This window comes from Canis lupus, chromosome 18 (assembly GCF_048164855.1).
Source record: "Canis lupus baileyi chromosome 18, mCanLup2.hap1, whole genome shotgun sequence".
Lineage (NCBI taxonomy): Eukaryota > Metazoa > Chordata > Mammalia > Carnivora > Canidae > Canis > Canis lupus.
In genome coordinates, this window is record NC_132855.1 from 60,256,582 (window position 1) to 60,327,599 (window position 71,018).

Genomic DNA, 71,018 nt, shown 5'->3' on the forward strand with positions numbered 1-71,018 from the left:
GGCTGAAGAAAGAGAAATTAAGGAGTCGATCCCATTTACAGTTGCACCCAAAAGCATAAGATACCTAGGAATAAACCGAACCAAAGAGGTAAAGGATCTATACCCTAAAAACTATAGAACACTTCTGAAAGAAATTGAGGAAGACACAAAGAGATGGAAAAATATTCCATGCTCATGGATTGGCAGAATGAATATTGTGAAAATGTCAATGTTACCCAGGGCAATTGACACGTTTAATGCAATCCCTATCAAAATACCATGGACTTTCTTCAGAGAGGTAGAACAAATTATTTTAAGATTTGTGTGGAATCAGAAAAGACCCCGAATAGCCAGGGGAATTTTAAAAAAGAGAAGCATAGCTGGGGACATCACAATGCCAGATTTCAGGCATTGATCACAATGCTGTGGTCATCAAGACAGTGTGGTACTGGCACAAAAACAGACACATAGATCAATGGAACACAATAGAGAATCCAGAAGTGGACCCTGAACTTTATGGTCAACTAATATTTGATAAAGGAGGAAAGACTATCCACTGGAAGAAAGACAGTCTCTTCAATAGACGCTGCTGGGAAAATTGGACATCCACATGCAGAAGAATGAATCTAGACCACTTTCTTGCACCATACACAAAGATAAACTCAAAATGAATGAAAGATCTCAATGTGAGACAAGATTCCATCAAAATCCTTGAGTAGAACACAGGCAACACCCTTTTTGAACTCGGCCACAGTAACTTCTTGCAAGATACATCCATGAAGGCAAAAGAAACAAAAGCAAAAATGAACTATTGGGACTTCATCAAGATAAGAAGCTTTTGCACAGCAAAGGATACAGTCAACAAAACTCAAAGACAACCTACAGAATGGGAGAAGATATTTGCAAAGGACGTATCAGATAAAGGGCTAGTTTCCAAGATCTATGAAGAACTTATTCAACTCAACAAAAAAGAAACAAACAATCCAATCATGAAATGGGCAAAAGACATGAACAGAAATCTCACAGAGGAAAACATAGACATGGCCAACATGCACATAAGAAAATGCTCTGCATCACTGGCCATCAGGGAAATACAAATCAAAACCACGATGAGATACCACCTCACACCAGTGAGAATGGGGAAAATTAACAAGGCAGGAAACCACAAATGTTGGAGAGGAGAAAAGGGAACCCTCTTACACTGTTGGTGGGAATGTGAACTGGTGCAGCCACTCTGGAAAACTGTGTGGAGGTTCCTCAAAGAGTTAAAAATAGACCTGCCTTATGACCCAGCAATTGCACTGCTGGGTATTTACCCCAAAGATTCAGATGCAATGAAACGCTGGGACACCTGCACCCCGATGTTTCTAGCAACAATGTCCGCAATAGCCAAACTGTGGAAGGAGCCTCGGTGTCCATCAAACGATGAATGGATAAAGAAGATGGGGTTTATGTATACAATGGAATATTACTCAACCGTTACAGATGACAAATACCCACCATTTGCTTCAACATTGATGGAACTGGAGGATATTATGCTGAGTGAAATAAGTCAATCTTAGAAGGACAAACATTATATGGTCTCATTCATTTGGGGCATATAAATAATAGTGAACGGGAATAGAAGGGAAGGGAGAAGAAATGGGTAGGAAATACCAGAAAGGGAGACAGAACATAAAGACTCCTAACTCTGGGAAACGAACTAGGGGTGATGGAAGGGGAGGAGGGCGGGGGGTGGGGGTGAATGGGTGACGGGCACTGAGGGGGGTTCTTGATGGGATGAGCACTGGGTGTTATTCTGTATGTTGGCAAATTGAACACCAATAAAAATAATTTTATTATTAAAAAAATAAAAATAAAAATAAAATAATAAAATTAAAACCCACATGTGCGTGGGGCTCTGTCCATCTGGATCCTGTGAACAGATTCAGATAACCCCCAACCAGGGTGTGGAACTATACCATTACCCATCACCACACCACCTCTTAAGAATCACACCTTTCCGAAAGGTGAAATCACATCTTCCATTTTTCTGCTAAGCAGCTTCAAAAGCTATCACAACCAACTTTTTCAGAACTTTGAAAATTATTCAAAACTTTGACACAACTCAAGCAGCATCTTTTTCCTTTTTTCAAAATTTTATTTAAATTCTAGTTAGTTGCTGTACATTGTAATATTAGTTTCTGGAGTGGGATCTAGTAGTGGTTCATCACCCAGTGCTTATCACATGTGCCCTCCTTAATCCTCACCCCCATCTAGCCCATCGCCCACTCACATCCCTCTTTCAACCCTTAGTCTGTTCTCAATGGTTAAGAGTCTCTATGGTTTGTCTCCCTCTTTTTTTCCCCCTCCTTTAAGTTCCCTTGTTTTGTTTTTTTAAATTCTACACAATGAGTGAAATGAGATGTCCCAAAACCTGCAGATGTCAAACTGGAGATCAGGAGAGTTGATGGCATAGTTTCACTCTGAGTCCAAAGGCCTGGGAACAAGAAGAGTCAATGGTGGACATTCCAGTCTAAGGGCAAGAGGAAACCAATGTCCTTGTCAATATTCAGGCAAGGAATGCTTCCTTCTTATGTAGAGAGACAGATAAAAAGAGAATTATTATAAGGAATTTGTTTATACAATAAGGGAGGCTGTGAAATCACCCGGTATTCTTCTTTCTCTGACTGAATTATTTCACTCGGCATAATACCCTCTAGTTCCACCCACCTCATTGCAAATGACACAATTTCATTCTGATCACGATGTCATATTTGGGTCGCATGAATTGAAAGCACTCCCTCAACTTCTATCTTTGGAAGACTTTGTGAATGAGTATTACTTCTTTAAATGTTTGGTAGAATTCACCCCCAAAAGCATTTAGTCTGGGGTTTTTATTTCTGGAACATCTTAAATTTACTCAATCTCTTGTAATAGGTCTATTCAGACATTCTATTTCTACTGGGGTCATTTTAGATAGTCTGTGCCTTTCTAGGAATCAATCCATTTCATCTCAATTTCTCATTAGTTGTCACAGATGTCAATAATATTCCCACAGAAAACTTTTTTTTGTAAATAATTACTGATTTTATTATGTGAGTCTTCCTTTTTTCTCATTGTCAGTCTAGCTAGTTTGTCAGTTTTGTTGATCTTGTCTAAGGCCTTCAATTTTGTTGATTTTTCTCTATTTTATTTTGTATTTCATTGATTGGCTCCCATATTCATTATCTCTCCCCCCCCCTTTTTTTTCACTGTTGGTTTTGTTTCTGCTTCTTCATGTTACTTAAGGTGGAGGGTTAGACATGGTTTGAGAACTCTCTCACTTTTCATGTGGGCATTTAAAGTTATACTTCCTTTTAAGAGCTGCTTGAGCTATATCTCTTATGCTTTGACATGTTGTGGATGTTGTGCTTTCATTTTAATTTAGCTCACAGTATTTTCTAACTTATCTTGTGATATTTTCTTTGACCCCCTGGTTACTGAGGAGTGTGTTGTTTAATCTCCTCATATTTTCAAATTTCCCAGATTTTATTCTATTATTCATTTCAGGTTTCATTCATTTCGACTAGAGGACATAGTTTTTATGACTTCTTTATTTAAATTTATCAAGGTTTAATTTTTGACCTAGCATATGGTCCATTCTGGAGAATGTTCCATAAGTTGGAAGATGTGTATGCTGCCGCTGTCAGGGGAAGTGTTGTAGAAACCTGTCAAGTCTGGTTAGCTTACAGTATGTTTCAGGCTCATTCATCGTTGCTGGTCTTCAGCTTTGTCATTTTATCCAGTATTGAAAGTGGGCTGTTAAAGTATCCAGCTTAGGGGACGGGGGGGCTCCATGGTTGAGTGTCTGCCTTCAGCTCAGGTCATGATCCCAAGGCCTGGGATCGAGTTCCACATCAGGTTCCCCGCAGGGAGCCTGCTTCTCCCTCTGCCTGTCTCTGCCTCTCTCTGTGTCTCTCACGAATAAATAAAATCTTTTTAAAAAATAAGTAAAGTATCCAGCTTGTTATTGTTTGTCTGCTTTTCCCTTCAATTCTGTCAGTTCCTGAAACAGGAATTTCGGGACTCTGTTTTCAAGTGGCTATATAACTATTGCATCTTCATGACACATAACACAATTCATGATGAACTGATGCTTTTATTATTTTCAAATGTCACTTTTTAAAAGATCTTATTTATTTGAGAGAGAGAGAGTGTGTGTGTGTGTGTGTGAGAGAGAGAGAGAGAGAGCCCAAGGGGGGAGCAGGAGTAGCAGACTCCCCACTGAGCAAGGACACACCCCCCCCCCCGACTCAGGGCTCCATCCCAGGACCCTGGGATCATGACCCAAGCCAAAGGCACATGCCCATATGACTGAGCCACCCAGCCACCCGTCAAATGTCATTTTTTTTTTACCTCTAGTAATATCTTTTGTTTTGAAGCCCTAATGATGCCCTGAGCAGAGAATCCAGCCACACCATTCTAGACTCCTGACCTACAAAGTGTGAGATGACAAATAGCTGTTTTTATGCAAGCTGACAGGTTTGTAATCATTTGTTATGCACCAATAGGAAACAAATACAGATCTTAGTACCAAGCGTGAGCTGCTGTTTTAATATCTACCTAAGTGTGTGGTGGCTTTGGAATCAGGCAGAGGGTGGTGGCTGGAAGCACTCTGGGGACATGGTAGAAAAAGCCTAGACTGGATTGATGGAAATGTGGTGGGAATGTGGACACTGGGGACACTAAAGACGAGTGTGCTGTTGGGAACTGGGGGGAAGGAGGCTCCTCACTGTACAGTGGGAGAAGGCTTAGCAAAACTTGTGTCACAGGGAGCCTGGGTTTCTTCTTGCTTTTACAGGGAAAATGAAAGAGGAAACATGACTGGGAGAAGAGCTGTTTAACAACAAATCCCCACGGCATGATGATTTTGGAAATTCCCCTCCATGCTCCTGTTGTATGTGCAGTTTCTCCTTTACACTGTACAATAGCATTCAGTCACATCAATGTGCTGGTTTGTGCACATCTTCCTGTGTGATTTCCTTACCTGTACATGGCTGCTGTGCTGTTACCATCAGAAATATGACATTCCTTTGTACTGACCCCAAATACAAGTGTGTGTGTATTGCCTTATGCAACTGTTTTTTAAACGAGTAAAGGGGTCGTAGGAGAAGATACATGCATTATGTGGCTTCTTTTTTCCTCAAAGATTTATTTATTTGAGAGAGAGAGAAAGAGCGCGCACAGTAGTAGCAGGGGCAGAAGAAGAGGGAAAGAGCATCTCAAGCAGACTCTGTGCTGAGCATGGAGCCCAACATGGGGTTTGTTCTTATGACCCTGATATCAAGACCTAAGCCAAACCAAGAGTCAGACACTTAACCGACTGCACCCCCCAGGTGCCCCCATTATGTAGTCTCTCAGAATGAGCTACAGAAGACCTATTGCAGAGTGCTTAATTTCTTCACATGCACCCTAATGGCCATCTGTTGTCACATGCTTTCAACACAAAGAATTTTCCTGAGTAAGTCTTGTGAAGCAGGTCTGCTAGCACCAAATTCTTTCAGCTCTTGTTTATCTGGGAATGTTTTTATTATGCCTTCATTTTTTAAAGATTACTTTGCTGGATATAAAATTCCTGGTTGATAGGTTTTTTTTCTCACCAGAACTTTGAGCATGTTATTCACTGCCTTCTGGCTACCATCATCTACTTGTGAATACTGTTCAAAATATCTGTGATGACAAAATGCCTCGATCATTTTTGCCTGACACAGCCTTTACACTTTTTTTAAGATTTTGATTTTTTTTAAGTAATTTCTACACTAAAAGTGGAGCTTGAACTCACAACCCCATGATCAAGTGTTGCATGCTCCACGAACCAAGCCAGCCAGGTGCCCTCTGAGGAAATCTTAACTTCCATTTCACTTTTGAAGGATAATTTCACTAAATACATAATTTTAGGTCAGTGGATATTTTCCTTTCTCAACATTTAAATACCCCATTGCCATCTCTTCTTGCATGTGTAGTGTCTGAGGAAAGGTTGAGGGTAGTTCTTGACATTGCTCCTCTATGGGAAGGATTTTCCCTCTGATGCCTTTCAAGATTTCTTCTGTCTTTAATTTTCTTCTGCATTGAATATGATATGCCTAGGTGTATATTTTTTTTATTCATCCTGTTTGATACTCTATGAGATTCCTGGATCTGTGGTTTGGTGTCTATCATTAGTTTTGGGAAATTCTCAGTTATTATAGCTTCAAATATGTTTTATATTCCTTTCTCTCTTTCCTCTTCTGATATTCCCATCATGTGTATGTCATATCTCTTATGATTGTCCCATAGTTTTGCGGCATTCTGTTCTTTTTTTTTTTTTTTTCACGTTGCCTGTTGGTTTGGACACATCTTCAGCATCCGCGACTGTTCCCATGGCTGTGTCATCTGCTGATAAGCCCAGCAAACGCAGTCTTCATTTCTGTGACAGATTTTTTTATTTATAACATTGCCTTTAAGCCCCCTCCTTAGCACTTCAATCTCTCTGCTCACACTGCCCATCTGTTCCTTATGCTGTCTGCTTTATCCACCAGAGACCTTAGCATATGAGCCATAATTTATGTTCCTGGTCTGGTAATTCCAGCATCTTTGCCAGCTTCAGGCCTGGTTCTGTTGCTATTCTGTCTCTTCACACTGGGTTTGGTCCTTCAGCATGCTTTGTAACTATTGTCAAACTGATTAGGGGAAAGGGCCTTTAGTGTGAGGTTTTGTTTGCCTGGCTGTGCTCACTGTTTGCTGCAGCTATGGGCCTGAGGACAGACTTCCTGTGGCATCTCTAATTATTTTATTGTGGTAAAATGCACATAACATAAAATTTACCATCCTAAATATTTTAAAGTGTACGGTTCACTGGCATTAATTACATTCTTATCATAGTGCAACCATCACCACCACGGACCTTGTGATCTTGCAAAATTAAGACTTTATACCCATTAAGTAATACCTCCCCATCCTCTCATCCCCAGCCCCTAGCAACCACCACTGTACTTTCTGTGTCTATTCGACTAGTCTAGGGGCCTCATGTAAGTGGAATACTACAGTATCTGTCACTTTGTGACTAGCTTATTTCACATAACACAGTGTTCTCAAGGTTCATCCAGGTTGTACCATGTGTCAGAAGCTCCTTCCTTTTTAAGGCAAAATAATACTCCATCCTATGGATAGATCATCTTTTAATAGTCCATTCAGCCATTGATGGACACATGGGTGGCTTCCATATTTTAAGGACTATGAATAGTGCTTCTATGAACATGGATGTACAAATATCTCTTCAATATCCTGCTTTCAGTTCTTTGGCTTATGTACCAGCAGTGGAACTGATGGCTCATGGTCATTCTATGTGTAATGTTTCTGAGAATGGCTGTACTATTTTCCACAGTAGCTGCACCATTTTATATTCCTACTGACAGTGCATGAGGGTTCCAATTTCTCCGTATCTGCATCAACACTTGTCACTTTCTGTTTTCTTTTAAAAATTCTCATTGTGAGTTGTGTTTCCTCACTTTTTCACATGCCCAGTGCTCTTTGAGTGGATGCCAGATACTGTGAGTTTTACCTTGTGGGTGTAGGATATTTTTGTATTCCTACACATCATTCCCAGCTCTATCTGGGATGCACTAAAGTTATTTGAATATAGACAGGTCTTTCAGGTCTTGCTTTTGGTATCTGACCACATGCCTTATGTAGTGCTCAGTCTGGGGCTAATTCTTCCACACTTCTGTAGTCAGAACTCAACGAGCACTCTATCCTGTGCTCCGTGAATTATGAGCTCTTCATGGCTGGCTGGAACCACTATTCCCAGCCCTGTGTGAACGAACACTGAGTAGTGTTCCCTCTCATTCTTCTGGGAGGCTTTACCTGGCTTTGGGCAGTTTTTGTATGCATTTGTGCTGATCAATGCTCACCTGAGCACCCACAGGGGGTCCTCTTCAATCCTCCACAGTTCACTTCTGTGTGGTTTTCATACCTCTGGTTCTCTATGTGGAGACTTTGGGCCACCTTGGAGTCCTAAGTCAGGCAGATGTTTTTCCAGATTTCATCTAGGATCCTTCTTCCTGTGCTGTGGCCTGTAAACTGAGACAATCCTGGGGATACTTCCATTTATTTCCTGTCTCTCAAGGATTATAATCATGTACTGCCTGAAGTTCAGCTCCTGAAAACCAGTTTCCTATAATTGTTCTTTTTGTATTTCTTCATGGTTTCAGATGGAAGGTAAATCTGTCCCTGATACTCCATCCTGGCCAGAATCAGAGTTTCTTATGATTTTATTTGAACCAAAATCAAAACAAAAAAATGCACTATTTCCTTAAAAATATATATACACCAATAGCACTGAAGTACATTCATGCTTCCTTTCTGAATTTCCCCTTTCCCTTCCCATTCTGGGTGGTTTCTTCCAACTCATATTCTGGTCCATGGACTCTCTCTTCACCTAGGTCTAAGCTGTTATTAAGGCTGTTCAATGAGTTCTGAATCTTGATCCTGTGCTCAATTCCACCATCAGTTATCCAATATCAGCCAGCTCCTGTGTCTGCATCAGCACCACTGTATTTTAATTACTACAGTGTCATAAGATTTGATATTTGAATGGAAATTGTCTTATTTTTATTTGATTTCACCCTTCCACATGAATTATAACTTTAAGACCAGTCTTTAGTGCACTTTAAAAACTATTCCAGACTTGTGTATGTATGTGCATGGCTTAAAACATATTTATCTTTGACAGTTCTGGGGTCAGGGGTCTGAAGTGAGTCTCATGGGGCTACAATCAACAATTGTTTCTGCAGGACTAATTCTTCTTGGAAGAGAACCCATTCCTTGCTGCTTCCAATTTCCAGAGGCTACCACATGCCTTGGCCAATGACCATATCACTCAATCTCTACTTCCATGGTTACATTGCCTTCTCTTAACATGAATCCTCCTACCTATCTTGTGTAAGGACCCTTGTGTTTTCACACTGGGCCAATGTGGATACTACATGAAGATATCCCCATCCCAGCACTTAACCTAATCACACCTGCAAAGTCCCTTTTACCATGGGAGGCACATTTTTTACAGTACATGGGGATTAGGATGTGGACAACTTTGGGAACCCATTACTGTCTGCCATGCCATGCCATGCCACTCAAGTAATTGCAAGGTCATAGTTTGATTAAATTCACATTAGGCCCATGGGTGGATTTAGAGACAGGTACATTTTTAACATTAAGCCTTTGTATCCATGAACTCTGGATATCTCTCCATTCATTTGTTTTTAACAGCTCATTAGGGGGTCCCTGGGTGGGGACCTAAAACTTACATGAATACAATTTAAAAAACAAGTTCATGGGGACGCCTGGGTGGCTCAGCAGTTGAGCATCTGCCTTTGGCTCAGGGTGTGATCCTGGAGTCCCAGGATCAAATTCCACGTTGGGCTCCCTACATGGAGCCTGCTTCTCCCTCTGCCTACGTCTCTGTCCCTCTCTCTCTGTGTCTCTCATGAATAAATAATAAAATCTTTAAAAAAAAACAAGTTCTTTTCAAAAGAGTAGAAGGGGATTTAATAACAACCATTAAAAATACATGATTAAAAAGCTTACTAAGGCTAAAAGACAAAACTCCCCTAACTTGAAGAAGAGATGCTAAAAAAGGCTGACAACAAAGACATGGAAAACATTACCATAAATGAAGAACACCTAGTGGTATTCACTGTATAATCAGTACTAAAAGAGATGCTATCACCATTCTGTATGACCCTGGGGAGAACCTGGGTCACTCCCTGTACAATCCAGATTAGGAGAGGTTGCTTCATCATTCCTGTTAACCCTGTTCTATTGATACATGTTTCTAGCTCTCTGGGTGAGCACTGTTCCCTTTCTACCTCAACCCTGACCATTTCCATGAATCCTGTGCAGAAGTGAGATGGTAAGCTCTTTGAGCGTCTCCATCAAGAGCAGGTACATTACAAAGCCCTGATCCATACTGAATGTTGCCAATAGTATGCTTTACATCCTTTCCCAATCCATAATTCACTTTTCTGACTTGTTGTTTACACTTGATAGTTTCCTCAGGTCTTCCTAACTGCTAGCCCTAAACCCTTCTTCCAACAGGCTTAAGTAAGATTCTACAGGATACTGAAATGCATATGTGTCCTGGTGCTCACTGTAGCACATTTTATAGTCCTCCCCTGGAAGAGTTCAAGACGACATGCCATGTGCCAAGAGGACAGAACAAAGGGGTCTTGTGAAGCAGTGCCACTACAAGTAGGGATGTTGTAGCAGAAATGAGAGGTGAAAGCTAATGGTTCTGAAATGCTTTCATTTTTCAGAGACTGCTTTGTCCAACAGGATATTGGATTTGAGTCTAAGTATGTAACATTTCACACTGGCCTGGATGATGAGGACACACCTGCAAAGATTCACCTGGAACAAGGAAGGGCAGGCAGAAAAGGCATCCTCCCCACCAGCCAGGGGTGCCCATCACTACTGAGAGCATCTCAAGATCATAAGTTTGTTAGAGCAGGATGGTGTAAAGGAAGAGGAAACATGGCCATGGGCACCCCTGGCCTGTTAGACCTTGGGCAGACATGATTCCATGTATCCTCACTTATCCAGCTCTTCTTTATCTCTTGGGGCTTCTGGGTCTGCAGAGCAGTGTTGGTGACTCCTTAGCAGAGGAGCATTACCTCTGGACTGGGAGCATTCTGTGAGCAGAAGGAGGGCTAGGACATGTCTCAGGGCAGAGGGTCTGCTCGCCACACATGCAGGGGCTGGCCGGACCCACAACCCAAGTTGTGGCTGCAGGAGGCAGGCAAGCCCAGCCCTTTCCAATTCCCAGCTCAGAACAAACTCCGTCTTTCTTTCCAGGGTGCTATACTTACAGAAAACTGCTACAAATTGGAATGATGATCTGTCTTAAACTGCCCCAGGATAAATGAAAACATGCTACGTCAGTATATTTCATTGGTGTTGCTAGCCACACGGAATGGGTCAACACGCCTCTGGAGAGCTGTCTCTCACCTACCTTTTGCACCCAACCAACAGGAATGTGGGCTTTGGCTCTGTGGGCACATCCCACACCAAGCAACCATGTTCTTCACTTCACCATGAAGTGAAAGGATCATCCCCTTCCTCAAGACCTTCCTCCCATGGAGGGGTTCCCCATGCTCTTGCCTTCTCAAATTGGATGCCATTCTTCTCCAAATGCTCTTTACCTTCTGCCAATTGCATGGAAGTCCAAGGGGCAGGTTCCAGCCTGGGGCCTGGGGTGGAGCTGAGGGAAAGTTCAGGGTATCAGACCTCCTGAAGGAAAGACACTGATATGAAGGGCCTTGAGGGCAGTGGTCCTGTAGGACAACACATAGGATGCAGGATTCCCAGGGATCAGATGCAAAAGAACAGTCTTCACTGAATGGTAATTACCTCTGAGATACTGATAGATTCCTTGGAAGCTTGGGAGATAAGAGGCCCCACATTAAGTGTTTCTGCACATGGATTTGTGTCACCAGGACTCTGGTTCCTTTGCACAAGTGGATAGAGTCTGTACTGGCAGCCCCACGTGAGAACAGAAACATGCAGCTTGAAACGAGAATGGGGAACTGAGCACAAGCCTTTCAGATGAGGCCACAAATGTCACAGAACAGCAGCACGGACGTCCCTCCTCGTTTAACAAGAGGAACCAGGGAAGCCATGAAAGAAGAAACACCAAGCAAAATCCCATCAGTATGGGATTTCGGTAACAGAGACTTGTGTTACACACGCATTGCATCACACTGGTATTTCTCATAGAAACCCTTAGAAATAAGAGTTTATGGATGCATAATATTCACAATGAATAGATATATATACCCTTCACCAACAAATTACATTTCTTCCCAGATGCATTTCCCATGATGCAACTAAGCCACTGCACAACCCAGTATCAAAATTACTGCACAGGAGAACATAGCCTGAGGAACTGACAAAGGATGGTTTAAAACCATCCCTTCTTGATAATTTAAATATATAGGTCAACTCTAAAGAATCAGTGTGATTTAGCAAAACTGGCCAAGCACAAGCCAACTCAGGAAAGAAAGTGAAGCCATTATTAGCAACCCTAACAAAATATGAAGAAAATGAAGAGCAACTACACCAAAAGGAAATCAACTGCCTGTTCATAGTGGAGGTGAGGGAGAGTACTCTGGAACGCAGGTGATGTCTCAGGGTGTCTCCAGCATGTCCAAACCCTTGATTAAATCAGTGGAAAACAAACACCACAATTCAGGTGACACTAATGGCACAGGTCCTGTAGGAAGGAAGATTTGAGTCATCTCACCAGATCAAGAGCCATGGGTGCTTGCTGAGGGCAAAGAGATATGGAATGTGATATCAGCAAGGACCATGTGACCATTTGCAGAAACTTTAGTTGTTATTAGTATTTTTTCCTCATTTTGTTAAGAATGTATGTATGTCTTGGGCATCAGGGAGAAGCATGAACATCACCCATGGACTTTGCATCCTCTCCTGGGAAAAGGGTTAGTGCATTTTCATATGCTCAGGATGGTTCTATCATCTTAGATGGAAATATGACTTCATTATTGTGTTTATTTATATATTATGTATTAAAGGGATGTGTATGGATGCAGAATTGACAAGTAATGGACTGTCATGGTCAATTTTATGTGTCAACTGAGCTAAGTTATGGTGTCCAACTGTTTGCTCAGATGTTCTCTAGATGTTGCTATAAAGGTATTTTGTAAATGCAATCGATATTTACAATCCATTTACTTTAAGTAAAGGAGAGATTACCCTGGATATGAGTGGACATAACCTGGTCACTTGAAGGCCTTCGGAGCAAAATCTTGAGGTATCCTGGAGGAGTTCTGCCTTAAGACTGCCACATACAAATCCTGCCTGCATTTCCAGCCTGCCCACATACACTGCAGACTGCAAACTGCAAACCTTAACTTCAACACCTGCTTGGATATCCATGCCTTCAATCTGCCTTTCAGATTTCAAACTTACCAGACCCCAGTCCTGGTATCAAAATCTGTACTAGTTTCCTGGGACTGCCATTACAAAGTAGCACATGTTTCACTTACAACAACAGAAATGTATTCTCTCACAGTTCTGGAGCCCAGAAGTCCAAAATCAAGGTGTCAACAGGGCTCACTGTATCTGAGGGTTCTGAGGTAGTCTATCTCCATGTCCTGGTTTCTCGTGGATTCTGGCAATCTTTGACATTCCTTCACTTGTAGATGCATCACTCCCTCCAATCTCTGCCTCCAGAGATTTTTGTCTCTGCACCTTAACACGACCATCTTCTCCCTGTATACCTCTCTCTCATCTTCTCATAAGACACCAGTGATTTTGTTTTTTTTTTTAAATGAATTGTTTTTTGTTTTAAGGTTTTATTTTTATTTATTCATGAGAGACACACAGAGAGAGGCAGAGACACAGGCAGAGGGAGAAGCAGGCTATGCAGGCAGCCCGATGTGGGACTCGATCTCAGGCCTCCGGGATCACGCCCTGGGCTGAAGGCAAACGCTCTACCACTGAGCCATCCAGGCATCCCGACACCAGTGATTTTGGATCAAGGATACTCCAGTTCGTGGAGGGTATTATGCCGAGTGAAGTAAGTCAATCGGAGAAGGACAAATATATGTTTTCATTCATTTGGGGAATATAAATAATAGTGAAAGGGAATACAAGGGAAGAGGGAAGAAATGTGTGGGAAATATCAGAAAGGGAGAGATAACATAAAGACTCCTAACTCTAGGAAACGAACTAGGGGTGGTGGAAGGGGAGGAGGGTGGGGGTGAATGGGTGATGGGCACTGAGGGGGGCACTTGATGGGATGAGCACTGGGTGTTATTCTGTATGTTGGCAAATTGAACACCAATAAAAAATAAATTTATTATAAGAAAAAAAAAAGGATACTCCAGTTCGACCTCATTTTAACTTTACATCTGCAATGACCTTATTTCCAATTCTTAGGTATTGGAAGAAAGGTTTTAAACATCTGTTGGGGGGGCGGTGGACACAATTCAAACCATCACAGATGGTAATACTCCCCAAGTTGATCTACAAATTCATTGCAGGCCTAATCAAAATTTCAGCTTGGTTTTCTTAGAAATTTACAAGCTGACCTTAAAATTCATATGAAAAAGGACTCAGAATAGACAAAACAGTCTTGAAAAAGAAAAACAAAGTTGGAGGACTTAATTTTGTAATGACAAACTTATTACAAAACTACTATAGTTGAAGCAGTGTGGAACTTGCATAAGAATCAAAATACACATCAATAGAACAGAATCAAGTGTCCAGAAATAAACTCTTACATTTATGGCCGATCGTTTTTTGACAGGGTTCCAAGAGAATCAATGGAAAAAAAATAGTCTTTTCAATAAATGGTGCTGAGGCAACTGTATATCCACATGCAAAATAATGAATCTGGACCTTACCTCACACCATACTCCAATTTAACTCAAAATGGATTACAGGCCTACATATGAGCTAAAATTATAAAACATTTAGAAGAAAACATAGGAGTAACTTTTAATGACCTTGGGTTAAGTAGTGACTCCTTAGATATGACACTGAAAGTACAAATGCCAGAATAAATTGGGCTTCTTTAAAGTTAAAAATCTTGTGTGTCATAGAACACATTCAAAAAGGTGAAAAGACAGCCAACCTACTGTGAGAAAGTATTTGCAGATCATAGATCTGATGATACCAGTACCAAGAATATACAAAGAGCTCTTAGAACACAATAACTAAAAAATAATCAATGTGAAGCTATCACAAATGGATGAAAATTCAGTAAAGTAGCATACAAATAGACAATGGCCTTCATAAATCAAACAGTAGCTAGTTAGAAGCTGCCAACATCAGGAACAGAAGAGGGTCATTACTACAGGCATTGAAATGATAATGAGAGAATATTTTCTAACAACTTTACAGCCATAAGTTAATAACTCAAGTGAAATGGACAATTTGTTTGAAAGGTACAAAGTACCAAAACTCCCTCAAAAAGAAACCAATAGCCTAAACAGTCCCATAAGTACTAGAGAGTTAGTTAAATTCATAGTTTAAAAGTCTCAGAACAGAAATTTTGAGGCCCAGTCAGTTTTACTGGCCATCACATGGATGGATCTCAAATGCATTCTGCTAAGTAAGGGAACCTATAATTACAAGACTGGATATGACATTCTGGGAAAGGCAAACGATGTGGGTGGAAATCTAGAATAGTTGTTTCAAGGCATTATGGGAAGAAGGACTCTACTGGGGCTCAAAGGAACTGGGAAGACAGTGGAACTCTTCTATAGCTTGATTGTGGTGGCAACATGACTGCAAGCATTTGTCAAAACTTTCATGACTGGATCAATTTTACTGTGTATAAATTATATCTTAGTAAAAAAAAAAAAAGGTTTTGATCAGGTGGATGGCAGATCTATAAGTAATACCTGACCTAACAGAAAGTGGAAAACATCCTGATCTACAATAAAGAATCCTCAACAAGAAGCAGTGTGTCTAGATGTGACTGTGGAAGGAAATGGTAAACCCAGGAATGTCGGGCAGTAACTGAGAAGCAGCCACATCCCTAAGTCTTCACCCCACTCCATACCTCTGGGCTAATGGGCCTCATGGACTATTGCAGAAATCTGGAGTTCTGTTTTCTTTGAGAGTAACACAGGCAATCCACAATTTAGGGCCCTGAATGCTAAAATTAGGTTAGGAGATGGTATATATACTTAATGCGGAATGTTAAGATACAACAACCTCTACTTGAGCTGTCAGAACCTGCGTAAGATCCCTGACATTCAGGAAGGAATTTGGGGTCATCTGGAGAATCTGACAAGCTTAGAGGAATGTCCTGAAGGTAGTGACATCAGTTGCTCCCATGACTCACCCAGCACTGCCCACACCCCAGAGTTTCCAATCACTTTTCACTCCAGCAGTCTTAATTTCAGTTGGAAGACAAAGGAATAGCAGACATCAAAGGAAAGCCTCAAACACAGAAATTAAACACCAAATCCATCAAGTGAAAATAGCAGTTTGGAAGAAACTAACTCAGCTGGGAGAAGTTCCTTCAGGTTCAGACAAGAATGATGAACACATTCCATTCTGCTCCTCCCACTACTCACCACAACACGAGTCACACATCACAGGACTGTGCAGAGTAGACACATAGACTAGACAGGCACCACAGGACTTGAACAACCGCCCCTTGGGAGCTCCCTGGGCTGTTCCTTCCTCCCATGTGTCCAAGCTGGGTGTAGAAGCCTGCAACCAGAAACACCAACACTCGCAATAGCCCGCACTAAAGCCACAGGAAAGAGTGGCCCAACGCGATGGAAACCTTCTAACCATCTTGTCTATTCTCGAGGCAAACATGAGACTCGCTGCACCCTCTGTCTCCCAGCAGGTGCTGCAGACGCTGAGTGCACCCATAGAAGGCCAGCTTTCAGCCTCACCCCACAGGACAGCGGTCCCTGGGGAGCCTGCAGCCCAAGGTATCTCAACTCAGCCTTATTGACGTTTGGATCTGGAAGGGCGGCCTGAGAATTACAGGATGTTTAGCTGCATCCCTGAACCCCCCACTAGATGCCAGCATCCCACGCCCACCACGGTGATCAACAGTGTATCCAGACATGACCAAGTGTCCCCCAGGAACGTCACTCCTGGTGGAGAAGCTATGGTTCCACGCCCTCCGGCAGGAAGGCAGGAAGGACCCCGGGAAGCTCCTCTGCCCACCCGGAGCAGGAGCAGCTCCTTCCCATCCCAAGCCTCCGCTCAGGGCACCCGATGGCGTCCTGTTATCTGGGAAACAAGTGGACAGGCCAGAACAGCCCTGCTGTGGGAACCACAGCCCACCCAAGTGAGCCAGGATGTGCATTCTAAGGGGCCCCTGAGACGGGGGGTCGGAAGCGAGGGGTCCAGGACGGGGAACACCGGGGAGGGCGGAGCCCCCGGGGGGCCGGTTGCGGAGGGAGGCGCCGGGAGACCACGAAGCCAGCTCTGTGATGGGGCACAGGAGGCTGTGAGCTGCCTGGGGACTCCGGGGCGCCGGGGGCGGGGGCGGGGGCGGGGCAGGGGCCACCACCAGGTGTACGAGGTGAAGCTGCCCAGGCAGGTGGTTGGGGTTTCCTCACGTGCTCCTTGGTGTCGTCGCCCTCGGAGCGCCTGGGGCCATCGCGTGCCCTGCGGCGTCGCACCTTGGCGCCGTCACGCGCGTCGCTGGTGTCGCAAGTTGGTGGCGTCACACATCGGCGCCGCCCCAGGTCCCACGGGCTCGCTCCCCAGGACCCTCCCCCTCATGGCTGCCCTGCTGCGTGACCCACGCATCCCGCTCGGAGCATCCCCGCCGGCGGCCCCCCGCCTGCTTCTGCTCCTGCTCCTCCTGCCCCCTGCCCAGGCTGCCCCCGGGGCCCACGGACGCCCCCTGAGCAAGGTCGTTGCCTTGAACGTGAACGTGAACGTGAACGTGAACGTGAACGTGGGTAGGACCCCTCCCGGCCCGGGGCCAAAGTCCTGGCGGCGAGCCCGGGGCTTCCTTCTCCCCGCGGTAGAGACCTGCGCCGGCCCTCCCCTGCCCTCCCCTGCCCTCTCCCCTCCCCTCCCCAACCCTCTCCAGTCCTCACCCTCCCCTCCTCAGCCCCTCTCCCCTCCCCTCCCCTCCCCTCCCCTCCCTTCTGCCTTCCCCTTTCCTGCCTCTCCCCGCTCCCCTCCTCTCCTCTCCTCTCCTCCCCTTTCCGCCCCTCTCCCACACTCCTCTGCCCTCCCTTCCTCCCCCCTTTGCTGGACCTCCCCTTCCCAACGCCTCCCAACTACTCTATGTCTGTGCCCTGCCCACCTTGCCACTGCTGCTCCTCACAGGCTCTGTTGCTTTCTCCTCAGCCTGTGGTCGCCGTTACATACAGGGGAAGATTGTGGGGGGCGTGGATGTCCTGGAGAGGAAGTGGCCATGGCAGGTGAGCGTGCACTACAGAGGCTTCCACATCTGTGGAGGGTCCATCATCAGTGAGTACTGGATCCTGTCGGCAGCCCACTGCTTCGATAGGTGAGTGGGCAGGGCCAGATGCCATGTCCTTGGAGGCCCAGGGCCGCTGGATGGACCACGCAGGCTGCATCAGCTGTGACTTGTCAGAGATGGGGAAGAGAATGGGGCCCAGACATAGCTCCTTCCACTGCAGCCACTCCTTGGATAGGGCCAAGGGCTCCTCAGGGCCATGGATTCCTTGAGATATATCGTAGGACAAGAAGTAAGGAAGGACCTGCCTTAGGGGCAGCTCACCTGACAGGTTCACCATCCTGGGCTGCTGGTGACCAGCAGGTCAGGATGAGTCTCTGAATCCTCCATTGGCCCATGTCAGGACTTCTTTGGGAGCAATTCCACCAGACAACCAGGTTCTGTGTGCTGCAAGGAACTTGCTTCTCCATATCCTGGCTGAGAGCCTGGAGACTGAGGCCGCCATGCTCCAGTCCTCCCTAGGCCTGTGAATGGACAGTGCCCTTGCTTCCCACGTGCAAGATGCTCAAGTCACTGTGTCTTTGTTCTGTGTCCCCACAGGGATAAGAACATTGTGGCTTTTGACATGTATGTCGGCCTGGTGGACCTCAGGTTTGCCAGCAATCACACCCAGTGGTTTGAGGTGAACAAGGTGATCGTGCACCCTACATACCAACTGTACCACCCTGTTGGAGGTGACATCGCCCTGGTGCAGCTGAAATCTCGCATTGTGTTTTCTGACTCTGTGCTCCCTGTTTGCATCGCACCCCCAGATGTGAACCTTCATAATGTTACTTGCTGGGCTACAGGATGGGGACTCATCTCCCCACAAGGTAAGAGAGTTAAGGGGTCAGTTCCTTTATTGGAGCTTGCATAGGATGATGGCTCTATGTCACTACAGGGAAGGAAGAATTATGTCAGTTATGGGGGTGCAGGGATCTGGAGACTGGAATCCCCACCCATCAATCACCATCAGTTTCTTTGTCAGCATGCAGTGTTGTTTTGTCCCTGGCTATCTTCATTGTACACAGAGAAGCAGTTACATTTGTTCTGAGTGTAGAATTAATATTTAGAGTACTAAGAACACAAATTTCAAAACAGAGTTTTCTTTAAGATTCTGAATTCAAATGGGAAACCTTGTTAAACTGATTTTAAAAATCGATTTGTTATTCTAGTTTTCTCCATAATGACCTCATATTTTCTTTCTAGGTTTATACCTAGTACCTTAGAATTTTTAGTTATTGAAAACATTCTTTTTAATTGTATTTGATGATCAGTCATAGTTGTTGATTTTTGCATATTGATCTTTGCAGCCACCTTATAGACTTCACTTTTAATAGCTTGTCGATTGATTTTTTATTTAAAAATCATATTTCCTTCAAATAAAGACTGTTTCATCTCTTCCTTTCCTATATATATATATATATATATATATATATATATATATATGGTGTTATTGCAGTAGTTGAACCTCCAATTAGAAATGATGCTAGGTTTCCTTTTCCTGCTTTCTATTGTAATGAAAATGCTTCTAATAATTTACTATAAGTTTGTGGCCTGGCCTGGAGACTTTAGCTTGATAGCTTATACCAGGTTAAGAAAGGTTATACCTTTCTTATATGATATCTTATACCAGGTTAATGTCTGATTTACTTAATTAAAAAATGTAATTGATGGAATGAGCACTGGGTGTTATACTATATGGTGGCATATTGAATTTAAGTTAAAAAAATGTAAATAAAAAAAGAAAAATGTTATTGAGGTTAGGATGCTATAAATTCAAAATAGAACTTATAAACTTCAGGATGTTTGAAATAATGTCCACAGTAACAAAGAAAATAGCTATAGAATATACACAAAATGAAATGAAGAAGGAATTTAAACATTTCACTACAGGGATCCCTGGGTGGCTCAGCAGTCTGGCACCTGCCTTTGGCCCAGGGGGCGATCCTGGAGTCCCGGGATCAAGTCCCGCGTCGGGCTCCCAGCATGGAGCCTGCTTCTCCCTCCTCCTGTGTCTCTGTCTCTCTCTCTCTCTATGTCTATCATGAATGAATAAATAAATAAATAAATAAATAAATAAATAAATAAATAAATCTTTAAAAAATAATAAAAATAAACATTTCACTACAAAAAAAAATCATTTAAACACCAAAGAAGATGGAAATGCAGGAAATGAGGGACAAAAAGCTATAGCACATAAAGAAAAGAAGCAGCACCAGAAGAAACAGAAGTAAGTCTCTTCTTATCAACGATTGCTATAAATGTAAATGGATTAAACTCTCCAATCAAAAGACAGAAATTAAAAGAAAGGATAAAAATACATGATCCAACTTTGTGATAAGACTCACTTGAGATGTAAAGGCACCAATAAGTTGAAAATGGAAGGACAGAAAAAGATGTCCATGTAAATAGTGACCAAAAGAGAACAAAGTGGCTATACTAATAATATCAGATAAAATAGACCCTAAAACAAAAAAGATTATAAAAGACAAAAAAGCACATTATGGATTAATAAAAGGTTTAATACAGCAAGAAGATATAAAAATGATAAACACACACCTAATGACAAACCATCAAAATATATGAAACAACAAATGGCAGAACAAAAGGGAGAAATACGCAGCTCTATGATAGTGGTTGGGGACTTCAGTATGCCTCTCTCAGGAATGGACTGAAGATAAGTAAGGAGATTGAGGACTTAAACAGCACAGCACACCAACCAGCTCTGACAGACATGCACAGACACCTACCCTGCAATAGCTGCACACATGTTCTCAAGTGTACTTTGGATGTTTTTTAGGATAGACCCCATGTTAGTACACAAATGAAGTCTCAGTAGATTTTAAAAGGTAGATATTATACAAAGTATCTTCTATGACCACAACAGAATAAAACAAAGATCGGGATGCCTGGGTGGTTGGGCAGTTGAGCGTTTGCCTTCAGCTTGGGTGTGGTCCTGGGGTCCTGGGGTCCCAAGATTGAGTGCCGCATCGGGCTCCCTGCAGGGAGCCTGCTTCTCCCTCTGCCTCTGTCTCTGCCTCTCTCTCTCTCTCTCTCTGTCTCTCATGAATAAATAAATAAAATATATTTTTAAAAAGGATGAAACAAATCAATAATATAAAGAAAACAGGGCACCTGGGTGGCTCAGTCAGTTAAGCGTCTGCCTTCAGCTCAGGCCATGATCCCAGGGTCCTGGGATTGAGTCCCACATCGGGACCCCTGCTCAGCGGAAAGTCTGCTTCTCCCTCTGCCTGCCACTCCCCCTGCTTGTGCTCACTCTATCTCTGTCTCTTTCTCAAATAAACAAATAAAACCTTCAAGAAAATAATATAAAACAAAAACTCACAAAATTGTTGAAAGTAAATAACACATTTAAATAACCAATGGATCAAAGGAAAAAAAAATCACCAGGGAAATCATAAAATACTTGGGGATAAGAGAAAAGAAAAAGAAAAGAAAGAGAAAGGAAAGACAACATACCAAATTTAAGAGATGCAACAAAAGCAGTGCTAAGGGGAAAAACTATAGCTGTAGCATTTATTCTTTTATAAATACCTACATTTATTAAAAGAAGATATACTTCAAGTAAGTAACTTGACCTTATGACTTAAGGAACTATAGAAAGAAGAACAAACTAAACCCAAAGCTAGCAGAAGGAACAACATAACAAGAACAAGAGCACAAAAAAAAAAATGAAATAAAGAGTCACTGAGCCAAACAGTTACATGAAAAGATCAATAAAAGTTACAAACGTTTAGCCAGACTGACTACAAAAATGAAAGAACATCACTGTTGACATCATGGAAATAAAAGAGTCACAAGAGAAAACTACAGATAACTACGCCAACAAATTTGATAACCCACATGAAATAGAAAAATTCCTGGAAACACTCAAATTACCAAAACTGACTCCAGAAGAAATCAAAATACTGAATGAGTAAGTGATTCAGTATTCAAAAACGTCTCAACAATAAAAATGCAGGACAAGATGGCTTCTTCCCTGATTAATACTACCAAACATTTAAAGAAAATTAACATCAATTCTTCTCAAACTCTTTGAAAAAGAAGGGGGAGGGGACACACTTCCCCTCATTCTATGGAGCCAACACAACACTGATACCAAAGCCAGACAAGAAAGCACAAGAAAAGAAAGTTACAGACACTATCCCTCATGAACATAATGTAAAAATCCTCAACAAAACACTAGCAAACTGAATTCAACAGCACATTAAATAATGATACACTCTGATGAAGTGGTATTTGTCCCAGGAGGACAGAGGCCATTCAATGTACAAGCATTAACCAGGGTGACACACCACACTAGAAGAGTAAAGGGGGAAACCCACATGTTCATCTTGAGCAATACGGAGAAAGCATCTGACAGGATCCACTGTCAGAAAACTAGGAATAGAGTGTATGTCCTCGGCACGACTCAGAGCATTACGAACAACACACAGCTCACACTGTACTCGGTGGAGGAAGATGGGGCAGCTAACTGAAAACCCAGGAACAGGATAGGAATCCCACTCTCTCCACTGGTACTTTGTGTTGTACCAGAAGCTCCAGACAGTTAAATTAGGAAGAAGAAGAAGAAATAAAAGTCACCCCAGTTGGAAATGAAATAAAAGCTATCTCTCTGCACAGATGACATAATCATACATATGGAACATTCCAAAGAATCCTAAAAACACACAAAACCAATTGCTACAGACAAGAAACAGTTTAAGCAAAGATGCAGAGTACAAGATTGAACACATGGAAATCAGCTGGGTTTCTACACACCTTCAGGGAAGGATCACAAAGAGACATTAAGGATGCAATTCTGCATCATGCAAAAGAAAAGCGACCTATGTGTAAGGTTACCTGAGGAAGGGAAAGACCTGTAAGTCAAACACTATGAAACATCACCCAGAGAGATTTTTAAAAACTTCAATAAATGTTTAGGCAGCTCATGTTTGTGGGCTGGAAGAGGTCTACTGCACCAGCGTGACCCACACATCAGTGCAAACTCCATCACAGCCACTGGCTTTTCTGCAGAAACGGAGAAGCTGACTCTCAAGTTAGTATGGAATTGAAATAGTGAGAACTGTCTTGGGAAAGAAGACCAAAGCTGGACAGATTCACACTTCCCGCTTTCAACAATGTGATCCTAACATGAGGATGTGTGAGCATGGTGGGTGGGGATGGCCATGGGTGCATGTGAGTGTGAGTGCATGTGTGCACATGTGTGTGGGGTGGTGGGTATGCACATGCATGGTGTCTATGAACATGTGCACACATAAGTGTGTGCATGTGGTGGTGTGCATGTGTGTACACATTCATGTGGGTGCTGGGTGTGAATATGTGTGTACACATGTATGTGAATATATGGGCTAGTATGTGTGTGTGCACATTTGGGGTGTGTGTGAATGTGTGCACATGTGTGCATGCATGTGCATGCGGGTATAGGTATGCTTATGTGTACACGTGTGTGAATGTGGGCTGGTGAGTGTGAATACATGCATGTGTACATAGGAGCTGGTGTGTGTGAGTCTGCACACGTGTGTGCGTGCATGTGGGGTGGTGGGTTATGCATGCATGCATGTGTGAGTTCATATGTAAGTGTGTGCATGCTTGTGTGTCTATTACATTTTTGTTGAATGCCAAACATTACAGGAGGACATTTAGGACTAAAGCCTGTGCGCCCCAAGCTTGACCTCCACTGGTGGGACGTGGCATTATTAGTGGCCTGGAGTCTGGTGAGAACTTTGAGCTCACTCGTGGGCCCTCCTGGTGCTTAGCTGCTTTCATACACCAGAGGCCCAGGAGCCTCATGGGGGCTGCTGGCCAACAGGCATTCTCTGTCCCTGCTGCACCTTTCCCCGCAGCAATTCTGCACACCCGCAGCACGTTCTTGCCTGGCTGCGGAGGGAAACGGCTGTTCTTGGCACTACTGCTAGGCTGGTGCTGGGGGGCAGGAGCCTGAGTGCCCCTGGTCCAGCCCTGGTCTCAGGACATGCCATGGGCCCCACTGGAGACAGGCCTGCACACTCCACCTGCCACGTCGGGGACAGCCGCGCTCCATGCTGCATCCTGGGGCAAAAATGCCTGTTGCCCTCCAAGCCGGCAGAAGGCTCCTGTTCTGTGGGAGGAAGAAGCAGGCTGTGCTTTTGTGGCTCTGTAGCAACAGCTGGCTGTCCCCTGGACCCTCACATCGAGGGGCTCTCCCTCTGACCCCCTCCCCTGCCTCTGCTGTTGTCTCGTGGGCTCCCAGTGGATGCTCAGGACACAGACCTACCAGTGCATACAAACCTCTCACCTGGTTTCCCAGCGTTCTGAGCTAGCACCCTAGCCACTCCTATGGAAGTCATTGGAATCGTTGTGACCTCGCCCCACACACATCTACCTTCCCGTGCACTCTACCAGAGGCAGAGCAGTTGATGCAGGCTCATCTCTCTGTCCCCTGTCCACCGGGTTCTATGGGGCACTGGCAGCTGTGTGTGCACAATGGGGAGTGAATGCCGCCTGTGCTCTATGTGCACCATTGTCCTGGGCAGTTGGAGGGAACTCAACATCCCAGGCCCCTGTGAGATCAGGGGGCTGTGGGGTCCATGCTGGCGCCCTCTGCCCACCCCATTGGATTCTACCCTCTGCATGCATGGCTCAGGGCCCAGCAGCAGCCTGAGGGCACCGGGGCCCTCACCTCTTCTCTGGAAAGTCCTTCTTCTGGTGTCCCCCTGGGGGTCCAGCTGCCTGTGGGCCTCCTCATGCTATGGCCTGGGAAGTGCCCCTACAGGGGGATGGGGTACCCCAAGCCTTGCCTCTGTTCCCCAGATTACAGCCCCACTGCCTGCTGCCCCTGTGCAGACATGTCAGCCAGTATTTGTGGCAGGAAAGAGCACACTCCCAGTTATTCCACGTGGAGGGGGGGCAGGTGGAGGCCTCGGGCAGGTGGTTAACGGGCCTGGAGGGCCAAGCGTTCCCTAGTACTCATCACAGCAGCCTCTTCCAGTAGTGCTCTCTCCACTGATATCCATTCCCATTTGCACCATCCACCTCTCCTGAGGCTCCTCTCGTGACACCACCCTGTTAGCGCAGCCAGCAGCAACCACTAACACTGCTGACCTCTGCTTTCTGGTGTCTCTCCTCCAGGTCCACATCCATTAGCTCCAAAACCGACTCCCTGGAAGCCCCTTGGGGAGGTGCCATGCCTTCCCCCAAATAAGCAGTCTGTGCAAACAGCTCCTGTCCAGCTGGAGCCGGGCCCAGAGCAGGGGGCTCACGTGCATACTGGCCAGGAGAGCATGGGGTTCTGGAACCAGTGCCTGTGCCCGTCGGCTGACAGGGGCTCCTGCAGTAGCAGCGGGAGAGGATGGCTCTTTGGCTCCCATAGGAAGAATCACGTGTCACTTGTAGTCACACTCGCTGACTGAAGTCTGATGCCCCAGTGCAGACAGAGCTGTGTGGAGGGCAGGAGCAAGGGGGGAGCCGCAGGGTGAGCAGAGGCGCCCTGGGGTCCTCTCACTGGGTCTACACTCCTTCCCGGCAGGCTATGTCACAGACCACCTGCAGGAGGCGCAGATGCCTCTCATCTCATTGCCACTGTGCCAGCTGCTCTACGGACACCTGTCGTATATTATGTTGGACATGCTGTGTGCTGGGGACATCAGGAACGTCAAGACGGTGTGCGAGGTGCATCCCACTGAGGGGCCCTGGCCGAGCCTGGGGCTCTCAGATGTGTCTCTCCTTTGAGCCAGGGGGCACTCTGGGTGGGTGTTAGTCCCAGATGGCCCATCCCCTACAGGGTTCAGAAGCACATCACCACAAGGCCTTCAGCCAGGTGGGAGAGCCTAGGATGGCTTGTGAGGCCGCAGACAATGCCCAGTGCCCTCTGGGCTCCCATGCTGCTGGAACAGTGCAGGGCTGCACGTCTGCTTTCTGTCGGCCCTGGAACGGGTGCCACCCACCCTCTGCTGGCAGGACATTCCACCTGCAGCAGAGCTTCGGTCCTGGCGAGGTGGGGCTGAGTGGGTGGGGTGCCCGGACTCCCCTCGTGGAGGAGGCTGCAGACCCAGATGCCCCACTCACAGGAAACCCCTCTTCTCTTCCAGGGTGACTCTGGGGGTCCACTCGTCTGTGAACTCAACCATACCTGGTTGCAGGTTGGAATAGTGAGCTGGGGCCGCGGTTGCACATACCCTATGTACCCTGCGGTTTACACTCGAGTCTCCTATTTCTCAAAATGGATCCATTATCACATAAAGAACACACCCCCACCTTCTCAGCCGCTCCCGGCCCTCTCCCCCATGCTGGGGGCCACCATCAGCATCCCTGTGACCATGCTGGCTGTCCTGTCAACCTTGTGAGGGCTACGGCCCGCAACCTCTGCCCCCGTCCAGCTCAGCCTCTCAGGTTTCCACACACCTGAGCAAGGCGAGGGCCACCAGCCAGGCCCTGATATGGGGCCGGGTCTCCGAACAGAAGAGAGGGCTCAGTGCTCTGGGCTGGATTTGGTAAGATATTAAAGGTTTACCAAGCGAGCATTCCAGAAATCCTGTGTCATCTGTCCACCCAGAGCACAGGCTCCCTCACGGAGACAGAGTGTATCCATCAGTTGGTGCTTGGTGGCCGTGTCAGGGTGAGAAGCATAGACCCAGCTGGCCATCCAGAGGGGATGGCCACACAAGTGCTGGCGTCCAAGGGCAACTAAAGCCTGGCAGGTGGAGGGCCATTGTCTCACCTGGTCAGATCCCCCAATACCCAAGATTTTGTAAGTGCCTAGAATTCCACCATGACGATTGGAAGATGTGAGCTGAAAGTGCACACACAGAAAGAACTAAGAAGATGAAAGCAGAAGTCCATGTGCCAAATGCCAGGAAAATACCAACATTCTCAAAATCTGGTTTTCAAAAAAAAAAAAAATCAAAAAACAAGAAATCACTAATCTAATGAAGATATGAGACCAAAAGTACACAAGACAAGAAATGACAAGGGAAGTTTATCTATTAAACACAATTTCAGAAATATTGTATATTTGTATATTGTATAATTCTATGTAAATAAATGTAACATGAAGTTTCACTTTTTAGGAGAACCACCCCCACAGAGCTGGAAGGTTTACACAGGCCAGAGGACTGAGGAGAAACGCAGACATTCCAGAAAGAACCTCTGCTCCCAGAGGAAGCCCTGGTTCAGATGGTTTCCCTGGGAGCCCGTCAACCCTTCTGCTGCAGGGCCACCCTACACGCAGCCCAGGCAGGGGCTCCCACATTCACACCAGCGGCATGTGCGTGAACACATCTGACCACCCACAAGCACCCAATGTGCAGAAACCCTGGTGAAGGACTGGCAGACAGAATCCAAACTTCTCTTAAGATAGCATCTGTAATGCAGTGAAACACTGGGACACCTGCACCCCGATGTTTATAGCAACAATGTCCGCAATAGCCAAACTGTGGAAGGAGCCTCGGTGTCCATCGAAAGATGATTGGATAAAGAAGATGTGGTTTATGTATACAATGGAATATTCCTCAGCCATTAGAAACGACAAATACCCACCATCATGGTTAGAACTGGAGGGTATTATGGTGAGTGAAATAAGTCAACCAGAGAAGGACAAACATTATATGGTCTCATTCATTTGGGGAATATAAATAATAGTGAAAGGGAATAAAGGGGAAGGGAAAGAAAATGAGTGAGAAATATCAATGAGGGTGACAAAACATGGGAGACTACTAACTTTGGAAAACAAATAGGGTGGTGGAGGGGGGAGGTGGGTGGGGGGACGGGATGACTGGGTGACCGGCACTGGGGATGGCACTTGATGGGATGAGCACTGGGTGTTGTGCTATATGTTGGCAAATTGAACTCCAATAAAAACATATACAAATAGTTGGCTGTGAAAAAAAAAAATTTTAATAGTTGCTGTGGCCAAGTTCAAAAAGGGTGTTGCCTGTGTTCTCCTCTAGGATTTTGATGGAATCTTGTCTCACATTTAGATCTTTCATCCATTTTGAGTTTATCTTTGTGTATGGTGCAAGAGAGTGGTCTAGTTTCATTCTTCTGCATGTGCCTGTCCAATTTTCCCAGCACCATTAATTGAAGAGACTGTGTTTTTTCCAGTGGATAGTCTTTTCTGCTTTGTCGAATGTTAATTGACCATAAACTTGAGGGTACATTTCTGGATTCTCCTGGATTCTCTTCATAGATCCTGTTCCATTGATCTATGTGTCTGTTTTTGTGCCAGTACCACACTGTCTTGATGACCACAGCTTTGTAGTACAACCTGAAATCTGGCGTTGTGAGCCCCCAGCTATGGTTTTCTTTTTTAATATTCCCCTGGCTATTCAGGGTCTTTGCTGATTCCACACAAATCTTAAAATAATTTGTTCCAAAAATAAAAATAAAAAAAAATAAAAAAATAAAATAATAATAATAATAATAATTTGTTCCAACTCTCTGAAGAAAGTCCATGGTATTTTGATAGGGATTGCATTAAATGTGTAAAGTGCCCGGGGTAACATTGACATTTTCAAAATATTAATTCTTCCATACATGAGCATGAAATATTTTTCCATCTCTTTGTGTCTTCCTCAATTGCTTTCCAAACTGTTCCGTAGTTTTTAGGGTATAGATCCTTTACCTCTTTGGTGAGGTCTATTCCTAGGTATCTTATGCTTTTGGGTGCAATTGTAAATGGGATTGACTCTTAATTTCTTTCTTCAGTCTCATTGTTAGTGTATAGAAATGCCATTGATTTCTGGGCATTGATTGTGTATCCTGCCACGCTACCAAATTGCTGTATGAGTTCTAGCAATCTTGGGGTGGAGGCTTTTGGGTTTTCTGTGTTGAATATCATGTCATCGGCGAAGAGGGAGAGTTTGACTTCTTCTTTGACAATTCGAATGCCTTTACTGTCTTTTTGTTGTCTGATTGCTGAGGCTAGGACTTCCAGTTCTATGTTGAATAGCAGTGGTGAGAGTGGACATCCCTGTGTTGTTCCTGATCTTAGGGGAAAGGCACCCAGTGCTTCCCCATTGAGAATGATATTTGCTGTGGGCTTTTCGTAGATGGGTTTTAAGATGTTAAGGAATGTTCCCTCTATCCCTCCACTCTAAAGAGTTTTGAGCAGGAATGGATGCTGTATTTTGTCAAATGCTTTCTCTGCATCTAGTGAGAGGATCCTATGGTTCTTGGTATTTCTCTTGCTGATATGATGGATCACATTGATTGTTTTACGAGTGTTGAACCAGCCTTGTGTCCCGGGAATAAATCCTACTTGGTCATGGTGAATAATTTTCTTTTCTTTTTTTTTTTTTTTTGGTGAATAATTTTCTTAATGTACTGTTGTATCCTATTGGCCAGTGTTGTTGAGAATTTTTGCATGCATGTTCATCAGGGATATTGGTCTGTAATTCTCCTTTATGGTGGTGTCTTTGTCTGGTTTTGGAATGAAGGTGATGCTGGCCTCATAGAACGAATATCGAAGTACTCCATCTCTTTCTCTCCAAACAGCGTTAGTAGAATAGGTATTATGGTTTCTTCTTTAAACGTTTGATAGAATTCCCCTGGGAAGCCATCTGGCCCTGGACTTTTGTGTCTTGGGAAGTTTTGGATGACTGCTTCAATTTCCTCCCTGGTTATCGGCCTGTTCAGGTTTTCTATTTTTCCTGCTCCGCTTTTGGTAGTTTGTGGTTTTCCAGAACTGCGTCCATTTCTTCTATGTTGCCTAATTTTTTGGCCAATAGCTGCTCATAATAAATTTTTTAAATCGTTTGTATTTCCTTGGTATTGTTGGTGATATCTCCTTTCTCATTCATGATTTTATTAATTTGAGTCTTTTCTATCTTCTTTTTAATAAAGCTGGCTAATGGTTTTTTAATATTACTTATTTATTCATCAGACACACACACAGAAATAGAGAGAGAGAGAGAGGGAGAGAGAGTGAGAGAGAGATACAGACAGAGGTAGAAGCAGGCTTCATGCAGGGAGCCTGACGCAGGACTCAACCCTGGGTCTCCAGGATCAGGCCCTGGGCTGGAAGCAATACTAAACCACTGAGCCAACCGGGCTGCCCCAGGCTGGCAAAGGCTTATCTATCTTATTAACTCTTTCAAAGAACCAACTCCTGGTTCTCACAAGATACATCCATGAATGCAAGAGAAACAAAAGCAAAAATGAACTATTGGGACTTCATCAAGATAAGAAGCTTCTGCACAGCACAAGATACACTCAACAAACTAAAAGACAACCTACAGAATGGGAGAAGATATTTGCAAATGACCTATCAGATAAAGGGCTAGTATCCAAGATCTATAAAGAACTTATTAAGCTCAACAGCAAAGAAACAAACAATCCAATCATGAAATGGGCAAAAGACATGAACAGAAATCTCACAGAGGAAAACATAGACATGGCCAACAAGCACATGAGAAAATGCTCCGCATCACTGGCCATCAGGGAAATCCAAATCAAAACCACAATGAGATACCACCTCACACCAGTGAGAATGGGGAAAATTAACAAGGCAGGAAACCACAAATGTTGGAGAGGATGTGGAGAAAGGGGAACCCTCTTACACTGTTGGTGGGAATGTGAACTGGTGCAGCCACTCTGGAAAACTGTGTGGAGGTTCCTCAAAGAGTTAAAAATAGACCTGCCCTACGACCCAGCAATTGCACTGCTGGGGATTTACCCCAAAGATACAGATGCAGTGAAACACCGGGATACCTGCACCCCGATGTTTCTAGCAACAATGTCCGCAATAGCCAAACTGTGGAAGGAGCCTCGGTGTCCATCGAAAGATGAATGGATAAAGAAGATGTGATTTATGTACAATGGAATATTACTCAGCCATTAGAAATGACAAATACCCACCATTTGCTTCAACGTGGATGGAACTGGAGAGTATTATGCTGAGTGAAATAAGTCAATCGGAGAAGGACAAACATTGTATGGTCTCATTCATTTGGGGAATATAAATAATAGTGAAAGGGAATAGAACGGAAGGGAGAAGATATGGGTAGGAAATATCAGAAGGGGAGACAGAACATGAAGACTCCTAACTCTGGGAAATGAACTAGGGGTGGTGGAAGGGGAGGAGGGCGGGGGGTGGGGGTGACTGGGTGACGGGCACTGAGGGAGGGGGGCACTTGACGGGATGAGCACTGGGTGTTATTCTGTATGTTGGCCAATTGAACACCAATAAAAAATAAATTTATTATTAAAAAAAAAGAGTACCCTTATTGTGATGAGCACTGAGAAATGTATGGAGTTGTTGAATGATTATTTCAATCATTATATTGAATGATTACAGTTAATATAACCTTGTATATTAATTATACTTAAGAAATTGTGTTATCTGTAAGAAACCTTTAGATAATATGAATCTTTGAATATTTGAAAGCATTTGGATGGAGAAGATGAACCATAGATACATATGACCACTTTTTGAGAAGTTACAATAGAAGAATCTTTAAGCTTATGGGGAAAATTACAAAAAAGTTAGAGAGTGTATAATATTATAGAACAGTTAATTCAAAATTTATCTAGAATGAATTAAAGGTAAAGAAATGAATCAGTGATGTTACTTACAGGTGATAATGGTACAGAGTTAGGTGGGAAAACTTTCTGAAGGGAGATGTTTCTCTCGTAAATTATGAATACACCAAGTGTCTGTCCATCAACTGATCAATGGGTAAAGATGTGTGATTTATATACAATGGAATATTAGTCACCGAAAAAAAATCCTGCTATTTTTAACAACATGGATTGTACCTACAACATGGTACCTACAACATGTACTAACAACATGGATTGTATGTAATGCTAAGCCAAATAACTCAGAAAAAGACAAATAAACTGTAATTTCATTCATGTGGAATTTAAGAAACAAAACAAATGAACAATGAGGGAAAAAAGAGAGGGAAACAAACCAAGAAACAGATGATAGAGAACAAACTGGTGGTTACCAGAGGGGAAGAAGAGGGGAGGTGTCTGAAACAAGTGAGGGGATTAAGGAGTGCACCTGTCCTGATGAGCACTGGATGATGTGTGGAAGTGTTGAAGCCCTGTATTGTGCACCTGAACTAATGTAACATTGTATGGTAATAAACTGGAATTAAAATAAAACAAAGAGCCAAAATAAATAAATAAAATATAAATAAATAAATTTATTATTAAAAATAAAATAAAATAAGAAGATGTGGTTTGTGTGTATACAATGGAAGATTACTCAGCCATTAGAAACAACAAATACCCACCATTTGCCTCGAGGTGGATGGAACTGGAGGGTATTATGCTGAGTGAAATAAGTCCATCAGAGAAGGACAAACATTATATGGTCTCATTCATTTGGGGAATATAAAAAATAGTGAAAAGGAATAAAGGGGAAAGGAGAAAAAATGAGTGGGAAATATCAGAAAGGGAGACAGAACATGATAGACTCCTAACTCTGGGAAACAATCAAGGGGTGATGGAAAGGGAGGTGGGCGGGGGGTGGGGGTGACTGGGTGACGGGCACTGAGGGGGGCACTTGATGGGATGAGCGCTGGGTGTTATGCTATATGTTGCAAATTGAACTCCAATAAAATATATACATATTTTGAGAGGGAAATTCATCACAATACAAACATCCCTCAAAAATATTGGAGAAAAAAAAATATTGGAAAAAACTCAAATACACAAGCTAACCTCGCACCTAAAGGAATTGGAGAAAGAGCAACAAATAAAATCTACACCAAGCAGAAGAGAGATAATAAAGATTCCAGCAGAACTCAATGAAATAGAGACCAGAAGAACTGTAGAACAGATCAACAAACCCCGGAGTTGGTTCTTTGAAAGAATTAATAAGATAGATAAACCCCCTAGTCAGCTTTATTAAAAAGAAAAAAGACTCAAATTAATAAAATCATGAATGAAAAATGAGAGATCACAACCAATACCAAGGATATTCAAACAATTTTAAAAATGTTTATGAGATACAACAAATTAGGCAACCTAGAAGAAATGGATGCATTTTTGGAAAACCACAAATTGCCAAAACTGGAACAGGAAGAAATAGAAAACCTGAATAGGGCAATAACCAGGGAGGAAATTTTAGCAGTCATCAAAAATTCCCAAGACACATAAGTCCTGGGCCAGATGGCTTCCCAGGGGAATTCTATCAAACATTTAACGAAGAAATAATACCTATGCTGCTAAAACTTTTCCAAAGGATAGAAAGGGATGGAATACTTCCAAAATCATTTTATGAGGCCAGCATCACCTTGATTCCAAAACCAGACGAAGACCTCGCCAATAAGGAGAATTATAGACCAATATCCCTGATGAACACAGATGCAAAAATTCTCGACAGGATATTAGCCAATAGGATCCAACAATACATTAAGAAGCTTATTCACCATGGCCAAGTGGGATTTATCCCCAGGATGCAACACTCTTTTTCAACACTGTTAAAACAATCAACATGATATCATATCAACAAGAGAAAAAACAAGAAGCATAGGATCCTCTCAATAGATGCAGAGAAAGCATTTGACAAAATACAGCATCCATTCCTGATCAAAACTCTTCAGAGTGTAGGGATAGAGGGAACATTCCAGCATCTTAAAAGCCATCTACAAAAAGCCCACAGCAAATATCATTCTCAATGGCGAAACACTGGGAGCCTTTCCCCTAAGATCAGGAACAAGACAGGGATGTTCCACTCTCACCGTTGCTATTTACCATAGTACTAGAAGTCCTAGCCTCAGCAATCAGGCAACAAAAAGAAATGAAAGGCATTCAAATCGGCAAAGAGGAAGTCAAAATTCTCCATCTTTGCAGATGACATGATACTATACCTAGAAAACCCGAAAGACTCCACCCCAAGATTGCAAGAACACATACAGCCATTCGGCAGCGTGGCAGGATACAAAATCAATGCCCAGAAATCAGTGGCATTTCTATACACTGACAATGAGGCTGAAGGAAAATAAATTAAGGAGTTAATCCCATTTACAACTGCACCCAAAAGCATAAGATACCTAGGAATAAACCTAACCAAAGAGGTAAAGGATCTATACCCTAAACACTATAGAACACTTCTAAAAGCAATTGAGGAAGACACAAAGAGATCGTAAAACATTCCATGCTCATGGATTGGAAGAATTAATATTGTGAAAATGTCTATGCTACCCAGGGCAATTTACACATTTAATGCAATCCCTATTTTGATAGGGATTTATTCAGAGAATTGGAACAAGTCATCTTAGGATTTGTGTGGAATCAGAGAAGATCCTGAATAGTCAGAGGAATATTGAAAAAGAAAACCAGAACCGAGGGCATCACAATGCCAGATTTCAGGTCGTACTACAAAGCTGTGATCCTCAAGACAGTGTGGTATTGGCACAAAAACTGACACATAGATCAGTGGAACAGAATAGCGAACCCAGAAATAGGCCCTCAACTTTCTGGCCAACTAATATTCGACAAAGCAGGAAAGACTATCCACTGGAAAAAAGACAGTCTCTTCAATAAATGGTGCTGGGAAAATTGGACATCCACGTGCAGAAGAATGAAACTAGACCACTCTCTGTCACCATACACAAAGATAAACTCAAAATGGATGAAAGATCTAAATGTGAGACAAGATTCCATCAAAATCCTAGAGGAGAACACAGGCAACACCCTTTTTGAACTTGGCCACAGCAACTTCTTGCAAGTTACATCCATGAAGGCAAGGGAAACAAAAGCAAAAATGAATAATTGGGACTTCATCAAGATTAATAGCTTCTGAAAAAAAAAGATTAATAGCTTCTGCACAGGAAAAGAAACAGTCAACAAAACTAAAAGACAACCTACAGAATGGGAGAGATATTTGCAAATGACCTATCAGATAAAGGGCTAGTATCCAAAATCTATAAAGAACTTCTTAAACTCAACAGCAAAGAAACAAACAATCCAGTCATGAAATGGGCAAAAGACATGAAGAGAAATCTCACAGAGGAAGACAGAGACATGGCCAACATGCACATGAGAAAATGCTCCGCATGACTTGCCATCAGGGAAATACAAATCAAAACCACAATGAGATACCACCTCACACCCATGAAAATGGGGAAAATTAACAAGGCAGGAAACCACAAATGTTGGAGAGGATGTGGAGAAAGGGGAACCCTCTTGCACGGTTGGTGGGAATGTGAACTGGTGCAGCCACTCTGGAAAACTGTGTGGAGGTTCCTCAGAGAGTTAAAAATAGAGCTACTCTAAGACCCAGGAAATGCACTTCTGGGGATTTACCCCAAAGATACAGATGCAGTGGAAGGCTGAGACACCTGCACCCCAATGTTTATAGCATCAATGTCCAAAATCGCCAAACTGTGGAAGGAGCCTCGGTGTCCATCGAAAGATGAATGGATAAAGAAGATGTAGTCTATGTATACAATGGAATATTAGCCATTAGAAGAGTCAAATACCCACCATTTGTTTCAACGTGGATGGAACTGGAGGGTATTATACTGAGTGAAGTAAGTCAGTCAGAGAAGGACAATCATTATATGGTTTCATTCATATGTGAAATATTAAAAATAGCTAAAGGAATTATAGGGGAAAGGAGAGAAAATGAGTGGGAAATATCAGTGAGGGTGACAAAACATGAGAGACTCCTAACTCTGGGAAACTAACAAGGGGTAGTGGAAGGGAAGGTGGGTGGGGAGGATGGGGTGACTGGGTGACAAGCACTGATAGGGGCACTAGGCAGGATGAGCACTGGGTGTTAGGCTATATGTTGGCAAATTGAAATCCAATAAAAATTTAAACAAAAATAACCCCAAACGTAAACAAGAAAATAAATAAATAAATAAATAAATAAATAAATAAATAAATAAATAATAAATATTTAATGCAATTCCTATCAGAATCCCAGTAGCCTTTTTGCAGAAGTACATTCGCCAGATTATGTGACTTACACGAGATGAGAAGTCAGCAGCTGCCACATTCCACTGGAGGACCTCAGAAACACTGTGTCAGGAGCATACAGTGTGCCTTAGAGAGCTGCCCTCTCTAGGTAGAGCTAAATGCAGGAGATGCTGCTTCCCAACTGGGCTCCATGGTCACCGTGGGGTAGCTGGGCCCTGGAGCAGGGAGAACATAATTACCGTAAAGGGTGGTGGGGTCAGGATGGTGGCCAGTGGTATCTAACCCTGGGGGCCACAGGGATGAACCCAGTGAGAACGTGGTGTTTCTAGAGAAACCGCTAACACACAAAATCAGAATGAGAAAAAGGCAGAGAGGCAGCCATTCTTGTGCCAGGTATAATCTCTATCTCTGCCTTTGTGTGTGAGCCAGTCATCAGACCCAGAACCTGGTACCTCATGGGAAGAGCATACATACAGTGGTGATGATCTATGTCATTTACTCAGTAATCATATTCCAGGGAGAGGCCATCCCCAGGCCTCTAAAAGGTCGGTAAACAGAGGGTCCAAGTGCACTCTGACAGCTGAGGACTCAAAGCACCACATGGCCCTTCTGATGGACGAGGTGTGTATTAGGTTTGAGAACAGGTAAGGTTCTCATCCAGGCCTGTCCCAGTGTCTCCCCAAAGCCAGGTACGTCGGGAGCCTTGAAAAGACACTTACACTCTGCAGGGTGTATTGTAAGAGATTCAGCCCCATCCGTGTGGGATTTAGGGTCTGGTGGCCTGCAACTTCCCTTCAAAGCAAGGTCAAGGCAGTACACTCCCCCTCCTCCCACCAAGGAGAACACACAGGGCCCCTCTGGCTCTTGGAGGCAGCATGTTCCACACGAGCAATACTGAATTATGCGGCAAGAAAGGGCTTTGTATGAGGTCCTGGCCAACTAGACAGCGTGTCTCAGCAGATCCCATAGCACCAGATACCCGTGGGGAGCAGACAGGTACTGCGCAAAGTATCTGACCAGCCCTGGTGGAAGATCTGCGGGGCAGCCCTATCTCATGCACCATGTATGCAGTACCTGGCATGCACCAGACCCTGACAGGGGCATCTGGGCATGGAAACTGGGTGCCCATGTGACCAGAATGCCCCAAATGGGCTAAGCCCACATGTCTTAAGGTTAGGGGGCCCAACTGCTCACCACAGTGATTCACTGGGATTGGGTCCATGCAAATCCAGAGGGGATAATAGGCTGTATAAACAGGTGCCACCCTTTGCTGTCATTGTGTAGACACCTTTCCTCAGCCCCCTGCCGCTTCCTTCTGGGCGCCCAAACCAGCTGATAGAGGAAGTAAAAAACAGCTGATTGGCTCAGAGAGCAGACTGCTACTGCACCCAGGGGTGGCCTGAGAACAGTGGTAAGGGGCCTCCTACTGGGTGGAGCTCCTGGCAGGGCACCTGTGGCCCAGGACACAGCTATGAAAGGTGCAGAGGAAAACCTGGCTAAAGATAAGCAGGAAATGGTGAGGCTAGTTGGATAAAGAGCTGGAAGGAGAAAACTGGAAGAGCATGGAGGAGGAGGTCAGAGGAAGAGCCATGTGAAGCCCACCTGAGAGCATCCACCACAAAAGAGGCCATGGCCACCAGGTGCTGTGCAGAGAGCTCTGGAGCAGCCATGACAGCAGACAGGGAGGTGGAGCCTCCTTACCTGAGAGCATCCACTGCCAGCTAGAGAAGCCAAAGCTGGAGTCCTGTACAGCACAACCCCCTGAAGACACTCAACAATTCAGGGCCGTGCTGCCTGCTTTGGACAAGATTTCATCCCAGTTAAGGCTGACCTGTGTCCCCAGGACTGGCTTGCCTTTGCTGCCCACAGTGGTTCAGCCAGCACCCATTTCAGCATGCCTAGGTCACATTTACCTATGTGGGGTCCCCACAGCCTTACCAGGGGCCCCCTTTACAGCATGACCATAAGATCCAGCATCCAGCCACTTTGAAGCTGCCTTGATTGACCTCTAGAAGGTGCAGTGAGGCATCTTACTGGAGGAAGAGCCCTCCCAGGATGGAGCAGTACAGCGGCCACTATACAGTGCAGGGTCGTGGTCCCCAAAAGGGAGATAGTAAGAGTCATTTCAGACTCCAGGGTCTGTGCACCTGCTTGAGTCTCTGGGCTGTCAGGGCTGGTGGGCCTTGGCCAACAGGATTCAGGACAGGACCCCACAGTGAAGGTGGGGCAGAAAGGATGTGCCAGGGACTCCCCACAACTGGCCAGTGATCAGGGGCAGGTCTGGCTCTTCCATGCCCAGCTGTGACCAGAAGAGGCAAGTGTCAGACCCTCTAGAGATAAGGACCCAAGCTACCTCCAGCCCAGAGTGGCAGAGGAGCAGAATGTGAAACAGGGGCTAGAGGAAGGGGTAATGAGCATCACAGGGCTCAGGACCAGCAGCAGCAGGGTCATGGCTCATCCCATGGACTATCTTCAACTTTCCCTCAGAGTTATGACCTACATAACCCAAAGGAAGTGAGCAGGTAGCATGGCTTTAATAAGAGAAGCAAGGATGTGGTGCTTACAGCTGGCTTCTGGGCTGCTGGCTGGAGCAGCTCACCACTATCCCTTCTCAGGAGCACTATCCTTACCACTTGGGAGTGCCTGGCCTGGGAGGATAGCACTACCCCTGCAGGCAGACCTCAGCCAGGAACCACAGGCAGACTGGAGGGACTGCCAGCCTCTTGCCTTGAGGTGGCAGCAACTATGCCACCAGCTCTTGGAAATCACCTTCCTCATCAGTGTGGACCACATCATAGTTTGGCCTCCTCTTCTGCATGTGCTGCTAACCCACACCCTTCTCCTGAGAGAGTCCAATCAGTTTGACCTAGGACCAGTTACCATTACAGCAGAATAAAAAATATCTGCTTAGGAAAAAAAATCTAGCAAAATATGTGCAGGATCTCTACCCCCCAAACTATAGGCAATATTGAGAGAAATCACAGAATCCCCAAATAAACAGACAACCATGTCATGGGCATGCATAGGAACACCCAATACTGTAAGGTGTCAGATCTTCCCAAACTGGACTATAAAGTCAACGCTATTGCAATAAAAATCTCATCATGTTGTGTAAATTGGCAAGCTGATTCTAAAATTTATGTGGAAGTGCAAAAGCACAAACAGCCAAGACATGCTTGCAGCCACAGAGCACAGTGGGAATATTTGTTCCCTTGGATACAGAAAAGCCACAGTGAATAAGATAGGGAGGTGTTGATGTTCAGGTAAATACATGCGCCAGGAATGGAATACACAATGAAGAAGCAGACGTGGGTCCATGTGCGCAGCTGGTGCACGTGGTGGAGAAGACTGGTGCTGCTTTCATAACCACCTGGACAGTGAGAAGCTCAAACCTACCTCCCACCTTGCAGCTCTAGGTACACAGACATCCAACTGTGAAAGATAAAACAAAGATAATGTAAAATAGTTTCATAACCTGGATGCAAGTAATTATTTTATTTTTTTAATATTTTATTTATTTATTCATGTGAGAGAGAGAGAGAGAGAGAGAGAGAGAGAGAGGCAGAGACACAGGCAGAACGAGAAGCAGGCTCCATGCAGGGAGCCCAATGTGGGAATTGATCCCGGAACTCCAGGATCACGCCCTGGGCCAAAGGCAGGCGCTAAACCGCTGAGCCACTCAAGGATCCCCTCAATACAGAAATTTTTAAGAAAATAAGATTGTGCAGCTGAAGTTGTCATAAAGAAATTGCTTTTATGGTGGGAGCCCCACCCAGATCAAGAATAAAAGGTGTTTGGTGCACCAGATGCATCCTGTGCTCCTCCTGATAATTCCCTCTTCCCTCCTCCTTGAAACTTCCTCTAGGCAACCACTATCCATCCTGACTCCATCACTTTGTAAAAGTGATTCCTTTGCTTTTCTTTGAACCTGCATTCCTGTACACCAGAGTTCAGTCTTGCATGGAACTCTGCAGTATGTGTTCTGTTATGTTTAGCTTTTTTCGCTCAATAGTGGAGTTGTGAGATTGCTGCATACTGTTGCTTGTTGTAGCCTTTCCGTTGCTGTATGATATTCTGTTGTATGAATCTACTACTATTGTAAGGGCTGCCTTCTGTTGCTGGTTATTCAATTTTTTCCATGTTTGGGACAATTGGGAATAATGAGGCTACAGGCATACCTTCTTCATATTCCTCAGTGTACATGTGCATGCATTTCTATTTGGTGTATACCTAAATGTGGGTTGCTAGGTCAAAGGATGAAAGCATATTTAACTTTAGTAGGTAATGTCAACCAGTTGAATCAATTTAAACTTTCCCTAGCAGTGTTTGAAAATTTTAGTTGTGGGGCACCTGGGTGGCTCAGTGATTGAGCTAAGAATGAAACTGGACCATTCTCTTACACCAGACACAAAGATAAACTCAAAATGGATGAAAGACCTTAATGTAAGACAGGAATCCATTAAAATCCTAGAGGAGAACACAGGAAGAAACTTCTTTGACCTCAGCTGCAGTAACTTCTTACTAGACACATCTCCAAAGACAAGGGAAACAAAGGGAAAAATGAACTATTGGGACTTATTCAAGATAAAAGTCTTCTGCACAGCAAAGGAAACAGTCGATGAAACTAAAAGGCAGCCTATAGAATGAGAGAAGGTATTTGCAAATGACATATCAGATAAAGGGCAAATATCCAAAATATATAAAGAACTTATACAACTCAACACCCAAAAAAATAAATAATTCAATTAAAAATTGGCAGAAAATATGAATAGACATTTTCTCAAAGAAGACATGGGTGGTCAACAGATATCTGAAAATATGCTCACATCCCTCATCATCAGGGAAATGCAAATCAAAACCACAATGAGATACCATCTCACATCAATGAGAATGGGGAAAATTAACAAGACAGGGAACAACAAATGTTGGCGAGGATGTGGAGAAAGGGGAACCCTCTTGCACTGTTGGTGGGAATGGGAGCTCACGCAGCCACTCTGGAAAACAGGATGGAAAGTCCTTAGAAAGTTAAAATATCCAAATACGCTACAATCCAGCAATTGCAATACTAGGTATTTACCCAAAGGACACAAAAATACCAATTCAAAGGGATACATGCACTCGATGTTTATAAAGCACTACCCACAGTAGCCAAATTATAGAAAGAGCCCAGATGTTCATTGACAGATGAACAGATAAGGAGGATAATACATATATATATATGTATAATGGAATATTACTACGCCATAAAAAATGAAATCTTGCCATCTGCAATGACATAGATGGAGCTAGAGAGTATTATGCTAAGTGACATAAGCCAGTAAGAGAAAGACAAATACCATATGCTCTCACTCATACGTGGAATTTAAAAAAAAAAAAAAAACAAAGAAGCAAACAGAAAAAAAAGAATGCAACAGAGACGCAAAGAAAGACTGTTAACTACAGAGAACACGGTGATGGTCACCTGAGGGGAGCTGGGCAGGGTGGATGGGGAAACAGGTGGTGGGGATGAGGGAGGGTACCTGTCATCATGAGCACCAGGTGATGTGTGGAAGTGCTGAATCACTGTATTCAACACCTGAAAGTCACATAACATTGTGTGTTAATTATACTGCAAAAAAAGGAGAAAAATATGAATCCAGGAAACCCACCTGTCCTACAAGGAGACCCATTATAGGGAAATAGAAGAACTTTGACAACAAAGAGACTACCTTGCAGGAACCCAGAGAAAGAGGAGAAACCCGCAGTAAAGGAGAGCCGTGCGGACCTCTAATCAGAGGCGATGGGGCTTTTGGGGTTGCCTCCCAGATGCACCTCACTGTGCCTTTGTGTGACCCCTCCCCTACTAAAAGGTGAGCCCCGGGCTTTGGGGAAGTGGTGACATGTGAGTCGGAGGCTGGAAGCAGAGAAGCATCGACACTGCCACCTTGGTGTCCTGGGGGGCGCAGACTGGAGAATGCCACCACCGTGAGAGGAAAGAACTCACTGCAGGTGTGAAGAGGTCCTCGTGGAGAGAAACTGAGGCCTCCAGCCAACAACCCCGTGAGCGAGTCACCCTGGAAGCACGTCTGCAGGCCACTCGAAGCTCCAGACATTGAGGCCAGCCCACATCCAACTACAAGCTGTTTGGAGGCAAAACAGACCAGGGCGCCACTCTGAAATTCCTGACCCACAGAAAGGACAGAAAGTAATTGTGTTACGTATTAGCATCATTTGTTACACAGCAATAAATCATTAACGCCTGAGAATAGCTGCAAAGTTTTGAGAGAAAGCAAACGCCAGCCTGCAATTGTGTATAGAGCATAACCGCTCCTCTAGGACAAAGGCAAAGAAGAGTCCTGTATTCCTGTCTTAGGATTCCTGTCTCAGGAATGCATGGCTTCTAAGTAAAGACTTGGGGGTAAAATAATCCTGGGGGGACAGGCCAGCATGTGAGATGGGTTGTGAACAACAGAACAGTCCCGTATGCATGATTCCAGACAGACGTCGTCCAGAAGACAATAAAATAGTGTCTGGCTTGTGACTTAAGAGTCATCACAAAAAAGCTCAACGGTACGTGGAACGGGGAAATGGGCACTAAAACACTCTCGTGTGCTTTTGTTGCCTTGGGACTGGTCAGGTGTTACCTAAGTCTTTGTGAAACAGGTAGGTCGGAGCTCAAGCAGCCCAGGGTACACATTGGAACCCTCATTCCCTGTGGTGGAAAATCAGTAAGGGAGGGAAGAATATTTTTTAAGAATCTCCAGATAGAAGGCAAGGCAAAGGGCACCCGGCTGGTCCAGTTGGAAAAGGGTAGGATTCTCGATCTTGGGGTTGTGAGTTCAAGCCCCATATTACTGAAAAAAATACAATCTTTACAAATAAATAAAATTAAATTTCAAAAAGCAAGGTGAGAAAGTGGATAAGAGAAAAATTGGTAAAGCCTGGCTAAAAGTGTAAAACAGGGGATCCCTGGGTGGCGCAGCGGTTTGGCGCCTGCCTTTGGCCCGGGGCGCGATCCTGGAGACCCGGGATCGAATCCCACATCAGGCTCCCGGTGCATGGAGCCTGCTTCTCCCTCTGCCTGTGTCTCTGCCTCTCTCTCTCTCTCTCTGTGACTATCATAAATAAATAAAAATTTAAAAAATATATATTAAAAAAATAAAAAATAAAAGTGTAAAACAATACAAACAAGTCTAAATATATCAATAATCACCACAGACAGGGCTGGATCACAAGCTCCAGGGAGGCCACTGCCAGCGCTTGGGACACCAGGTTGCACTCTGCAGCCTTCTGCACTGAGGTCTGATACCCCACCCCACCGGACTTGCCAGCTGGGAACCCAGGCAAGGGGAGGTCTCAGCCCCAGGCCTGTCTTGGGAGATGACATGAGCCCACTACGGAGCTCCCGCCCCGGCCTTGCCAAGAACGGTGGCCCAGCAGGGATAAGCTGCTCCAGGCGGAGGACAGGCTGCCACGGAGTGAGAAAGGTGGGCTGACCACAGAGCTGTGGCCTGCTGCTCCCCTGTCCCTCAGTCCTGCTGCCTGTGTCTCTGGCAGTGGACATCCATTGTCTGCCGAGTCCTCCGCAGCCGCCCTGTCCTGAGGCCCAGGTTGACCGAGGGAGGACCCGGCCCACCCTGCCTGCCCAGTGCCCGCACAGGAACGGGGGGCTCAAACAACCCATGCCACCCTCAGACTCCTGCGCCCCTTGGGTTGTGCTGCCCACCTGGGATTCCACCCTGGCAGTGCCTCCTGGGATTATCCCTGCGACAGATGTCATCCGGATCTCCCTCAGGGCACGTCCCACGTGGATACTTCTGCTGGGCATCTCAGTGAGGGTCTCAGCCCCGACCCTGCGGGGACCTGACAGCTGGAGGTGGCCGCCTCTCCTAGAAGGTCTGCAGGGAGCAGGCGTCAGAACACCCAGGCGGGGTGGGGGGGACACCTGGCAGTCCGAGTCTCATGCAAGCCACACCCCCTCGTCCCGCCCCCGGGTCTGCAGGAAGAAAGGCCCTGTGCTGCCCTCAGGGCTGACCTGGGGGACAGTGCCAGGGGGCCCCACCTCACACTGTACGCCTGCTCGGGCTTCGCGGAGAACCCAGCGCACCTGCAGCCGCCGAAAACCCTCCCCCCTAGCCCGGCTGCTGCTGCTGCGGCCACGCCACCGCTGGAAGCCCCTGGGCCTGCGCGAGCCTCCACCCCTGCCCTCACCCCTTCTCCAGGGGCCCCAAGCCTCTGCCCTCGCCCCGCCGCTTCAGAGACCCTTCCCCTATGGAAGCCGCTCACCCTCACGCTCAGCCTCCCTTGGAACCCCCCTTTGGAGGTCCTGCCTCTCGGCCCGCCCCCTCACAGGCCCACCCAGCCCGGTTGCTAGTGGCTCCCAGCTCTGGGACCCTGGACCGGTCAAGGGTGCAATTCTCTGGGAAGGGTGGGTCTGGAGCACATTTCTTCTTTTTTTTGAAAGGAAATATTGACTTTATTAAAATTAAGAATAATTAAAAATCTGTTCTGCAAAAGACACTGTTCATTTTTTTGTATTATATTCTTTTATTCTTTTTTTATTTTTGTATATTTTTTATTGGAGTTTGATTTGCCAACATATGGTATAATACCCAGTGTTCATGTCAAGTGCCCCCCTCAGGGCCCGTCACCCAGTCACCCAATCCCCCCTGCCTACCTCCCCTTCCACTTCCCCTTGGAGCGCATCTCGATGTAATACTTGTTCTCTGGAGCAGGGAGGGCGTGCAGCCCCACCATAGGTCAGAAGGAATCTACCAGGAAGGCACCTGCACGCCCAGAACACTTCCCCTTTCCCCGCCAGCAGGTACCCTGCAGGATGCTTCCAGGATCCAGGCTGGTGTCTTCGACACCCCCTAGGACCTTTCCTGCCAAGACTCTCCAGCATCACAACGGCGCTGCACACAGTCAGTGCTTAATAAGTGCTGGGACTGACTGGCCCACCTTCAGAGGCACTGGAGCAGGAACCCCAGCCCAGGGACAGAAGTAGAGGGTATGGCCTCTCCTCACCAGCGCCCTGCGGCCTGAATGTCCCCCCACACCGTGTGTATGGGGGGGGTCTTCCAACCCAGACTGTCATGAACTCCTTCCAGAGACCCCCACGCAGAGTGCTGCACCTCCGCAGCATCTACCAGGTGTCCAGCTGCCCAATCTGCAGGGGGCACGGATCCCAAGCCAGTGCCCTTGACCCCTCCCAGCCCCCAGCCCCCAGCTCACACAATCCACCTTCAGGCGAGGCCCACCATCCCAGGGCCCAAAGGGAGACAGAGTGGACGCACACTGCCTGGGTCATGGGGGTGGGCTGCAGTCACTCAGGACTCTTTTTCCCCAGTGACCCAGGCCTCCCTGACCACAGAAACAGCCCCTCCTCTGCCTGCCCCCCCACACAACCCCCCTGCCCTGCTCTAGCCCCCTGCACTCTCCACTTCCACTTGCAAGCAGCTGCCAAACTCCCTGGGGGGGCCAGGACAGAACCCAGGAGCCGATCACGCAGTGCTCCCTGCCAGGTCCCTCTCAGAGGGCCAGCAGGTCAGCAGGGGAAGCCCCAGCAAGGATGGGAGGCTGCTCTCCCGCTGGCTCCCTAGCCCCGCCACAGGGACATCGCACACACTTGCCATTTTTACCAAAGCGCCAGATTCTCTGTGGAATCACAGCATCAGCCCCCAACCCCCCTCACCCCGTCTCTACGAAGCTCTCCAGTACAGCTGGGGGTTCAGCTCTCCCTCCCTGAGAAGGGACTGCTTCCCACCTCCGCGGCCCCCCACCAAGAGGACTAGAGGGGTGCACAGCTGGGAGCATGACAGGTGCTCAGTGGGGTTCCTGGTCTGAGAGGCCCACCCCTTGGGCTTAGTCCTGGGGAGGAGGGGCTGTTTGGGGGGTATCTGGAGCCTCTCCAGACACCCCCTAGGACTCCCTCCGCAGGACCCCTTCCCCAGGAGTCCTACACTGCCCTCCGTCTCCCTGGCTGGGGAGCTAGCCCAGCTCTCAGCTCCTAAGTGGGGATTTGGGTTCTTTACGAGTCTCCCACCCCATAATGCAGTCCAGAACCTCTGGAAACAGCCAGCTGCAGTTCTGCCAGCAGCCTGGGAGAGGGGCTGCTCCGAGTGTGGGAACTCCGGTGCTTGCCGGCCTCAGTCAACCCTTGGTCACCAGTCACCGCAGCCAGCCTGCCTCAGACGGTATGGGAGGGACAACTGCTCCCCAGCCCTGCTGCGCCCTCCCGCTGACCCCGGCCTGGCTGGACAGCCCCTCAGGCCCAAGCCACTCCCGGGAGTGTCCAGAGGGGTCAGGCGGGGGTTGACAACAAATGCCTCTGATTAATAAAAGTTTGATGGCAATTTCGTATGTTGACGCGGACCCTAAACATTTTCCAGGAACATCTGGCAGAGGAGGAGCCCTGTTTACACTTGCAGTGAGAGCATTTTTTCCAGGTCCTCAGCCTGGGTCTTGCCCTGGGCCCTGGGGGTGGGGGTGGGGGTGGGAAGAAGAGGGGGGAGACAGGAAGGGGGGCTCTGGGCTACCACCACCTTCCCTCTGCAGGGCCCACCCCACTCCCCAAAGCAGACACTCCCTGGGACAAGAGCCAGAAGCCAGGCCCTCTACTCTTCCGCCACCCTCTACCCCTCCCCCCCCAGGATCCCAAATCCCCTCCTCTTCTGGTGATGGAAAGTCCTCCCTTCCCAGACGCTGTCAGGCCCACAGGCCACAGCCTCCTGTTGTGGCTGACCCACTGCCCTGGGCCTGAGGCTTCTGGGGTCCCCGTGGGGGGCTTCGGCCCATGAATGATGGGGCAAACCAAACAACAGTCTGTCTGAGCTGCTGGTGGGAGAGACTTGAAGCCCAGGAGCAGAGTGGGCTCAGGGCTGACCTATAGGTGAGAGGTCAGGGGGTGGAGGGGGCCCAGGGCTGACCTGCAGGGCGGGTCCCCACAGGAGCAGCAAACCCCAACACCACTATTGTGACAGCCCCTGAGCTAGGGCATCAATCAGCACAGGTCGCGTTTGGGGGTGTGCGGGGGCTCAGAGCAAACAAGGTAAGTTTGGAGCAGAACTCTGCCGAGGGGTAGAGCCAGGCCCCAGTCCCTAACCCAGGGCAGCAGGAGTCCTGCCCCAAGGACCCATGGATAAGGATCCCCGCCCCAGCCACCTGGTGGGGGTCCAGAGCAGATGTCATTGTGAGTCATGTGCCAGCTGGTTGCCGCTGGCCCACCCCCACCACCCGTGCCACATGTGTGGTCCTTGTGGGAACCACTGTTTATTTGACTTTCTTCCCTCTACCTTTTAAATAAAACACAGTGGAGCAGAAAGCAGAAGTCACCTCCTATGTCCTTATAAAACACACGTGTGTGCTGTGGGCGGGTGGCTCCCCAGCCAGGCCACTGGCCTGTGCATTGCCCTCCCTTCTGGCCCCGTGGATCTCGGGGCCAGCTTTGGAGACCCTCAGACTCTTGCAGGTGTGGCGGTCGAGGCTGTGGATGGGGGTCCCCCTCCCACCTGGTGCAGACTGAAGGACAGGTGGCCCGGGACCCAGAACAGGGCTGGGGACATTGGGAGCACCATGTAATCCCGCCTTTCATGGAGCACGGGAGTGACTTCGAGGGAGGAGGGTGCTCCCCATGCTGCACATCTGAGCTGGACTTGTGGGTGACGGGGGCACGTGGGCCTGTGCAAGGGGCCCAACTGGGTGGGGCGGAGGTGGGCCTCAGCAGGGTTGTGAGACCTCCCTCGGAGCAGGCGATGCCACGTGAGCCTCAGCACCTGGACACGTCCTCTGTGGTACAGCCACCCTGTGTCATGCCGTTCCAGGCTGTCATTCCAGGCTTTGCCCACTGAGCTCACCTCTGCAGCCCCTCTACACCCTCCACACAGACATCCTGGGCCACCCCTACATGGGGAAGCCCTGCCCAGGCCCAGGACAAATGCCACCCCCACCCAGTCAGGGTGGCACCCGGACCAGCCCAACGGGCATTACAGCGCCTTGGGCCCCAATGTCCCAGGCCAGAGGCGTCCACAGCCCAGAGAATGGGAGGCCCCACAGTGGGAGGCTGGGACCAGGTCTCCATCCCCAAGCCTGGCAGGGCAGGAGGGCTTTTATCAGGTGTCACCTCTGCGCCCGCACCCATCTCCCTGGGAGCCTCCCCTTCCCTGGGCTGCCTGGCCTGCTCTGCAGCCCTTGGCACAGAGAGCTCACCTGTCAGTCCGCAGCCTGCCTGGGGCTGTGGGGGCCACGCTCAGCCCCCCACATGCCCATCCTGTCAGGACCTCCCCTCACCGGGAAAGGCCCCTCATGGCCACCCTGCCCCCAAGGTCTGAGTCTCCCCTGGAGAGTCGCCTCCACCACCTCAGCTCAGCTAGCCTGCCCCATGCTTCCCACAGTCCCAAGTGCTCTCCTGGCCCCCAGGGGGCTGGAGGGGGTCTGCTCTGGGAGACCTCTGACCCCATCTGACCCTGCTGGAGTGGGGAGCCCTGGGACGGAGGCGCCCCAGCCAGCCCACCACCCCAGCCTCCCAGCCCACTAGCAAGAAGGGGCCCTGTCTCCCTGCCTAAGGCCAGGGCTCAGCCTGGGGACAGGGGCAGGGCAGGGAAGAAAGGACACTTCCTCAGGGGCTTGTGGCGCACCTGGCCCTGAGTGGCCCTCACAGCTGGTGGTCTTTCAGGAGCCTCCTCATAGGACAGTGCAACCCCAGCTACCCCAGAGGCTCTGGCCCGAGCTGCCAGGCTGCCCCCAGAACATGCAGCGAGCAAAAGCAGATTGCTGTGTTGTGCACTCAGCTTGGGGCTGATCCTGATGCATCAGAAAACATCCTCCTAGAGTCCTCTTTCAGGAGCGTTTCCAGAGCTCTGTCCCTGTGAGCTGCCGTCTGGGTCCCAGAGTGAGCCATGGAGGCACGCGGCACATGTGTGTCTGCCCGCCTGTGTCTCAGCCAGGCTGTGGCATGGGGCCCCCATGTGGTGCTGGAGTTGCCTCCCTGGCAGAGAGGAGGGAGGGCAAGGATATGCTCACCGGGACAAGGGCCAGTTCCTGACCCCAGGCGCCCAGGGAAGGTGCTGGAGACGGGCAGGACCACAGCACTCACAGGCCTGCCCTGGGGGAACTCAGAGTGCAGCTACATGACCAGGACAGCCTGCAAAGTGTGCAGGTGACGGCAGGTGGGGGGCCCGGGGTGCACCGCCACGCACAGCGCCCCGGAGGTAGCCTGGCTCATCCTCAAGGACCCTCCCTGCTGAAGCTGCACGGCCATCCCTGTCCCCTCCCCAGGATGGCACCCCTTGTTCCTGGCTCAGAAACAGGCCCCTCCCCTCACCACAACCCCACGCCACAGCCAGCCCTGTGTGCAGGTGAAGCTGCAGCACACAGGCCTGGTGAGGAGAGATACCAGAAAGCACCTCAGAGCTTTGGGAAGCTGCCATTGCCCGTTTGCCCCATGATGGGAGCCTACAGCCCCCGCAAGCAAGAGGAGCAGGAAGCCCGGTGCAGGTGCCACAGGCGCGGCCAGGAGGAAGGCTGCAGGGCTTTGGAGGCCTCTGTGTAGCCACCTGTGCACAGACACACTCGTGCTCACAAACAGGCACACCCAGGAGAAAGTGTGCATATACACACCCAGAGAACACACACTTGCCTGTGCATGCACAAGTCCCAGGAGAACACACACACACACACACACACACACACACACACACAGGCACACCCAGAGAATGCAGACTTGCACATGAATGCACATGTCCCAGGAGAACACACATATGCAAGCCGACCCAGAGAACATGTGCACACACACGCCCAGAGAACGCACACTTACACATGCATGCACACGTCCCAGGAGAACACACATACACACATATACACCCAGAGAATGCACACTTGCACATGTATGCACACATTCCAGGGGAACACGCATTTGCACGTGCAGGCAACTGTGGCTGCCAAATGCAGCGTGGGCGTTCCCTGCGCTTCTGGCCTGGAGCTGGTGAAAGCTGTCACCAGCTGGCCCCCTCCCTGCCCTGCACTCAAGGAAACTTTGTGGGAGGCAAGGAGGGCCGGCCAGCAGCTGGACCCCAGACCCAGGCTGGAGGGTCTCGAGCACCAGCTCCCAGGACTGGCTCCCTGGAGGTAGCCGCCGGGGCCAGGGCACAAGTGTGAAGCATGGGCAGCCTCCTGTGTGTGTGCATGGTGAACCCCGGGGCCTGATTTACGACAGGGCTCCCGCACGTGTGTCAAAGGCGTCGTGTTAAGCACCAGCATAAAAATAATATATAGGTTACCGCACAGCTTTTACAACCTTCCCCAGCCCGGCTTGGGAACACTGGGACCCCGCAGGTGAAATAACACACATCTCAGCATCTGCTGAGGCTGAGCACGCCAGGGCACTGCGTCTGGGCCCAGGTCCACGTGGGGAGGCAGAACAGAGTCCCATTGGGCCCATCCCTGAAGCCTAGGGGCCCAGGGCCTTGGGTGGGGTGGCACAGGGTGTGCTCTGTAGGGGCCTCCCGATGGGCTTTCCCTTCACCCCTCAGGACGTGCCCTGCCACGGGTGGGCTGCAGAAGAGGGCAGAGCCAGGAGAGCTTGCCAGGCCGCAGCCCAGAGCACTGGTCCCCCGAAGCAAGGCCCTGGCACTGGGGCCACCTCAGTCTGCAGCAGGGAGGGAGGATGTGGAGGGGGGGCCTCCTCTGTGGGACAGTGAAGACATGTCCCTCAGCTGTGCTTCTGGGATCAGCATCTCTGTCACACCATGGCTCTTCGCACCCAGGACCAACCCCACAGGGAGGAACACTGTCCCCACAGAGAGGATATCCCCACGGGGAGGGTCATCCCCAAGGGGATGACTGTCCCCACAAGGAGGATGTCCCAGAGGGGAGGACTGCCCCACAAGGAAGAGCATCCCCAGGGGGAGGACTATCCCCATAAGAAGAATATCCCCAGGGGGAAGGCAGGGCCATTGCCACAAGATTTTCTCACCTGTGAGGCATGAGGATTCAGAGTCTGAGTAAAGCCCTGCCAGCACCTGGTCCGTGCCACAGCACCGTGTGTCCTGGGGTCGGGGCCAGCCCAGGCCCTGGTTCCACGACCAGCCAGAGACGCCCTTCCCTCCGCAGGGAGAGCCTGCAGGCCTACATGGGCACCCTAGGCTGCTTCTACACTTCCTAGGCTGGGCCCTTTTTTGGAAACCCTTCTGAGCTGACCAGAGACACGCCAGGCTTCAGCCTCTGCAGCTACTGCTACCAGCAGAGTCTCTGGTCAGTCCTGCCACAGCCCGGAGCCTCTGCTGGCCCACAGAACCTGCCCTGGGGTGCAGCCCACCTCAGCAGCCCACATACTCCGGGAGCCCATGCGAAGTTAGGGCCTCGGCATTCGTCACACGGAGGCAGTGGTGAGTGGGGGATGGCAGCTGAAATTGCAGGTGGGGGACAGCTCTGGAAGGAGACAATGCAATGTGCCTCAGGGACACAGCCAGCCAGAAGGCACCCACCTGGGGGGAGCAGGCAGCATGGGTGGCAACCAAGCAGGGCACTCAGAGGTCCCCCTCCTGCCCTCCACGCAGCACATGTCTTTGACGGGGGACCCGACATGGGTGTGAGCCCCCTGGTGCCCCCCCAATCCTGTCCACTGAGGGGTCCTCGGAGGGACCATTAAGGAGGCCGAGGTGGGAGGTAGGGCCATGGGCCCCAGCCAGGCCACGTGGGACCTCATGAGCAGGGCTTTGTGTGGGTATCTCCCTGCGGCTCCACGGGGAGCCCACTGTGGGCGGCCATGGGCCAGGCAGACATGCAGAGACGGCAAGAGGGTGTCAGGACGTGGACTCGAGGTGCTGCTAGTCCGGGAGGGACCCCACCAGGCAGTTCGGGCCTCTATCCACTGCTACTCACCGACCCCCACCTCACACCAGGCCTGTGGGTCCTGGGAATGTAACGGACTGGCTCTCCCTGCAGAGCTGGGTGTGTCTAGCAGCCCACGGACCTGGGAGAGGACAGGTGATGGCGCTTTGTCCAGGAAGGCCACGGCGAGACTACAGAACCTCATACCCCCCACCAGAAATGGGGGCTCCGCCTGCAAAGCTGGGGCTTTTTTACCCCTGGGACACGTGGGAATGGCTCAGGGTGGCCCTCAGGGCCAGATGTCACAGGGAAGTCATGGGGACAGGCCAGGTCTGTGGCCGCAGGGAGGGGGAACCACAGGAGACACCCCTCAGGGTGGGCCTCACCCGACCTGGGCCTTGCTTGGTGGAGGTGGGTGGGAGTTCCGGGCCTGGAGGCCACAGGGCAAGGAGGAAGAGAGGACTGCCTGGGTCACACCCAGCGCCAAAGAAGACTGAGAAGGAATTCCGGGAATCCACCAGGAAAGGAAGGAAAGAAAGGAGGAGAAGGAGGAGTACCGACCTTTCTTCCTTCTGCTTCTCTGACCAGAAGATACAACTTAACCCCTTACTGGGCATGTCCCTGCACTCGGGCAGAGGCCATCCTGGGGCCGCAGCCTTCCTGCCCCACGTCCCAAGATACCCTTTCCCTGCCCAGGTCCTTGGAAGCCTCCGGCCAGCGTCCAAGTGCAAGGGTGAGGCAGGACCAGGCCCCCAAGCCTCTGAGTAGATTCCCAGGCCAAGGCCCTGCAGCACTGGCCACCAGGGCCACCGCGGCCAGCTCAGCAAGCCCCTCCACAGGGCCCGGGAGGCTAGCAGCCTAGGGGCCAGCTGTGGGGGGGGGGGGTGTCTCAGGGCCGTGTGCCTCTGCAAGCCTGGTTCTTGAGGGCCGCTTCTGGGTGGCCTAGAAGCCCCGGGAGCCCCAGGGCCCAAGGACAGGGTGACATCCAGGACCTGAGCAGGGAGGGGCCAGGGCCTTCTTGCAGAGCCCTTCTGGTTAAAGGGCCGTGACCTCATTCAGTAGGTTTGTACTTCGGGTCCCAGGCCAGGAGAAGGGGTGGCCGTGCAGAGCGAGCTCCCAGCCAGAGAGGACAGGCAAGGTGGCATCGCCAGCCCTCCATGCCTTAGGCCACTGCTGCCTCCCCGTGGTCTCTCATCCTCCCAGGCGGGTGCTCAGCGGTTTGGCTGCAGCCCTGCCAGAAGGTGAGCCCACAAGGCTGCATTCTGGCCCCACTAACCCCCAACTCAGCAAGCCCCCTGGGAACAGAGGTGAGCCTGAACCAAGGCTGGAGTGAACGCACCACTTCAGCACAGAAGCCTCCAGAAAGAGCAGGGGTGCTGCCAGCGAGGGAGTGCTGGGAGGGCGTGAGAAGGTAACACAGGGGACTGGGCCCGGAGTGCCCCTGCCTGGCACTAGGAGCTCTCTGGGGCTCCATCCCCTTGGCCACATGGACCTCCCCACCCAGTGGGCATCGTCCAGGTCCAAGCAGCAGCTCCTCCTGCAGGAACCACCTGCCCCCTCCCTCCTGAGCAGTGCCTCCCAGGGTGGGCGGCCAGCATCGGCTCCCTCCAGCACCTCCACCTACTGGCCCAGCCACCCCAGCTCTCAAACAGCTGCTTCTGTAAACAGTAGGGATAAAGCACAAAACCAAGTAGGAAGGAGCGTCTCATCTCCCGAGTGTCTCCCAAACCTTGGAGCTATGCCCTGTGTCTCAAACACAGCTTGGGAAGGGGAAGTCCTCCATAAGAAGGGAAGCAAGTGGTGCTGGGCAGCGCCACCTGGGGCACAGAACAAGGCCCAAGCCAGGGGCCCTAGTGCCCAGGACGCACCCAGGGACGACCCAGGGCACATGGCACCCACGACACACTCGGGACGCACCCAGGGAGCACGGCGCCTATCACCCAGCCAGGACGCAGTGCCCACGACACACTCAGGACGCCCATGTACACTACACAGGTGCAGAGCCCACCCTCTGTGGGTACACCTGGGGCGCTTCTCTGTGCTCACCAAGTGGGAGGGGGACACATTCCTGTGCTCAGACGAGGTCCAGGTGCTGCATGGCCAGAGGCCCAGGGGCCAGCTTCTGACCTGTGTCCAGGCCTGCAAGTACCATCCCCAGTCAGACAGAGCCCCTCACAGGGCCTCTGGTGCCCGGGCAGTCTCCGCCCCAGCTCCTGGCCTGCCAGAGAGGCCCGGCCCAGCTCTGTCCCCGGGGCCTCACTTTTCACATTCTGTCCGAGGGCCAGATCCCATAGGCAGGATTCTTCTCCTGAGCGTGCAGGGCCAGCCGCCCGCACCCGCCCCGCAGGGAGTCTCACTGCGCAGAGGCCCCTGGCGTCCAGCAGCCCCCGGCCATGACCCCAGGAGCAGGGCCTGGGCTGTCAGCTGGCACAGGGAGAGGACAAAGCACATCTGCACCGCCTCAGCCAGCTCCCTCCCTCCCCAAGCCTCGGTATCCCCATCTGTCTGTCCTTCGGCCACTTACACGCTCAGTCATCGGTTCATCTACTAAGTGGCTCGTTCACAGGACCCCAGTCTACACCGGAGGGCCCACTCAGGCAAGTTGGGGACACACCAATGTCCAGGGACCTGTTAGCATCCAGGGGCAAGCGTCTAGGCTTCCACCAGGGAGTATCATCTGGGCAGGTAGCCCATGCAAAGGGGCACTGGACACGGGCGTTGAGGTGTGGATATGAGTTTGCAGAGCAGGAAGGGTGCTCAGGCCCTGAAGGAGCTGTGCTGAGGGGCCGGGGACTCTGCAACCTGAGTCCCAAACAGGCCAGGTAGGATGAGGGCCCATCAGGCCCAGGCAGCTCCCAAGGACTGCAAGAAGGGCAGGGGAGGCCCGTGGGGGCCCAGTTAGGAAGGCCCCCTCTCCTGCACCCCTCCCCTCCTGCACCTGCAAGGCTGTAGCCCCTGTCTGCTGGCCACACCTACAAGGACCAGGTCTCACCACAGCCCCCGGGGGCAAGAGACCACGCCCAGGACCCTGGCCCAGTGGTCCCAGCCCAGCGCCTCTTCAAGAGGAGGGGGCCCCCTGCTTGGGAGCAGATCTTCTGGGGACCACCAGGGGCCAGAACACCCTCCAAGTCTCAGCCGCTCCCGCAGATCCCACTACCCACCCACACGGGAGGCCAAGCAGAGTCGGCCCCACCTGCCCGGCATCCCTGGGGGCCCCGTCAGCCTCATGGGGTCCGCGCCCTGGGGGCCGCCCCCTTTCCTACAGCTCACTGGCTCTAGGCCCAGAAGAAGCAGTCCTGAGTTCGCGTTTTCTCTGTCTACAGCCTCTGGACTTATGTTGCTGCTAGGAGTGGAACTGCCCGTTCCCAGCGATTAACATTTGTCCTCAGAACCTGTGGGGCTGGGTTTGGGAACCCTCTGCATGCAGCATGGAGCCAGGGGGTGGGGGGTTCCAGAAGAGCTCCCACCTCTTGGGCTGGGAACTCCCAGGCGCAGAGCTCTCTGTGACCACCATGTGTGGCAGCAGGGCCCCCGCCATGGAGTGATGGCAGCCCCATTCCCGCGGGGCAGAGGGCCACCACCACCGCATCCCTATTCCGGGCCAGAGGAGGGGGACAGGGAAGCTACAGTGGCCTCGGAGCGGACGCTGCAGGCAGGCAGGAGGGCAGCCCCCCAGCCCCTGCCAGCATCTCTTTGGGCCAAGGGGGCTCCCCCGGGCCCCCCAGCGTCCCAGGAGAGGTGAACGGGATGGGACTCAGGGACGCCACATGACGTGACCTTGACGAGGTACCACGTCGGTGCTGAGGGGCATCGGTAAGCCCTGTCCTTGGGGTTCTCTGGGCCCGCAGCTGGCGGAGCCCACAGAGCCCCAGGCAGCAGCAGGGGACAGAGCGGGGGCTTCATTAGATAGCCACGGGGAGTGGGTGTGGTGGGACTAGCAGGTGGGGCCACCACTTGGGCACAGCAAGACTTCCTTACCCACCGCCCACCACAGCACCCACGACGCCACCCCATGACAGTCTGGGCGGCTGCAGCCAGAACCTGGGAACAGCCAGGAGCAGACGGGGCCCGAGTGTGGGACGTCCTTCTGCAGAGCTGACCCAGCAAAGCCACCTCCACAGGGCGTGCAGGACCCCCCAGGCCTCCTCCTCTGCTCTACAGACCCCGCCATAAACATCCCCCTGCCCTGAGGGGCCCCTGCCCTCCAGAGGCCTCCCCCTGCCCTGCAGGCCCCCACCCTCCAGAGGCTGCTCCACCGTAGCCCCAGCTACTCACAGATGGCACCCACTCACAGGCTGCACAGCACCTGCTGCGTGGTGGGAAACCCCGTCCTTCCCCGTGCAGGGGGTGAGGGGCCCTGGGGTGGGGGTGCATGGATGGACCAGGCTGTGGGGCCCGGCCTGGGGCTCTGCGTCCAGCTGCCCCCCCGGCCCCACCCCACAGATCCCTGTAGGCCCCACAGCTCCAGGAGAGCAGCCAGTGGTCCTGGTGTCCCCTTGTAGGGTAGGCCTCAGGTGTGAGCAGACCCGCCCTCTGCCAGGGCCCAGCAGCCCCTGCGCAGCTGCACCAAGGGGCTCCATGTCGGGCCTCACAGCCACCTAGACGAGGAAGGGAGGCAGTAGCATCTGCTGCTCCGGGCACCTGGGGTCCCGGAGGCTAACACGGGCCTGGCAAGGAACACTCAGGACACGTCCCGCACCCACCCACGCCCTGCCCTCTGGGAGTCAGGACTGGGTCTCCACTTGGCTGTGCCATTATGGAGTGCCGATGGTGTACAGGCCCATCCCTCCGGGCCCACAGCCTCTCGGCAAAGGCCCAGGTCACACAGGAGCCTGGCGGGGTGCAGGATGGGCAGGGCCCCCCACCCCCAGGATGTGCCCCCAGGCTGAGTGGGTTCCCCCCTGCAGGCACCACTTCCTCCCTAGCTAGCACTTTCAGGCTGGGCAGGCTCTGCTCCCCCAGCAAGAGGAGCATGACTTCACCCCTGCAGAATCCAGAACCAGCAGCACACACGACGCCTGTTGCCCCTGGAGGTGGAGTGCCGAAAGGCAGAGGGGGCCGCCTTGTGGGGCTGCTCACCCCCACCCCCTGGTTCCAGGCAACCCGCCCAGATCCCCAGACCACTGTCTGTCTCTGGGGCTGCTTTTCAGGTGCACACACAGCCAATTAGGCTCCCTCGTGTGCAGGCCCAGCTGGGGAGGCGCCCCAATAGGCACAATGCCAGGAACTCATTTCCCAGGTCTCTGCAGCCAGCTCACTTGACCCCAGCAAGGCACCCCCCTCCGCAATCCCTGGGGGGCAGGATAGACCCGCCCTGCAGAGAACTCAGGTGTGCCCCTCCATTGGGAGAAGCAACCTGGGATGGCTGCCCACAGGAGGCAACCTTGAGTCCTGAGTGATGGGTTTCCCCAGGCAGATGAGAGATTCACAACAGTCCACAAGGAGTTCAGAGCCTTTGCAGGGGGTGTGGGCCACGGGACAGGAGGGGCCGCTGGCCAGGGGGACCAGAGCACTGGGGCAGGCCTCAGGTTCCAGCCAGGTGTGGCAGGCACTGCAGAAGGGCAGCCCTCCTCAGAGGGAAGACTGGGTGGGGAGAGCTTGTGGAGACCAGTGAGGGACTGGTACGGAAGGGGTGCCTGGGGCAGGCCCAGCACGGGCTGCAGACAGCACCCGGGTGCCTTGGGGCCAAGCTGCTGCTCCCTGCACTCCAACATCCACAAGAAGGGGAAGAAGTCGGCAGGAGGAGGCTCCCCATTCTGCAGTTGCTCCCTCTGTCTGACACCGCCTGTCCGCCCCAGACAGGAGCAAGGTGGCTCAACTGGTGCTCGTGGCCAATGGGGGGGCCAGTGAGGACCTCACCCAGGCCTCTGCCATGCTGCCTGGGTTGAGACAGGGACAGGCACCCAGAGGGGACCAGGGCTGCCCCAGGCAAACAAGGAGGAGCTCCCCACACCCACGGGGGCACCGAGCAGACCTGAGATATTGTGTGGGGACAGCACACTTCCTGCCTTGCCCCTCCAGCTTCCCAAAGCATCCAGGTCTCAGGCTCTGCTTGGAAGGGGGACAGAGGGTAGGGATTCAGAGAATTTCCTACCTGTCCTTATGTCAGCTGGGCGTTCAGGTCCAAGGATCATGGATCTAACCTGGGACATGGCCTGGGGGTCACAACCCTGCCCTGGGGTCTGGCCTAGGAGTCACGGCTCTGCCCTGGGTCTGGCCTGGGGGTTACAGCCCTGCCCCGGAGTCTGGTCTGGGAGTCATGGTCCTGCCCTGGGGTCTGGTCTGGGATTCACGATGCTGCCCTGGGACCTGTTCAGAGGTACCCTGGGTTATGGTCTGAGGGTCACAAACCAGCCCTGGGATTAGGCGTAGGGGTCATGACCCCATCCTGGGCTTTGACCAAGGGTCATGGCCCCGTCCTGGGCTCTGGTCATGCATTCTGGCTGTGATCAGAAGGGCTGCCTCATCCAGATACCTCCTGACCCAGGAACCGAGCCCTCTACAGGCTATGACCTCGGCAGGCTGCTGGGCAGCTCCCCCCTGGGGGCCTGAGGAGGAGCAGGTCTCAGCCAGCGTGCAATAGGCAGGCCCTGCATTCCCAGCGCCCACTGGAGCATGTCCCCCATCCAGGCCAAGCCCCAGCTGCTTGGGAACCTTCCGCCCAAGGCTGGGAATGGCCCTCCTTACACCCAAGACCACAGTGGCTTCAGGGCTGGGCCCACGGCAGGAACGAGGGACTGCAGAGACAGGCCCAGCTGGCCCCCCTACACACAGCCAGCCTGGGGGCATCACTGCCCCACTACACTCCCTTCCCAACATGAGGCAGGGGTGAAGGGGTAGGCCGCCCACATAGCTGCCCCCCAACACAGGGCCCGGGGGACCCCACCTCTGGGAGGGCTGGCTCCGCAGGCCTGGCCTGTCTTCTCCGAGTCCACCCCACCTTGAAGCCTGCATTGAGCACCACTGTGTACCCTATCAAGTCAGCTGCCTCTCAGCCCAGCCCCTTTCCTGCCCTACAGGGACACAGGAATCCAGCCCAACCCCAGCCACGGAGACATTCCCCAGCATGACGAGTCACATACTTGGCAGAAATCAGATCCCTGGCGGCAGCCAGGGGGAGGTGCATGGGCCCAGACACCCTGTAAGAAAACCTTTACAGCCCCCGTGCCAACCTCAAGTTTGTATGTTCGTCATATGTGGCCCTGGTGAGCTATTTGGTGTGGAAACCAGCCCCCCTGCACACATGGGGGCAACATAAATATCCTGGCTATCCCCAGCGACAGCAACCCACAGCCCTCCGTCCCCCCCCCCCCCGCAGGAGCACCTCCCCTCCTGCCACCTACTGTGTGACCTCTGGGGAACTCCAGCCCCCTCTGGGTGACCCCCCAGTGATGAGCCACCAGCCTGCAGAGACCAGGTCAGCCCACTCTCTGGGGTTGGGGTCAGGGGCACTGGAGGGATGGGTGCTCAGGGCACTAAATCTGTAGGTCTGGGTACAGACTCTCAGTCACCTAGGAAAACAGTGCCGGGTGACACCGAGACACCCCACCCATCCCCCCCGGATCACCATCCCTCTCTTGAGGGGATGCTCAGGCCTGCGTGGGACCCCTGAGCTCATGGAGCTCCCAACAGTGGCCCGTACCACCTGGTCCTTGGGTAGCCCGCAGGCGTGGCCCCAGCTCCACTTCCCAGATCCCACTCTGGCTGTCCAGGACACGCAGATTTCCAGAACCTGAGTGACCCACTGGCCTACCAGCACCTCCAGGTCCCATGTCCCCAAGTCCCAGGTCCCAGGTCCCAAGTCCCAGGTCTTCATGTCCCAGGCCTGTGTCCCCAGGTCCCATATCCCAGGTCCTGTGTCCCTCCAAGAGACCTCAGCTCCCTGACGCTCACACTACCACACAGGCTCACACACACTCACACATGACCACCTCCCCCCGCCCCAGCTGCTCCTTCGGTCAGCTCAGATGTCCCAATGCCCTTCTACCCGCTGCCTTACAGACAGCCTTGATCCACCTGGACCGGCTCCCTCACCTAGCAGGCCTACCTGTGGTTGGGCACCTATGCCCCCAGCCTCACGGAGAGAACTCCCACTCTTCTTATCGCTAACCTGGAGATGAGGGGGTGGCTTCTGGGGCACAGCTGTGGGTCCCTCTGGTCATGTCCAGGCTCAGAGAACACCTCCTAGTCACGTGAGCTGTCCAGCCCACAGCTGAATGCTGAATGTGGGCTGAATGCTCCAAGTGGGGAGGGCAACCAGCAGCCTTCCCCTTTGAGCAGCCCCCCACCCAGCTGCCCCTGCTCCAGGTTGGGGGTCAGGTGGTGTGGCTCTGGCCTGAAAGGGACGGCCTTCCCTGCAGCCTGGCTTGGCTGTGCTCTGGGTGGGTGCACCAGGGATGCATCTTGGGGGACTGCCTTAGAGAAAGACCCCGCGCTGGGAAAAAGCCCTCGCCCAACCCTGGCCTCTGCTGCCCACCTCCACTTGACCACCCCTGAGGCTGTCCCTCTGGGAGGCCCAGGTGCACTGCCTATAGCCCTTTGCCTCCCTGCCTACCAGAGTCACATCCTTCCTCCACCCATCTGCCCGCAGGCCTCTCTGCGCACAGCCTGCTGCCCTGCCCTTGACGTTCTTGCTGGGTCACAGCATACCTCCTCTGTGTGTACCTGGACAGCCAGGTGCCCGCCACCCGCCCCTGGTGATGCTCCTTCCCAGGCCTGCGTGGCTCCCTGAGGTGGGGTTGGGGGTCCTTCCTGCTGTCCCGTTACTGCTCCCATTCACCCTCAGCACTGTGTGGATGGCTGGGGCACCCGACCCCACTCCTGCTTCAGGGTGCACTTCTGCTGGGTCTGTTTGGGACACGGGCAGGCACGGTCCTCGCCCAGTTGTAACTCACCTGACCAGTGTTGCCCTCAGATCTCCTTCTGCACCAGCCTGGTCCTCCAAGTCCTGCTCCAGACACACCTGCCGTGCTGTGTGCACATTCCCCAGCCATCCCCAGGTCAGGGTCTGGGAGGGCGGCAGCCGGCAAACTGTGCAAGTCCAGCCCGTGAGGACCTCTGGGGGTGCACGACTGTGCCTGGCACTCAGGGGTGCAGCCGCCGTCTGTGGGGCAGGGTCCTGGTCAGGTGGGCACTCTGGCCACTCCAGAAGTGCTCCCTGCTACGACTGGGCCCCAGGCCTGTTATCTCCTTGTGGCTTCTGGTTTCACAGCTTCTCCTAAGTACATTGACCCCTGAGGCTGGCGGGTTTCCATCTCTCAGTGAGTGACCAGCCCCCGAGGGAAAGGGTCCAGGCGGCACACCCTGTGGCCTCCTCTCTCCTGGGCATCTGCACCCACCCTCCCTCTGGGACCGGCTGTGTCACAGGTGGGACCGCCAAGCTCCCTTCACATGCAGAATGATGAGTTCAAGAGATGAAATGGAATTAAACTTAATCAGGACTGACAAGTAGACTTGAGTCTAGCAAGCCCCCCAGCCCCCTCCTGGGGAAGCAAGCCTGTCAGCGGGGAGTTTCCTCCTGGCCTGGCCCAGGCCCACAGCATCCAGGGTTCCCAGGATCAGAACTATCTGGAGTCTGATTACAGGGCTGCTTTACACCCACGGTATTACCTTGAGAATGATATCTGGAACTGTGGAGGGGAAGGAGGGAAGGGGGAAGGAAGGAGGAGGGAGGGAGGGGGAGGGGAATGGGAACGGGGAGGGAGGGAGAGAGGGGAGGGGAGGGGAGGAGGGGGACTGGAGGGGAACCCAGGAGCAGGAAGGGAGGAGTGAGGGGGAAGCCAGGGATTTACTTGCTGCACTTGGGACTAATATTCCAACAAGTGAGAGGTGGCTTTCTGAGAGTCAGGAGGTGACCGACCCCAACCACAAGCAGGTTCGGTGGTTGGAGCAGCCAGCAGGGGTGTCAAAGGACTGGCCCCTGGCTCCCCAAAAGTGTAGCCCCTCTCTGTGCATCAATGGGCTCAGGGCCCACCCCACCCCCAGGCAGTGGACCCCAAGATCCCCCCTCCTGGCTCTGTATTTTCATTCATCTGATCAGCAGGAGGCATGTCTGGCTTGCCAGGAGGACCCACATGTGCTGTGTGTCTATAGCGCTTCCCTCCTCCCCAACCCCTGTCCCCTCCCTATCCCCTGGGTTCCTCTCCCCATCCCCAAGTTCCCCTCCCTGTCCACCGTCCACTCCCCATCCCTGAATTGCTCTGTGCAGCACTTCAGACCACCTACTAGAAAGGGCAAGGAGCCCAAAGTGAACTTTCTGAGGACCCGCCTGCCCCAAATGCCTCTGTTCCAGCTCCTGGAGGGGCGGGAGGACGCAGTCCTGTGGGGCTGGGACTTGGCTGCTGACACTGTCGCCTGGTCCTGGGCTGGGCCTGCCCACAGGAGTGCCAGGGCAGAGGGAGGGCACACACACAGCTCACCTGCTCTAAGTCGCAGGCACCCACAGGGTGGGAGAGCATGCAGGATCCTGGGATGGCCTATTCCGCTGGAGCTCCAAGGGCCTTGTGGGGGCTCTGAGCAGAGTCTGGTCCAGGGGGGGAGGGGGGCCTCTGGGCCGCGCTGCCCCCTCCTGAAGGCCATCCCCAGCCACACTCCACTCTGCTCTGCGGAGTGCCTTCTGCCTCTTCCAGGGTCGCTCCCAACATCCAGGACGGCCCAGGTGCCCTCCCCACCCAGTCCGGAGAAAGGAGGCACTGGGGGAGAGGGTGGCCCTGTCACTCTGTCCTGCGCAGCCACGGCATTGTAGGAAGCACTTGGGAAGCCAGAGACACCGTGTTCTTCACTGGATGTGGGCAGCGAGGGATCAGGAAGCGCACAGTCCCCTGCGGTGACCACTGGCGGCGACATGCCTGCACAGCACCCGACCATCCCCTGGGGGCCAACGGCCATGTCCGAGGTCCAGACCCGGGTTACAAAGTGACAGCTCCTGGCAGGCAGCCTGGAGCGGTCTTGTGGGTGAGCGCCCACTGCCCTGGGACACCCCCGAGTCCTGCCCAGGTGACAGCTGCAATGGCGCCACTAGTTCTCAAGGCTCCACACAGATGCCTATGTTCTCGCAGGGAGGACAGAGCCCACGGGGCTGCCTCATCACCTGGTACATCTGGTGCTGGGGCATGGGGGGGCGGGGTGTACGGGGCTTCTCCCCTCCCCCTCCCTCCTCTGCCCTCCACCCTCTTCCCCTCCGCCTCTCTCCTCTGCCCTCCCTTCCCCTTCTCCCTCCCCCTCCTTTGCCCTCCCCTTGTCCTCCCCTCTCCATTTCCTTCCTCAGGTCTCTCTCCCTCTTCCTCTCCTTCTCCTCCCCTCTCCCTCCCTCCCCCATCCTCCTCCCTCCCCTTTCTGCCCCTCTTCCTCCTTCCCTCCTCCCCCTCCCCTCCCTGCCCAGCTAATAACCACAGCAGGAGCCTCTGGGCTCTGGGCTCCCTCTCCCCCCCAGCTCCAGCCTGTTTCCATGGATGAGGGCCCAACACAAACACAAGATGGGATGCAGCAGCTCCCCTGCCAGCCCCGACCCCCCACAGCCCAGGGTTGGTGGGCAGATGAGGTCATGGCCTCAGGGGCCCTCTAGGCCTGGGGGGGCACTATTTGTTTGGTCTTGTTTCTGTGGCAACCTGCTAGACCCTCCTCCACTCTGTCTAAGGGGCAAGGCCTGTGCCCTGAACCCCCAGCTCTGCCTCACACTTGCAGAATCCCAGGCTGTCAGGAAGCAGCTGTGACCTCGGTCCCACCTCCAAGCCATGCATAGGGAAACTGAGGCCCAGGTAGCAGGCAGAGGCAAGAGCATGCAGCACCAGAGCACTTGTCCTCAGACTGGGGACCCCCTTGTCTAGGAGCTCAGACAGCAGGGGTACCCAGGCACAGAACTTCATGCTGCTCTGCCCAGGTCTGTCCTGCCTAGGGGGGTGGTTAGCTCCCCAACCTGTGTACTGCACAGTGGGCAAGAGAAGGTCCTGGGCAGGGAGCACTCAGAGGGCACAGCTGCTTCCAGGGGGAGCTCAGTAGCCAGGCAGGAGGTGGGGACACAGCCACCCAGGGGGCGGGTGCGTCACAGGTGGGGGTGAAGAGGAAGGGGAGGCGGAGGAGGAGCCCAGGAGCAGGGGCAGGTCCAGCCCGCCACGCTGTCCATCCTCCCACAGCCATCTCAGGAGGGGTGGGGTTGACTCAGAGAACCCCCACCCAGAGCAGGTTCCCTGACAGGGGCCCTGTACCCACTGGGAGGGGGCCACAGTGACCTTGACCTGCTCATGGCTTCTGAGTGGACAGTCCCTCCAAGCTCTGGGCCCCCGACTCCTGGGTGGTGGGCTCCTTGCACCCCTCAGGGGCTGCTTCTGGGGCACCTGCTTCCTGCTGCCTGACTGGGTCCCCTCAAGCCTCCCTGGCCACGCTCCCAGTGGTCCCGGGGCACCCCCCCCCCCCCCCGGGTCCCACAGCAAGGTGACCTGGGGCCCTGCTGGGGCCTGTCCAGGCACTAGCTGCCTTTCCTGGTCTCCCCCCTCCCCTCCCCCCACTTCCCCCCCCTTCCTCCCTCCTCCTTCCCTCCTCCCCCATGCTTCTACACTCATCCTCCATCTCTGAAGTCACCAGGGAAAGCAGGCGCTCCAGCTGATCACCTTCCTGTCTGAGACATTACCTAACTGGCCTTACCTAATCCCCCAGACGTCCCCCCCACCAGGGCCGGGCCACCTGTGTGTCCGGAGCTGCCTGGGCACCTGTGCAAGGCAGGGGAGGCCAGGGGCTCTGAGCAGCCTCCAGCCTGCCCTGGGGCTCCTCTGCTCTGGCCCCCTCACCCAATGTGTGCCAGCAAGCCTGCGGGGATGCCACATCCTCTCGAATTTCCTGGGCCTCCTTGCTGTCCCAAGTGGGCAAGAAGCACCCTGCAGCCTCTGGGGTGTCTGCGCACCGGCCAGTGTGCTGGGATGGCCAGGTCTTCTACCTCAGGCTCTGCGCTGGACGTTAGGAGCTTGGCAGCTGGAGGAGGCCAGACACGGGGTGGGGGAGACCACAGCCACCAGTCAGCAGGCAGGGCAGGTGCTAGAGGAGAGGGACAGCCGCCCTATCCTCAGGGTGCTAACACACAGACACACATGCAGACACGGACACACACGGAGCATATCCACATATCCACTGTACACAGAGCCACGGACAGACGGGAAGCCCTGGGGTCCCCAGGCAACAGGAAGGTCAGCGGTGCGGGAGGCTATGTGGCCCTGTCCAGCCCACCCACCCCAGCACCTCCTTTCCTCTGCCTGTCCAGCCCCCGGCCCAGTGCCCCCTTCCTCTGAGGCCTGTCTAGGCCACCCAGCCCAGCGACCCCTTCCTCTGACTGTCCAGCCCACCCCCCCACAGCCTGCACCAGAGCTGTTATCAGCTGCAGGAAGAACAACCCCATTTGGGCCTTCTGTTCCGTGGCTGGGCCACTCACCATCCCCTCCCGCCCACGGGCAGAGGCCTGAGCCCCCTTCCTGCACCCCAGTGTCAGTGCGTGGGGAGAGGCCTGGATTTCCACCAACTGCTGCCCTGTGGGTTCCCCAGCTCCCCCTGCTGAGCAATCACCCCGTACCTCACCTACAGAGCCCAGCACCCTGCAGAGGGGCCTCAGCCACAGCCTGGCAGAGGTCTGACCCCAGAAGTGTCCTTTGTCTCAGCGGTGGCGTCCACGGGGGTGGGGGGAGGTGCCACGACCCTTCTGCTGCCCCCCACAGCCCAAGGGCTCTCCTCATCAGCCCCCAAAGGACACAGGCCTTGAGGTGAGGAGGAAAGGGCTGTTCCAGGAGGAAGACACATGCTCTGTCCGGCCCAGCCCAGCCCCACCCTGGCGGAGAGCACAGTACCCACAGTGGAGCTGCCCCACCCACCAAGCTATCACCCACTTTAACCTCAGGACGTGATCTTTTTTTGAAATGGGGGTCTTCACAGATGTGATCAAGGGTCCCCAGACAGAAGCATGCTGGATAGTCAGCGAGGTTCTGCGTCCCGTACGTAACAGATGTAAGGCTAGAAGGGGTAAGTAGAGGCTGGGGCGGAGCCCATGAGCCCAGGACTGCCTGGGTCCCCATAGCTGAGAGGGGAGGCGGGAAGGACGTGCCCCCAGGGGTGAAACCCAGCCCACAGTCTGGTATTTGGGCCTTCAGGAGTGCAAGAGGAAGGCCTGTTGCCAACAGCCCTCTTGGACATGGACACAGTGGCTCCAGGGAGACAAGCAGACATGGCCAGGCCAGGCCCACGGCTGCCGACAAGGCTGGCCAGGCTCACATGGCCCTCCCTGAAAGTCCTGGAAGGCGAGGCTGGGTGCCAGGACAGGGGTCAAGCTGGACAGCCCCAGGGGCCCCAGCACCACGTTGACCTGTAAGCAGGTGCACAGAGCTCCGACCCTGCTGGGACCTCTGCACAGGGGAGGTACAGCCTCTGCATTGAGGACAGTGCAGCACACCTCCACCTCTGCAGCCCAGCCCGCTGCGTGCTGCTTGCCCACAAGGGAACTCCTGCTCCTAAGCCTGTACCTCCTCCCCACACACACACTCCTCCTCCACTCCTCCTCCACGAGACCCTCCTCCTTCATCAGACCCTCCTCCACCCTCAGACCCTCCTCCTCTGTTAGACCCTCCTTCCCCTCAGGCCTTCCTCCCCCCTGGGGCCTTCCTCCTCCTTTAGACCCTCCTCCCTCATTAGACCCTCCTCCCCACTCAGACCCTCCTCCCCCTCCGGCTCTCGGGCTCTCCTTCCCCCCCTCATATCCTCTTCCTCCCCAGGCCCTCCTCCCCACCCCCCTCCCTCACACATTCCTCCCTCAGGCCTTCCAGAACCCCTCTGAAGGGAGCAGACTCAGATGGGGCTATAATTTAAAATACATTTATTTAGTGTCCATTTGGTTTCTGTTCCATTACACAAAGCGTTAAATAAATACATTCTCCAAGTCACTCGAGTACATGCTATCGCTGTACAGATGAGGTAGAGAAATGCTAGGCTCGCAAGAGAGAGACGCACTCGGTGCAGAGATGAGAGCTCGCATGTGAATGCCCGCACCTGGTGCGACCCCGTCTGAGTGGCCAGCGGGGAGCAGGTGGCCGGGACCCGCCTGGCCCTCCGCATGGCTCCCGCCTGTGGCCCCCTCCCCTTCCCAGAGAGGCTGACCCAGGGGCCCAGGCCTGGCCCCAGAATACAGCTTCTTCTAGAGGATCCCTCCTGCACCGAAGAGAAGTGAGCTGGGAGGCTCCATCGGGAGGAGTTGCTTCTTTGTTTAGCATGATATTCTGATATATATTTATACATAAACACACCAGCCAGCAGACGTTTCCAGCCTGCCTTGTTTAAAAAAATACTTTATATTTATGACATAGAGCTAAATGTGGTATCTGGTTAAAACGATCTCCTTCCTCTGGCATGCTGCCTTTGCAGACCCAGAAGTGACTGAGCTACAGTCTTGTCATGGGCGTGGCTGGCTGCACCTGCGCTGGGCCCGGTCCCCCTCATGATGTCCCCCCTCAGGATGCACGTATTCACGGGGAGCTTCTCTGAACCACAGAATAGACTTTACTATTTACACTATGACCAGGGACGGAGCCCCACAGCCACATAAATAGGTTTCCTTTTAAAAACACAGTCCCCAGGGTTCCCTGGAGCCCATGGGACTCCAGGGAACCCCCTCACTCAGTAGTTCCCAAGTCTGCACCGCACCCTCGCACTGTGTCCCCCCGGGGACACGGCCACTCAGCTGGGGGTTGGGGGACACTGCACCCTGCCACCAAACAGCCACAGCTGGAGGACCTGGGAGCCAGGGCTGCAGTTCATGCCAACAGGGGAAGGGCCACTCCACCCTAAGGAAGGACTGCAGGTGAGGTCGCCCCAGCTGACCACTGACCGTGCCAACACAGCGCGCACAGGCACACACCACAGATACACGTAGGCACGTGTTCACCCACATGCACGCATGCGTATCACATGTGCACATGGACACACAACCACACATGCTCTCACACATGCACACGGCACATATGTTTGTGCTCATACAAGCCCCCATGTACTCCCATGTACACTCACACAGATACACACATAGGCTCACACATTCTCATGTGTGTACACACATAATACGTGCTCACAAGCACACACGCAACACAGACACATGCAGGTGCTCATGCACAAACATGCAGGCGCATTCATGCACACGTGCTTCCCACACGCGTGTGCTCATTCATGCACACTCGTGCAGGCATACACACACACATGCACACACACTCAAACCAAACCAGGTCAGTGTCGCCCATCCACTTTCCTTCCCTGCAAAGACAACAGCCTGGCCAAGGAGAGCAGCCCACCCTCTGCCAAATCCTAGCCCCAGATTCTCACTGTCCACACCCGTCCTTACCTCCGCCTCCTCCCACAGTAACACTAACAAGAAGCAAGCTATGGAATGGCCCCTTCCCTTTTGCCCAGCCCCCTGCAGCCTCCAACCCCACGCAGAAGAGCCTGGAGTGCAGGAATGCATGCCCAAAGTTGCCCAGAGTAGGGTCCCTGGGGACAGCTGGCTTGGGCTACTGGATACAACCTGCTTTACTATTTTAAACACAACAGCAACATCCCTCTCAATTTAGTGGTTTCAAACGACAAAGCAGATCAGGCAAAGAGGTTAGGAGGGGCTTGGGGGGAGGGAGGGAAGGAACCCTCCAGACTAGGCTCCCTCCAGAGTAGAGGAAGCTGAGGCCTGAGACAGAGTGGGGGTGGAAAAATAATTATTATATATTAGTTAAATAAAAATAATTTAAAAGTCACCGGTATCACTCCCGAGAGAAGCGCTCCATGTCAGAGGGGATGGCAGTGACCCCCACACCCGGGCAGCTGGGCTGTCTCTCTCCTAGTGGTTTGACTCTCTAAGCCAGTGCTGGAGCAGGACAGCCCACAGGCGGCCACACAGGGGACCTATGTGATCACAAAGATGTGCCTGCCGCTCGCTTGGCAGAGGGAGCCCAGAGCAGGGAGGGGCACCACTCTGCAGGAACTGGCCTCTTAGGGACGGACACAGCTTAGAAAGCATGGTATAGCGCTCTCAGGTCATGAGGTGGGGGCGGACAGGGATGCGGGGCCACACCAGGGCCACCTCCCACCCTCAGTCTTGGAGAAGGGGGACAGAGGGGCAGAGACAGTCCATCCAGCCCATCCCCAGGCTCCTGCCGCCATGTGCCAGGTGTACCGGGGGCCCCAACCCGAGGGGCTCAGCTCTTGCAGGTGTAGACCTCCTCACGCTGGGTACACTGCCTGCACTCCACATAGCAGCACCAGCGCACCTGGCACTGGCACGGCCGCGTCACCACCCGGCTCTGCGTGTTGTGGCCACGCCCACAGCAGATGCTCTCACAGTTCTTCTCCCGGTGGCACCTGCGGCCAGCGGTGCCTGGGGAAAAGCGGCTGGCCAAGCAGAAGCTCGGCGAGTCATCCAGGTGCACGAGCTCCGGTGTGCGGGGCAACGGGTCACTGCCGCTTGTCCCTGTAGCCCGGCCCCGAGGTGGCGAGATGGCACCAGCCTCACCAGTGGCCTCGTTGGTGGTGCTGCCCACCTTGAGCGCCGTCTCATACTTGTGTTTCAGGCGCTTGCCCACCTCATGGAAGGGTGCCAGCTGCCGCCAGCATGTCCGCACGGTGCAGGAGCCTGACACACCATGGCACTTACACGTGGTCTCCACCCCGGCTTTGATTACCTGGTGGGGGGGGAGGGGAGCTGGGCATGAGGGCCACACTGTGAGGCTGGGTGAACAGCCCCTACAGCTGACCCCCAGGCCCCCCCAGGTCCCAGCCCAACCTGGCGGATTATCACTACCCATCACCCAGGCTCCTGGCTCATGTGCCTATCCCTCCCCTCTCCAAGCCTCTGATGGCCTAGGACAGATGCCTTACATCCAGGACCTGGCCCCACAGTAGAGGCCTTTGGTGGGGACAGTCCCTCCCTGCATCCAGGGCTGCCCGCCGCAGGGGCTGAGCATGCCACCCCACCCGGGGAGCCTCACTACCAACGCCCCACCAGGACCTCCCAGTCTGGTCTCAGCATCCTGCTTCCTGGAGGGAGGGAGGACAAGTGAGTTACTTGCCCAGTTGGCAGGACTGGCCATCAGATCCTCCAGAGAGGAGGAGCGGTACCCGCATGTACACACACACAGGGCTGCACGGAGGGGCCTCCTGTCTGACCACCCACACGGGGATCCCTGACAGCAGAGAGGGGAGGCCCTCCCCAGGGCACCCCATCCCCAAGCCAGGCCAGAGCTCCCACGCTGCCCCCCAGGGAGGGCCCACTGGCTTGAGGGGGATTAGGAAACGTAGCTGCCCTCTGGCCAGGCAATAGAAGAGTCACATTTAATGACACTTTGCTGAGAAACTCGGACAAATTTAATTAAAGTGCTGCTTCCCTGGCCCAGCAGAGCTAATAGAGCACTTTCCATATTCTGACTTTTCATTAATAGCTTACAAAAGAGAGAATGCAAAAGAAAAGGAGCCTCGCCTTAGGGATTTAATCTGTTCCCGCCCCTCCCGGGAGGGCACAAAGGGGGGCACAGCTCCAAAGAGAAAAGGGGAAATTGATTCTTTAATAAGCACAGGACTCAGAACTCTTGTTTCTCAATAAAGAGGGCTCAGAGCAGGGCTGGCTCTAATTACAGCCCCCCCCCAACCAAGGCTGAGCTCCACATCCCAGGGGCAGCCTGCTGAGCACGCAGAGCCCCTGACCATCCCACAGCCCCACAGAGCCTCAGGGGGTGTCTGGTGGTCCCACGTGTGTGGGGGCTATGGGGATGGGGTGCTCTGTCCACATGGGGGGGATGGCCCTCGTGATGGGCACCAGGCCTCCTCTGGCACTGAGGGGCTGCAAGGAGGGTGGAGGATGGCGCTGAGCCAGGCAGCCCCAGGTCCAACCCGCCTGGAGCCAGCGGCCCCCAGAACACCCCCAGACCCCCTACCTCATGAGAGGTCACAGCGGCACCTAGCATCCCCGGAAGACAGTGAGCCTGACAGGCAGGGAGGCTCCAGGGCCCGGCTGGCAGCTCAAGGCTGGCACTGACCCCCAAGCAGCAGCCCCAGCCCATTCCCATGGATGCCCCACCCCGCCCCCATGCCCCGCAGACACCCCGCCCCACTGACACCCCGCCCCCAGAGATGCCCCGCCCCACAGACACCCAGCCCCGAGTGATGCCCCGCCCACAGATCCCCCACCCTGCCCGCCCCAGACAGCCTGCTGCCCACAGACGCCCTGTCCTGTGGACTCCCCGCCCCACCCCGCCGTGCCCCGCCCCGCTTGCCTTCACACCCACGAGGTTGTTGTGGAAGTCCACGCGCGCTCGCAGGTCCTTGCTCGACCTTCGGCCCAGGAACTCCTTGACGAACTTGCTGCTGTACTTGAGGTTGT

The 71,018-nt window shown here is 51.5% G+C and overlaps 2 protein-coding genes and 1 long non-coding RNA gene across 5 annotated transcripts in view; 1 reads left to right on the plus strand and 2 right to left on the minus strand.

The window, feature by feature from the left end:
- Positions 1-1,967: 1,967 nt before the first annotated feature.
- On the minus strand, positions 1,968-17,176 carry LOC140609320 (uncharacterized). The gene is made up of 3 exons (XR_012011222.1): positions 17,097-17,176; positions 16,089-16,227; positions 1,968-2,494 (listed from the first exon to the last, which is right to left on the minus strand). It is a non-coding gene; the product is annotated as an uncharacterized lncRNA (long non-coding RNA).
- Positions 17,177-17,204: 28 nt separating this feature from the next.
- Positions 17,205-26,927, plus strand: PRSS38 (serine protease 38). Of its 2 annotated transcripts, none has more exons than XM_072784665.1 (5): positions 17,205-17,444; positions 17,842-18,004; positions 18,515-18,786; positions 25,485-25,618; positions 26,047-26,927. In XM_072784665.1, the coding sequence occupies exons 1-5, from the start codon at positions 17,261-17,263 to the stop codon at positions 26,299-26,301; spliced, it is 1,008 nt and encodes a 335-aa protein (XP_072640766.1). In that variant the 5' UTR covers positions 17,205-17,260; the 3' UTR covers positions 26,302-26,927. The 2 variants fall into 2 exon arrangements, with proteins under 2 accessions (XP_072640766.1, XP_072640765.1); XM_072784664.1 differs by having other exon boundaries at positions 17,206-17,444; positions 25,485-25,627.
- A 39,541-nt stretch (positions 26,928-66,468) lies between these two features.
- Positions 66,469-71,018, minus strand: part of WNT9A (Wnt family member 9A) — a 20,599-nt gene continuing 16,049 nt past the window's right edge. For both annotated transcript variants that reach the window (XM_072784666.1, XM_072784667.1), the window contains exons 3-4: positions 70,912-71,018; positions 66,469-69,324 (exon numbers count right to left, since the gene is read on the minus strand). The exon at positions 70,912-71,018 is cut by the window's right edge and continues 156 nt beyond it. In XM_072784666.1, the coding sequence (XP_072640767.1) occupies positions 68,842-69,324; positions 70,912-71,018 (590 nt within the window). In that variant the 3' untranslated portion in view covers positions 66,469-68,841. The remainder of the gene's footprint in view (positions 69,325-70,911) is intronic.

Excerpts from the sequence above, each read along its gene's own strand:
- PRSS38 (XM_072784664.1), top strand. The coding sequence starts at position 17,261 with ATGGCTGCCCTGCTGCGTGACCCACGCATCCCGCTCGGAGCATCCCCG. Across the intron at positions 17,445-17,841 it reads GAACGTGAACGTGAACGTGG|CCTGTGGTCGCCGTTACATA; the intron begins GTAGGACCCCTC and ends CTTTCTCCTCAG. Across the intron at positions 18,005-18,514 it reads GCAGCCCACTGCTTCGATAG|GGATAAGAACATTGTGGCTT; the intron begins GTGAGTGGGCAG and ends GTGTCCCCACAG.